The sequence below is a fragment of the Tiliqua scincoides genome, chromosome 2, assembly GCF_035046505.1.
Source record: "Tiliqua scincoides isolate rTilSci1 chromosome 2, rTilSci1.hap2, whole genome shotgun sequence".
In the NCBI taxonomy this organism is placed as follows: domain Eukaryota; kingdom Metazoa; phylum Chordata; class Lepidosauria; order Squamata; family Scincidae; genus Tiliqua; species Tiliqua scincoides.
The window spans coordinates 255,862,447-255,933,946 of record NC_089822.1 but is presented as its reverse complement, the minus strand read 5'-3'; the positions used below and the strand labels follow the sequence as shown (position 1 = coordinate 255,933,946).

The following is a 71,500-nucleotide window of genomic DNA, read 5'->3' as shown; positions in this document are numbered from 1 at the left end:
ACAAGGCACACGACGCTGTTGGTGGAGGGGTTCACATCCTCCAATGACTCTACTAATAAATGACCCTCCCCCAAACTCCTGCGGCCCACCTACAGACCATTCACGACACACCAGTGTGCCATGGCACAGTGGTTGAAAATGGTTGGTTTAGTCAGTTGGTTTATGAAGTTGGCGCGTCAGTAGAAGCTGTAAGCAAACATAGGATTTCATCATCCTGTGCCCATGAAGGACAATCTGAAATTTTTTCAAGTGGGTGCTCCTTTTTTAGCAGGGGGAGAGTAAATGGCCCACCTCACCCCAGCACTGTCTGTTCTAGTGGCTGTCTGCTGGTATTCATTTGCATTTTTTTAGATTGTGAGCCCTTTTGGGACAGGGAGCCATTTAGTTGTTTGATTTTTCTCTGTAAACCGCTTTGTGAACTTTTAGTTGAAAAGCGGTATATAAATACCATTAATAATAATAAATTTGGGAACATTCTTCTCATATCCATATAATAAGGGTGGTGCAGTACTATATGAGCCAAGGATTCCATAGCCCCCAAATTACACATGCATTTGGTTGAAATCTGAGAACGCTGACAAAATCTATCTTCTAACACAAGAGATGGAAACACATTACATTGAGCAAGTGTAGAAGCTCAATAGATCTGTGGATCATTTAGCAGATACAAATATCTGGGATGACGACCGAGTACCAATGGCAACTGCAGCTGAAGGGGGAAAGAGGTCTTCTTAGCAGCTGCATTAATTTCCTGGCTTTCAGTGTCCCATAATCTGCACAGGATGCTCATGCTGTTTCTATTCATAGTATCATTGCCCAAAGTGTCCAGAAAGCGGCCAATAGAGCGGATTTTAAGGATGAAGCAATGAAAACCAGTAGATTGCCAGGAATCAGAAAGCAGGGCTTGAAAAGAGGAGCTTGCCCTGCACTGAAGCAACCATTGAGCCAGAACTTGATAAATCTGGCCCAAGCTAAATGCTCAAGTCTATATTGCCCAGCCTCCAGGCATAAGGCCACATACAGAATGCAGTGGGCTAAGCCAAAGATCTTATATAAAAAGGCTGAGAGAACTCCCTTGACTTCCTGATTGTAGGCCGGCAACCAAATTTGAATCCCATAAAGGAGTTGGGCTAAAGTCTTGGCATTAAAAATACGCAGCTCTGCTGGAACAAATGAGTTACCTTATGAGGAAAAGAAGTGTAATATGGCCTGAGATGAAAGCTTAGCAGAATTAATAGTTGAAATGCATTGAGGGACCCATGACAATTTGTAGTGGAAATTCAAACCCAAATACCTAAATGTCTTAACTTGTTGGATCGCCTTGCCATGGAAAACTCAGGATTGATACTTCCAAGATTTTAGATTTGGTGTAATTAAATTGAAGATTTTTGGCAGAAAGATATTGAAAACAGCTGGCTATCAGGCATTATTCTTTGTTTAAAAATCTAGATCAGGGGTGCCAAACATAAGGTCTGGGGGCCGGATGCGGCCCGCAGATGCTTTTTATCTGACCCTCAGGCTCTCAGCTGCTGATCAGTGCTGAGATGTTACTGCTGAAAGGGTAGCCCACATGACAACTGTGCTCTCCTATCTCTTGAAATATGATCAAGATTTGCATAATTCTTCTTCTGTCATTTGAAGGTAATGATTTCCTAAGTGAGAAAAGGTTCTTATTTTTGGTTATGATCTGTTTAACGACATCACTTCCTGCCTGATGACATCACTTCTGGCCCTCAGCAGGCGTCATGAATGCTGTTCATGAAATGAGTTTGACACCCCTGGTCTAGATCATTTCATCCCTCTTGAAGTGAGTCGTAGTCCTTTAAAACAAGCCCATCAAAAAGGCAGTGTTAAGGTTAAAAAATAGCCCAGATAAATAAAAAAGGCACTGCACCAAGTCACTGAAATTGATTCCATCAGCCGAAAGGGGGCAGGTGTGGGGTGAATGTCATCAAAACAGAGTGGGGGGAGAGGAATGGGGCAGAGATCAGGGCAGGCGCAAGGGTGGGTGAAGGCTGGAAATGGGCCAGCAGCAGCAACAGTGCTGCTGCTGAAATTCTCTCCCCTTCCCTGCCTTGATCCACCTTTCCAGGTCCACTCGGACAGCTCTATAGGTAGCGCAGGTGCTAGTAGACCCAGTGAGGCTGTGACAGCTGACCCCGGGGCAAAGGTACAAATGCCTCCTTACCTTGAGGAGGCCTTTGTGGCTTGAAACTCTCCTGCAGGATGTGCCTTGTTGGTGTGGCTGCATTGCTGTGCAGGGAGTTAAGTAGGTTTGGGTTTAAGAGTGCAAGACTTTGCGTGTTTACACAGCATTTCTGTGCCACGTGTAGTTTGGCCCTTCACTGGTTGGACTGGAGTGCTTTTCCTTAGTGGGCAAAAGGGATTGCTTTAAAGGCAGCAGCATTGACTTGACTGTGTGGCTGGATCACATTCTGCCTGTTTCCCCCAGCGGTGTAGCTAGAGGGGGTGCAAAGCGCTACGTTATGCAGGGAGCCAAACTGCTGTGTGGAAAATGTGGGACGCCTCTGTTTCGCTCTCACTGCCTGGAATGGCGCCTAAGGGGAGGGGAATGGGCCCCTTGCATGCTGTGGTGAGGCTCCCTGCAAAACGTAGACCTTTGCTGCATTTGTAGCGTTTTTTACCCCCTCTAGCTAAGCCGCTGGTTTTCCCTCATCTTTTCAACTCCATATCGCTTGTGCTATTTAGATTCTCGTCTTATTAGCTAGGAATCCTATCCCCTATGGATCACAGATCAGTCAAATTTATTAGACAGGAGAGCTACACTTAATGGATTATATGAATCAGCTACCACATTTTCCAGACTCACAAAGAGAGTCTGGTCCAACAAGAAGCTGACGGAACATACCAAGATCCACGTCTACAGAGCTTGCATCCTGAGTACACTTCTGTACTGCAGCAAGTCATGGACTCTTTGCTTACAACAGGAGAGGAAACTGAGCGCTTTCCACATGCGCTGCCTCCGATGCATCCTCGGCATCACCTGGCAGGACAAAGTTCCAAACAACACAGTCCTGGAATGAGCTGGAATCCCTAGCATGTATGCAATGCTGAAACAGAGACGCCTGCGTTGGCTCGGTCATGTTGTGAGAATGGATGATCCCAAAGGATCTCCACTATGGAGAACTCGTGCAAGGAAATTGCCCTACAGGTAGACCACAGCTGCAGTACAAGAACATCTGCAAGAGGGATCTGAAGGCCTTAGGAGTGGACCTCAACAGGTGGGAAAACCTGGCCTCTGAGCGGCCTGCTTGGAGGCAGACTGTGCAGCATGGCCTTTCCCAGTTTGAAGAGACACTTGGCCAACAGACTGAGGCTAAGAGGCAAAGAAGGAAGGCCCATAGCCAGGGAGACAGACCAGGGACAGACTGCACTTGCTCCCGGTGTGGAAGGGATTGTCACTCCCGAATCGGCCTTTTCAGCCACAGTAGACGCTGTTCCAGAACCACCATTCAGAGCGCGATACCATAGTCTTTCGAGACTGAAGGTTGCCAACACAAAAATGGATCACGTATAGCAGTGTTTCTCAAATTGTGGGTCGGGACCCACTAGGTGGGTCGCAATCCAATTTCAGGTGGGTCCCCAATCATTTCATTATTTTATTTTTAATATATTAGACTTGATGATGCCATGGTATTTGATTGCATTTGGGGAAATGTTACAGAACTATACTTTTAACAAGCTACTATGTACAGTGGTGCCTCGCAAGACGAATGCCTCGCGCAACGAAAAACTCGCAAGACGAAAGTGTTTTGTGATTTTTTGGTGACTCGCAAGACGAATTTTTCTGTGGCCATGCTTCGCAAGACAAATTTTTTTGCTTTTTTTGTTTGTTTGTTTGCAGTTTGCAGTGATGCATGCCTCGCAAGACGAAAATTTCACAATACGAAATGACTTGCGGAACGAATTAATTTTGTCTTGCGAGGCACCACTGTATATTCTTTTAACAATAATAGTAAATGGTACTGACTCCTGGGTAAGTGTGGATAGGATTGCAGCCTAGGATCGCTAAAAGTTTCCTGTTTGATGATGTCACTTCTGGTCATGACATCACTTCCGGTGGGTCCTAACAGATTCCCATTCTAAAAAAGTGGGTCCCGGTGCAAAATGTTTGAGAACCACTGATGTACAGTACAAAACAGATTTTTGAGCTCGGCTAATGTTATTAAGGGGGATAAAGGGAAATCATTCGGTTTCATTACCTGGTTAAATCCCTTGGACCACCGAATGGCTTTTTGGTCAATGGTGAACTTGATCTTTGGGGAGTTCTGTCTCTCGATACTCCCAACTTTGACTCTAGCAGTGGACTGATTGGGGAATGCCACAAAGTTCACAATGTCAAAGTCAGCCACCACATTGCCCTCCTCATCCAGATAAACTCCCTCCATGGAAGTATTGTAGAAGTGGGAGGTTCTCAGGAAAGGGTGGAGCTACATTTAGGAAACAGAAAAAGTATTTCACTCCAGCCCAGTGGAAGAGCTGTACCTGCACATATGTGATGCAGACTCAAAGCAACAGTGGATCCCTGCATCAGCAGCCTGGCAGCATGGGGTATTCTGCTGATCCCCCTCCCATTGTCACATAAGCAGAGGGTACTGGTCTCAGAAGCTGCATGCCAACCAGGAGGCATGCCCAGTCAGATGCAGCCAGTTTGAGCTCTCTTACCAGGATGAACGAACTTACTTACTTACTTACTTACTTACTTACTTACTTACTTACTTACTTACTTACTTACTTTCTTTCTTTCTTTCTTTCTTTCTTTCTTTCTTTCTTTCTTTCTTTCTTTCTTTCTTTCGGGGTAGATTATAGCAAATTTAGAGCTCAATTCTACCCTGTGCTGGAACAGGCAAGCAAAGAGGCTTGCGCTGTATCCAGCAGGTTAGATGCCCAAGGCGGCTCAGCCAGAGGCAAGGGGAAACTTTTCCCCTTACCTCTGCGTAAGGCGCCCTTGCCCCTGTGCTGCTCCAAACTCCCTGAGAATCCAGCATAAGTATTGGATCCCAGCCCCGCCTCCTGCTCCCCACCCTGGAACGCTTCCCTCCTGCCTCCTCCCCGCCCACCCCAGAGGCTTGAAGCCTCACTGAGGAAGCCGGCACAGAGGCCTGTGTCAGCTTGTGTCAGCTCCGTGTGCCAACCCGGCTTCCTCCTGAGGAGGCGCAAACATGCCTTACGGCACGTTTGTGACCCTCCTAAGCCAGTGCAAGGGACCTGCACCAGCCCAAGGGTGCCTCTGGATTGCACCCTTATTTATTTACAAATTTATATTCTGCTTTATCTCCCTAGTGGGCATTCACCTGGAGAGCAGAGTCTGCTACAGTCACAGAGGAGCCAAGGAGGAATCCTCTGTTGATGGAAAGAGACCCACTTCAGCTAAACAAGGTGTGTTACAGGAGAAGCGAAGGGCCAAACTGCACATGGCACAAATGTTGCAATCTTTCCTGGGAGTATGCCCCATTGAACACAATGGGGTTACTTCTAAAATGGACCTCCACAGGGTTGGACTTTGGGCATTTCAAATTCGTCCAAATAAATATGTTGCTCTGCTTCAAGATCAAAAGAGAACCCCTGCTGGGATCTCGCTAACTGGATTTCCCTAAGAACTGTCCCAAAGTTCACCACCACAAGATGCGGGAAATGAGATTGTGAACAGAAATACCTGCCACGACTGCATCATTTCGTGCTCCAGCCTTCGGGCTGCTGCTATTGGCCTCTGATTCTGTGTCCTGGATGCGAACGCAGCATGGAGGGCCTGTGCCACAGCCTGGATCGTCTTGTAAATACTGTGGCTGTCCTGAGACAGGATTTTTTCAGTCAAATCCTGGGGCATGATCTCCCTTTTCTCTTTCTCTGTGCATCTTGTCCAGCTTTTCACAGACAATGCAGGCCTTGGATAAAAACAATGAAATGCTTTTTCCCCAAACTGTTGGATGGCAGACAGCAGTGAGTCAAAATTGTCATATTCTGTGCCTTTGTGTTCCTTAACTGAGAAAGACAACGAACCGTGGAAGTGCCGGATGCCAGCCACTCTGTAAAACAATCTCAAGCTGAGGTCCTGCAAAGTCACTGCAATCCAAACTTTCCCTGCAGTTGGCTTCATTATTTCAAATGTTGTAATCTGCATTGCTAGAGTGAACATAGCCTGAGGGTTTGCATGATAAACAACTACATTGACCTGGTCCTGCATCAGAAACCATTCCATGTTGAAATGTTTACTACTGATCGCATGCAGCGCTGGGATTCTTTTTGAGAAGGCAATACAAAGACCCTTCTTTCTGATCACATCTGTGAAGGTGCTGATGAAACTTTCACCATGGTCATTGTCTGGAGCCAGGAGACCAATCCAGGTCCACTTGAAATGCCAGAGTAGTTGGGCAATGCCCAGGTAAGGGGGTTCTTGTTTGGGCACCATTCGGAACAAAAAAGGAAACGGAGTTTTGTTTTGTAGATCACGACTCACAAAACCATAACTGACCTAATGAGGAAAGGAAAAAGTTGGAGTTTCATTTGCAGGACAAAAGAGGCCTCAGGAAGCCCCAGGATTCCTAAGATTGTACCTTGAGAAATGTTGCCTTTGAGGATTTTATATGTTTCCCTTGGTTGCCTAACAGCCCAACCTTATGCTTGTTTACTCAAAGTTAAATCCAATTGTGTTCAGTGGGGTTAACTCTCAGGAAAGGGTCACAGGGTTGCAGCCAGGCAACCCAATCCTGAGATGGTCAGAGCACGAGGCTGCTGCAGCGCCAAAAACAGCCACTGCTGTTTTTTATCCCCTATGCCCGAGTAACGGAAATAGCCCTGCAAGGTGGTTACTTGATTCTGTGGCAGCTCTTGATCTGGTGGAGCTGAGCTCTGCTTGTCCCGCCCCCTCCCGCCCCACTCCCTCCCCACGCCACACCCCCTCCCTATCCTCTCCCCTCCTTCCCCTCTCCCTGGGACACCTCCCCCTGCCTCCCCCACACTCCCTCTCACCTCTCTGCTGCTCAGTGGTCTGAGAGACCACTGGGCAGCGAAACGTGGGCCCGGTTCTCGCAAACGTGCCCGCAGGGCTCAGGATTGGGCCTTAAATGACCTGGTTTTCCCTTAGTGACGGGAAGCCCTGAGGTTTGTGCATTTGCCTAGGGAGTCAGATAAGGTTTTCAGGCAGGTGCAGTCATTCACCTAGCTGCAGTAACCACCCTGGCCGCCGCATTCTGTACTATTTGCAGCTTCCGAACTGTCATCAAGGGCAGCCCCACGTAGAGCACATTACATGAATCCAATCTTGAAGTCGCAAAGGCATGGACTACTGTGATCAGGTCCGATCGACTCAAGTACAGCCGCAACTGGCACACCAGTTGCACCTGAGCAAACACATCCCTGGACACAGGAACACATCACCTGGCTCTCCAGGAAAGCTGTGAATTCAGGAGCACGCCCAAACTGCACGCCTGCTCCTGCAGGGGGAATGCGACCCCATTCAGAGCAGGCTGATGACTCAGTACCTGCATCAAGGAAGGACCTCTGTCTTTTCTGGATTCAGCATCAACCTATCGGACCTCATCCAGACCCCAACCGCCTGCAGACATCTACTAATGAACATCTACTAAGGAACAAACTGAGTTCTGGGAACATCCATCCGTCCACAAGAGTTACATCAGATCTGAATAAGAGATTTCTGCTTGGTGTGTACTATTCTCCCACTTTCCGTTGCCTTTGTTTTCTTTCCAAACCTTGACTAACCTCTTTTTGCAAACATCACTCAACTCCACCTATGAAGTGCATTTAGATGTAGTCTGAGCCACACATACCCACCCACCTGTATTTCCTACCTGTGGGATTTTGTAGATGTCCAACATGCCTGCAATCTGACTAGAGATCACAGAGTCAGCCCCTTCCAGAACTGCCACCAGTTTATTCCTCCGTCCACAGGTGTAGTTTGGAAGACTCTTTTGTCCAGTTGACAGCAGGTCTGTCACGGCCTCGTAAGTCAGTCTTGCATTGAAATAGTTCTCGTAGGCATTGTAGCCCAGAGAGATGTTGGGCAGGAGCCGAGGATTCTGGTTGATCTCATGAATGGCAAAGAAGAAGGGCAGGAGGTCCCAGAAACGCATGCATGCTATGCTGCAAGAAAAATATGCCTCACGTTCCAATCTTCCGTTTGATGTCCGAGCCAAAGGGCTCCCACTAAAACACTGGCCAAAGTAACGCCATTTTAACATCAGTTTACTGACTCTGCCTCTGGTCTTAAAATGATTGCTAGCAAAAAGCTGTGTGCCACCCCTCACCCTGTGCCTTGTTAAAGCAATAACATAACCTCAGGAGCCAACTTACAGACCTTTTGTCTTCATGCCTTCTCTCGGTGCTTTTACTTCCAGTTCTTCAGTACCTTGGTCTTTGAAGACCAGACAGAGTCATAAGAACAGCCCCTCTGGATCAGGCCATAGGTCCCTCATAGGTCCCAGCTTCCTGTATCTCACAATAGCCCACCAAGTGTCTCAGGCAGCACACAAGACAACAAGAGACACGCATCCTGGTGCCCTCCCCTGCATCTGGCATTCTGACACAGCCCATTTCTAAAATCAGGAGGTTGCACAGATACATCATGGCTTGTAACCCATAATGGCGTTGGTCTGCGTTATCTTGAAAGAGCAACAGCCAAAAGGAGGTGTAAAGGTGGAACTTGAGTGAGGCAGAGATGGAAATTTTCTGAACTTTTGCCTATTGAATTGTATTGCTTTGAGCTGAGTATAAAAGACTGGCTGCGTCCAGCTGAACTTTGGGCATGATCTGAGGCTATGCCTCCTTGCTGCCTTGCTTTGGTACCAGCAATAAACAAGTTGTTTTTTGCTACACCTTCCCTCAGCGGGGTCAGTTGGGACTGGGCATGCCTGGCAAGGAAACTCACCCTGCCTTTGGGCTTCAAGGGCAACACGTTCAATGAACATGAGTCAAATTACTTCTTCTTTTGCAGAAAGGGTGCAGCGTCGTTAACAGAAATTTCTGGATTCTACTTTACCTCAGTGCAGTGGCGTAGCTAATGATCGTGTACCCGGTGCCAAGTTCAAAATGTTGCCCTAGAAGTGATGTCACAACCGGAAGTGACATCATGCCCAGACTTTTCAAAAAGTGAGAACTGGGAGGAACCCACCTCCTCTCCCCAGCAGCTCACCACCCACTTGCTCTGCTGCCTCCCCCCAGTCAGTGGCATAGCTAAGGCATATATCTGCTACCTGAGGTCAAAGATTTTGTAGCCCTCCCTGCATGACAAAATCAAATTTAATTAATTAAATAAAAAGTTATTGGTTCCGTGCTGTATCATAACAACATCTCATTGGCATGTAGAACAATCAGTCTCACAGGTCAGTTTGGAGTTAAGCAAATTCACTTTTTGTTCCATAAGGCAGTTGTGTTTTCATTTTCTAGTTAATTGGCCATAACTTTTGATAGAATACAGATTTTCCATTGCAGTTTGTTGCACTGCATTCAGCATTAAATTACCTTTCCAATGATATATAACATGATGGTATTGTTCATACATACCAAGATTTTCACAATTTGGGTCACTAGTGTCAAGTTCAGCTTGTTGCCCCCCTAAAGCTTGATGTCTGGTGCAACTGCTACCCCCTGCACCCCTTTAGCTATGCCACTGCCTCAGTGTCTGATGCATAACAACAAATCACAACATTCTGCTGTGTACGTGTGTAGGCCCAGAAGAGATACCTGTCTGCAAGTTAAATAGGATAGATGTTTATTTGAGAGCAGAGTGACTTGAAGAACACAACCCTCAATGACCAAAACCAAATAAAATACAAACATAGAAGAGGTCCTGCCCATGGGGGGGGGCACTGGCCCCAAGGAGAACAGTGTAGTTTTTGGTGCTTGCTACTAAGGAGGCAGGGATCATGGAAAAATGCCGCTGTGCCGAAATGAAGCAACCAGCTTGTAAACTAGACACAAATCAATACATTCCCATCATTCAAAATACAGTTGCCTCCTTTTAACTTGATGACTTAGGGCCCAATCCTATCCAACTTTCTAGTACCGGTGCAACCACAAAATGGCGCAAGGTAAAGGAACAAATGTTCCCGTATCTTCAGGAGGCTTCTGTGACTGCTGCCCCACCACAAGATGCAGTGCTTGCCCAGTTGGCACAGCTGCACAGGCACTGGAAAATTGGACAGGATTGGGCCCTTACACAGTAACTTCAGACAGTTCTTTGAAGCGTTGGGACTTCAAATTCCAGAACAACCAGTGCCAAGTAAAAATAAAAGAAGGGCTCCTGTGTAAGCGGCCCCCCTCCCTGCAGCGCATGCAAATCCAAATGCCCCAAATTCTCATTTCTTCCACAACTTCATAGGCAGTGGTGATGCAATGGCTATAGATTGCACTTCTCCTGCACTTCAAACACCTTGAGCGCCCTTTGCTGTCCCCACACTCCAAGTGTCAAGAGATGCATTCATGGGCATTTCAGAGAAGAAAGAACCATCCTCCCCAATCCGCGTGACTGCTCCTGCAGTAGAGCAGCACAGAGTTTGGAGCAGGAAGCTATACAATATGCTAGAGCAGTGTTGCTCAAACTGTGGGTCGGAACCCACTAGGTGGGTTGCAATCCAATTTCAGGTGGGTCCCCATTCATTGCAATATTTTATTTTTGATAGATTAGACCTGATGCTACCATGGTCTGTGACTGCATTTGGGGAAATGTTACAGAGCTGGACTTTTAACAAGCTACTATGTATATTCTTTTAACAATGATAGTCAATAGGATAGACTATCAATCCTTACCTGACTATGTATATTCTTTTAACAATGACAGTCAATAGGACTTACTCCTGTGGTAGGATTGAAGTGTGGGTAGGATTGCAGCCTAGGACTGTAAAAAATTTTCCTGCTTGATGATGTCACTTCTGGTCATGACATCACTTCTGGTGGGTCCTGACAGATTCTCATTCTAAAAAGTGGGTCCCGGTGTTAACGTGTGACAACCACTGTGCTAGAGAAACCTTACAGTCCAATAATATGTTGTTATCCTTTGGCACGAACCTCTCAAGGCACAGCTTGAGGAGGTGCTGACAACTGTTCCTGCCTCCCCACAAAATTTTTCCCTTCAAACAAAACATGAGATGATTTGCCAAGCACAAACGCAGGCAATGAAAACTGGCCTTGATCTATAGGTAAAATCCGATGGAGCAGCTGCAACTCCGTCCCCACCTAATTACTTACGCTGTAAATCTGTTCCAAGGAGGTTCAGAGAAAACATATGGTCGAAATAGAGTATTTGTTGTCGAGATGAGCCCACTGATCTGGTAGTCTCCTGGCTTGTAATAATTAAATGGGCTACTTCGATCATGGTTCCTGCTAAGAGGGCATTTTGTCTTCAGCATCCCACAGGGAGTAAGGGGCAGCCACAAAAGCAAAAGCAGCAGCAGCATTGCTGAGAACCCCTGCCACACCAACTACCAGGTTAATTGGAGCCCAGTCAGAGCTTCGGATCTGAAAGGGAAGACGTCGAAGTCCACATTGGCAGAAGCCCACATGCCCTGAATCTGACTCTGGCTCTTATCAGTGTAGGAGGTTGGTCTGCACCAGTCTTTTTAAGATCTGTACAGAAAGTTCCCTCTGCAGTTGTTCTCAGATGTTACCTTTGGGAGAATCCCTTGAGTTTTGCTCAGGAGAAGAATAAAGCACAGTGTTGTTGATAATTGCTAGGGACAGAGTCGCTCTTGCACCTTCCTGAACTCTCTGTGCGGCTCCATGCGCAGGTGTACAACTGGAGAAAACATGTTTGTGAAATGTCCCTCTGCTCACCTGTCATCTTCCGTGAATAAGGCAAGGAGTAGTTTAGCAGGGCTACAGTATCCCAGGAAATCCCATATGCACTCTATAGGTCACCTCCGTTGTGCCAATTACGTCGGGCATGATCAACAGAGAGTGCAAGTGCAGAGGTGTCAGACATAAGGCTTGTGTGCTGGATGCGGCCCGTGGAAGCCCTTTATGAGCCTGTATGATATTTGGGCTCTCCCAGCACTACCATCAGGTACTGAGCTGCAAACGGACACGGTGGCAGAAGCTACACTGCTAAAAGAGCGCCCCGTATGAATATTTGGCTATCTTGCATCTTGAAAATATGACCAAACTTTGTGTATTCTCTCTTCTGTCGCTTTCAGCTAATGAATGAGAAAAAAGTGTTTTTTTATGGTCATCACCAGCTTAATGATAGGGCCTGGGCAGGCATGTCCATTCAGGGATAGCAGGTCACAGACACCTGACAGACACCCTGCATCCACACCCAAAGCCTGTAAAGGCAGCCTTGGCCCCCAGAGTGGACTAGGAGATGGCACTGTCATGGGCCCTGAAGCATGAACAGGAGCTCTCCATGGGCTTTTCTACTCTGACCTCATCCAGGACCAGGGCGTGTACAGGGCCTGCGGGTGGCTGCTTGCTGGGGGTCTACTCTGGATCCCCATTCAGCTCTCTCTGCACTGTACCCTGAAGCAGAGCAGCAGACCTCACCAGCAGTGGGGAATCTTCCAGGACATACTTTACCTCCTGCGGCCCACCATTGTGGGCTGCCACCCCCCCCCCCCAGCTGGGGCTCAGCCAAGTGCCAGCCCCAGCCTTGCTGCCACTTGCACATTCGCCCCGTTGGCTGGCACTACTGTACACAATGGCAAGTGTCTCTAGGCATGAGCCTGGCAGTGTTCTAACTTTGAGGTGGTCCCATCCCCAGGTTCCACAGGGACTGAGGAATTTAGGAAGGGGGTGCAATCAGGCATCTTGCCCCAGGTCCAATGCCAGCTCTTAGTGTCTCTGCCTCAATTGGAAGCTGGTGGCTCCACAGCTGGCACCAGGGGGCTCTGCAGGTGGCACCAAGGAGTGAAGGTTGGATCCTCATCCAGTTTAGCAAGGAAGAGTGACACATTCAGCCAGCACAGGAAGGGCTCTGGGGCGGGGGGGGGGCAGGCGGGCTACACTCCAAATGTAGGCTCCATTTTGAATCTGCTTCTCTATGCTATGGAAAATCATACCACTGCACCCCAGTTGAATTTCTAACGTGCACCACTTCAAGTGACACTTTTTATGAAGATTGACACACGGATGTCCTGGAGTTCTAACATACAGTCGTCCCCTTCAATTTCAGCAGATATGAGCATCCCAATTTACTGGCTGAAGGTGTGCCTGCAAAGCACAGCACAGTGTTATACAGGAGGGTCCTCTTTATCCGCGGATTTAGGACCAGCAGGTTTGACCCACTGCAGGTCCCAAACCTGCAGCTGAGGACCCACTGAGTCCTTCTTTTGGTCTCATCTGGGAGCCCTTCTGAGACCCACAGAGCCTCATTTGTTGCTTCTACTAATAATAATGCTCAGACATCCATGGACTGGCTTTCTCTCTCTCTGATTCTGAAACAAAGCCCAGGTGAAATAAACTTGTCCAACCTTTTTTTGATTTTCCTTTTTTTCTTTCTCTTTTTTCCTTTCGCTTCTGTGCTTCAGATTTAAATTTGTACTTTAATTTCACCTCCAAAGAGCACCAAAATACATCTAGACTTGATCTCATGCCATATGGTCCAAACACACACTAAACTACAAGGAGTGGCACTAATTATTGGGGTCTGGGAATTCTGTGAACTGAACTGGGTGGCCTACTACTGGGGCCTAGTAGTTCTGGTCTGAGGGTGCAAGGCTCACTTTCCCATGTTTGAACTGTACTAATACATGTTGGTGCTTATGGAGAAGACCTGGGCTGTATTTCCACTACAGCTTTAATCCGCTTTCCATGCTCTTCTTTTCTCCCACTGCATGTTTATAGCAGTGTTTCTGAACCAGTAGTACTTGTACTACCAGTGGTACTTGAAGTGATAACCAGTGGTACTGGGGGGATCCCCCAGATCCCCACTGCCTAGTGGCAAAACCAGCAATACAATGCAACAAGCAGTAGTAGGAGCCTTGGTTTGGTGGGCAGAGCTCCAGCATGCCCTCCTGTCTGCCCTGAGCCTCATACCAGTTATGCCAGATCCCAACCCCCATTCCTGCGGAGTTCGGAGTGGCTACAAGCTGCTCTGCTCTCCTTGGACTTGTGCCACCTCAGGGACCAGGTGCCTTACCCAAAGGTAAGGGGATAAGTTTCCCCTTACCTCTGTCTGAGCCATTTTGGACTCCTATCCCATGCTGGATACAGCACAAGCCTCTTGGCTTGCCTGTTCCAGCGCATGATAGGATTGTGCCCTTATTCTCCATTCCTTTTCTAATGATGCCAAGCATGGAATTAGCCTTCTTCATTGCTGCTGCACATTGGGTTGACACTTTCATCGACCTGTCCACCACCACCCCAAGATCTCTCTCCTGATCTGTCACAGACAGCTCAGAACCCATTAGCTTATATGTGAAGCTTTCATTTTTTGCCCCAATGTGCATTACTTTACATTTACTTACACTGAAATGCATGTGCCATTTTGCTGCCCATTCTCCTAGTTTGGAGAGATCCTTCTGGAGCTCCTCACAATCTCTTCTGGTCTTCACCACTCGGAAAAGTTTGGTGTCGTCTGCAAACTTTGCAACCTCACTGCTCACCCCTGTCTCCAGGTCATTTATGAACATGTTCAAAAACACCGGTCCCAGGACAGATCCTTGGGGCACACCACTTTTCACCTCTGTCCATTGGGAAACTTGTCCATTGACACCCACTCTTTGTTTCCTAGTCCTCAACCAGTTCCTAATCCAGGTGAGGACCTGCCCTCTAATTCCTTGACCGTGGAGTTTTCTCAGTAGCCTTTGGTGAGGGACTGTGTCGAACGCCTTCTGAAAGTCCAGACATATAATGTCTACGCGTTCTCCAGCATCCAGCATCCAGCATCCAGCATCCATGCCTATTGACCTTTTCAAAGAATTCTATAAGGTTTGTGAGGCAAGACTTACCGTTACAGAAGCCATGCTGATTCTTCCTCAGCAAGGCTTGTTGTATAAGGGCACAATCCTAATTTTCATTAGAAAAGCACAAGTTTCTTAATAAAAGTTTCTTTAAATATGTTAGCTTCAAATAAGTCCCTTGCGCCGTCCCAGGAGGCTCGCAAACATGCCATAAAACAGCCTTCCAAGTCGCTCCAAGCTTCCTGGGAACGAGGGTTGGGATCCAGCACAACTGCCAGGTTCCAGTCCCACTCCCCACCACCGGCCCCCAGGGCCACCCACCACCCACCTTCCCCCCACCCTAGAACTCCTCCCTCCCACCTCCTCCTCCTCCTCCCACCCCAGAGTCTTGCGTTGACCAACCTCGGCCAATGCAAGACTTGGTGCCTCTGTCGGTGTGGAGGATTGTGCCAGCCTTCACAGGTGGGAATGCATCCATACGCCAGCTTTGCTGACTCACAAGGAGGAACAAACATGCCTTACAACACATTTGCAACACTCCTGGGCAAGGGACTTCCTCCGGCCCAAGTACTTCTCTGAATTGTGCCCTTAATGTATATAATTAAAACAAAATGTCATACGGGCATTATACTTTATTTCTACTAGATTCTTGCACAGAGTAGGTGTAGGAAAGAGGATTGTTCTGCAGTAGTCTCTGGGAGTGGGTTCACTCACACAGCAAGGATTTCGATTTACTAACAGAAATGCTCAGCCAGAATTGGAAGGAAGGTTTTCAAAATTAGATGGCATCTTGGGTGGCACCTTTAGCTTTAATAATTAGATACTCCTTTGTATTGAGTTCAGGTCTCAACACAATGATGTAGCATTTAGGAATAAAGATGCAGCCCAGTAACCCAGAACTGGAGGCCAAGATGGAGAAGACCTGCATGGCAACCATGTACTTCTCCTTTGTGCTCAGGTAGGTGGGCACAAAGGACACCCAGACACTGCAGAAGACCAGCATGTTGAAGGTGATCAGCTTGGCTTCATTGAAGGCTCCAGGCAGTTTCTTGGCTAGGAAAGCCACAGTGAAGGAGACGGCAGCCAGAAAGCCCATGTAGCCAAGGGCAATGTAAAACATGGCGACACTCCCTTTGTTACACTGCAGTATGATGTGACCAAACTTAGAATGCATGTCTGGGAATGGGGGAGAGATTCCCAGCCAGACAGCACAGATGCCCACTTGAACAATGGAAGAACAAAAGACATTGGAGTTTGCCAAAGTCTTCCCCAGCCATTTCGTCATCCTGCTTCCTGGTTTGGTGGCCATGAATGCCACCACCATGGTGACTGTTTTGGCCAACACAGAAGAGACTGCAACAGAAAAGATGACACTGAAGACAGTTTGACGGAGAAGGCAGGTCACCTTCTGGGGCTGTCCAATGAACAGAAATGAGGACAAGAAGGAAAGCAAGAGGGAGACCAGGAGCATGTAGGTGACATCACAGCTGTTGGCTTTGACTATTGGAGTTTCACGGTATTTAATGAAGATTCCAAAAACACAAGCAGTGGTAAGGGAGAAGAACAGAGCAAAGGAAACAAGGATGATCCCTAAAGGTTTTGTGTAGGATAGAAAGGTTATAGCTTTGGGGATGCATTGTCCTTGATCCTTGTTTGGATGCTGGTCTTCTGGATAGCTGGTGCAATGGTCTGCATCTGCAAAGCACAAGAATGACTTCAGCATTACTGACGACTACCCTAAATCCATAACAATCTGTGATCTACGATGAGATTTTCTAAGGCACGTTTGTGTCTCCTCCAGCGTCAGGTGGGCAGCACGGAGACGGGCCACGGCCAATGCAAGCAAGGAGATGAGCTCAGCCAATGCAGGGCTCTGGGGAGGGTGGGAGGAGGTGGGGCGGAGGCGTTCAAGGGTGGGGGAGAGCAAGCGGAGGGTGGTCCCTATGGCGGGTGGGTGGGGAGTAGGAGGTGGGGCTGGTATCTCATGAGGTGGCGCAAGTACGAGAACACCCATAGTGGCTGTAGTAGCTTACCTGGGGGTAGGGGAAAGAGATTCCCCTTACCTTTGGCTCAGCCAATTTTTCAGCCCTATCTTGTGCTGGGTACAGCACAAGCCTCCTGGCTTGCCTATTCTAGCACATGCTAGGATTGTGCTGCAAGTTGCATACTTTGAGAGGAACATGTTGCAACCAGTTGAAAAGCAGCAGTGACCCTCCTTGCTGCTACAGTACCTTCCCCTGAACGCTCTCACCCCCATGGGCACTCAGGAAGTTTGCACACTGCCGCGAAAGCATGCCACATAAGGTGGAACAGCTAAAAAAAAAATCAACTTTCAATTTCTTCAGTTGACAGATCTCTTTTTCTACCATTTGTTCCTCCTTTGAGACTTTTCATTCTTTCTTTAAAGATCTGGCTCATTTCATCCCTCTTGGAGTGAGTTGCAGTGGTTTAAAACAATATCAAAATGGCAATGTTATGTTTCAAAAATATCCCTGATAAATAGAAAAGGCACTGAACCAAGTGGCTGAAATTGATTCCATCAGCCAGAAGGGGGCAGGTGGGAGGTGAATGTGATCAAAACAGGGTGGGGGGAGAGGAAAGGGTCAAAGATCAGGGCAGGGACAAGGGTGGATGAAGGCTGGGAATGGGCCGGTGAAATTCTCTCCCCCTTCCCTGCCTTGATCCACCTTCCCACATCCACTTGGACATAGCTATATAGGTAGCACATGTTCTAGTAGACCCAGTGAGGCTGTGAGAGCTTACCCTGAGGCAAAGGTACAAATGCTTCCTTATCTCAAGGAGGCCTTTGTGACTTGAAACTCCCCTGCAGGATGTGCCCTGGTGTGGCTGGATTGCCGTGTGGGGAGTTAAGTACGTTTGGGTTTAAGAGTGCAAGACTTTGCACGTTTACACAGCATTTCCGTCCTTATAAATTTGCATAGAAATTTGCTGCTTGGATCTGCGCCACCTCTTTAGGTGGCGCAGATCCAAGTAGTCCCACTAGCACTGCTGTGGCTATCCCCAGGGTAAGGGGAATTATTTCTCCTTGCCTTGGGCCGAGCCACAGTCAGCCCCAAACGACTATGGATACAGCGCAGGCCTACTGGCCTGCGTGTTCCAGGGCAAGTTAGGATTGTACCGCCCCACTGTTTTTGGGTCCCTCAACCAGGGACCTCTGAGAGGAATTTTATCACGGGGTACAAAGCTTCTTTAGGGCCCCTTTGCAAAGAGGGAGGGGTGAAACAGAGTGGCGGAGGGTGGTGACAGGCAAGCAAAATAGGGGCAGGGAGGGGCAAAAGAGAGTAGGGGGAGGGTAGAGGCAGCTAGAAAAGTCTTTGGAGCCCAAGTCTACTAACCCATGTGGCATCAGTAGTATCCCTAGCATCCTGTGCAGGCAACAAGTCTGAGTAGATAGGAAAACTTAAGATCCCAGGAAATTTCTGGGGCCCCTCCTTTGGCTCCAGGGTCCCCCTTTAGACCCTGGGCCCAGGTACGAATTACCCCCTTTACCCCCCTCTCCTAGGCCCTGCCCTCAACAACTATTCTCTGTCTCTAGTTTCCATTTTAGATGCTCCGTGTCCCATTCCTGATTACCCAACTCAATCTATGAAGTGCATTTAGCAGTAGTCTGAGCCACGCACCTCAGCATCATCAGATCCTTCCAAAGGACATGAAGGGCACTTCAATGGCTCCACACCAGACCCCTTTGACATCCAAAGCGGCGTGAAGCAGGGCTGTGTTCTTGCACCAACCTTGTTTGGGATTTTCTTCGCTGTCCTGCTGAAGCTGGCCTTTGGAACTGCAACAGAAGGCATCTATCTCTGGACCAGATCAGACAGAAAGCTCTTCAACCTCTCCAGACTGAGAACAAAGTCCAAAGTCCAGCTGAAATGTCTTCGTGACTTCCTCTTTGCCGACGAAGCAGCTGTCACTACCCACTCTTCCAAAGATCTCCAGCAGCTCATGGATCGTTTTAGCAAGGTCTGCCAAGATTTTGGACTGACAATCAGCCTAAAGAAAACACAGGTCATGGTTCAGGATGTGGACTCCCTGCATTACAATCTCTGCGCATGAACTGGAGGTTGTCCATGACTTTGTGTACCTTGGCTCAACGATCTCCAACACTCTTTCTCTCGATACTGAGCTAAACAAACGCTTCGGTAAAGCAGCTACCACGTTTTCCAGACTCACAAAGAGAGTCTGGTCCAACAAGAAGCTGACGGAACATACCAAGATCCAGGTCTACAGAGCTTGCGTCCTTCTGTACTTCTGTACTGCAGCGAGTCATGGACTCTCCGCTCACAACAGGAGAGGAAACTGAACACTTTCCACATGCGCTGCCTCCGACGCATTCTCGGCATCACCTGGCAGGACAAAGTTCCTAACAACACCGTCCTGGAATGTGCTGGAATCCCTAGCATGTATGCACTGCTGAAACAGAGACGCCTGCGTTGGCTCGGTCATGTCATGAGAATGGATGATGGGCGTATCCCAAAGGATCTCCTCTATGGAGATCTCGTGCAAGGAAAGTGCCCTACAGGTAGACCACAGCTGTGATACAAGGACATCTGCAAGAGGGATCTGAAGGCCTTAGGAATGGACCTCAACAAGTGGAAAACCCTGGCCTCTGAGCGGCCTGCTTGGAGGCAGGCTGTGCAGCATGGCCTTTCCCAGTTTGAAGAGACACTTTGCCAACAGTCTGAGGCTAAGAGGCAAAGAAGGAAGGCCCATAGCCAGGGAGACAGACAGGGACAGACTGCACTTGCTCCCAGTGTGGAAGGGATTGTCACTCCCGGATTGGCCTTTTCAGCCACACTAGACGCTGTGCCAGAACCACATTTCAGAGTGTGATACCATAGTCTTTCGAGACTGAAGGTTGCCAATACTGAGCCACGCACCATATTTCATACCTGTGGGATTTTGTAGATGCTCAGCATGCTTGAAATGTGGCTGGAGGTCACAGAGTCAGCCCCTTTAAGAACAGCCAGCAGCTTATTCTTTCTTCCACATGTGTAGTTTGGAAGATTCTTTTGCCCAACAGAGAGCAGATCTATCATGTCTTCATAAGTCAGTCTTGCATTGAAATAGGTCTCATAGACATTGTAGCCAAGGGAGATGTTCGGCAGGAGACTTGGGCTCTAGTTGATCTCAGGAATGGCAAAGAAGAAGGCCAGGAGGTCCCAGAAATCCAAGCCTCTCATACTGCAATAAAAATAGGTCTCACATTCCCATCTTCCATGCAGTAAACATGAATCAAATTCCTGCTTCTTTTGTGAAAAGGGTGCATTGTCATTGACAGAAATTTCTGGATTTTACTCTACCTCAGTGTCTGATGCATAACAGTCAATCCCAACATTGTGCTGTGTATGTGTGTAGGTACAGAAGAGATACTTGGCTGTAGGTTGAATAGGATACATGCTTATTGGAGTGCAGAATGACGTGAAATACATGGCCCTCAGTGACCAAAACCAATTAAAAAGAAACATCGATGAGGCCCTGCACATGGGGAGGGGCACAGCCCCCAGAGAGAGGGTGCACTTCACTGGGGCTTGCTACTGAGTAGGGAGGGAGGGATCCCGCTAAAAGATTGATGTGCCAAAAGGAAGCAGCAAGTTTGTGAACTGGAGCACAAATCAATACATTCCAGAAGATTAAAACTACAGGGGCCTCCTTTTAACTTGATGAGCTAAACTACAGCAACTTCAGGACATTCTTTGAAGTGTTGGGGCTTCAAATTCCAGAACAACCAGTGCAAAGTAAAAAGAAAGGAAGGGCTGCTTTGTAAGGGATTCCCCACAACACATGCAACTCCAGCTGCTTCTCCCTTCAAAAACTGCAAGGGCCATACACAGCGGTGATGCAATGGCTGTAGATAAACTGCATCTCAGTGGCAGTGAAGAAGGCCAATTCTATGCTTGGGATCATTAGGAAGGGTATTGAGAACAAAACGGTTAGTATTATAATGCCGTTGTACAAATCCATGGTAAGGCCACACCTGGAGTATTGTGTCCAGTTCTGGTCGCCAAATCTCAAAAAAGACATAGTGGAAATGGAAAAGGTGCAAAAGAGAGCGACTAAGATGATTACGGGGCTGGGGCACCTTCCTTATGAGGAAAGGCTATGGCGTTTGGGCCTCTTCAGCCTAGAAAAGAGACACTTGAGGGGGGACATGATTGAGACATACAAAATTATGCAGGGGATGGACAGAGTGGATAGGGAGATGCTCTTTACACTCTCACATAATACCAGAACCAGGGGACATCCACTAAAATTGAGTGTTGGGCGGGTTAGGACAGACAAAAGAAAATATTTCTTTACTCAGCGCGTGGTCGGTCTGTGGAACTCCTTGCCACAGGATGTGGCAATGGCGTCTAGCCTAGACGCCTTTAAAAGGGGATTGGACGAGTTTCTGGAGGAAAAATCCATTATGGGGTACAAGCCATGATGTGTTTGCGCAACCTCCTGATTTTAGGAATGGGTTAAGTCAGAATGCCAGATGTAGGGGAGAGCACCAGGATGAGGTCTCTTGTTATCTGGTGTGCTCCCTGGGGCATTTGGTGGGCCGCTGTGAGATACAGGAAGCTGGACTAGATGGGCCTATGGCCTGATCCAGTGGGGCTGTTCTTATGTTCTTATGTTCTTATCTCAAACACCTTTAGCACACTGTCTTGTCCCAATGTGCAAGGTGCAGAGAAGTGCAGTTCATGGGCGTCTAAGGGCAAAGAGAACCATCTTCCCTAACCCACATGTCTGCTCCTGCAGTTGAACAGCACAGAGTCTGGAGCAGGAAGCCATATGATATGCTAGATAATTCTTATGCCCCAATAATATGTTGCTGTTCTTCAGCATGAACCTCCCAAAAGCACAGCTTGTGAAATGGCAGGCTGTGTATAGGTGCTGACATAACCCGTTCCTGCCTCTCCACCAAATTTTTCCCTTGAAGCAAAACAGGGGAAAAGAAGGACATGATCTGCCGGGCACCGACACAGGCAATAAAGACAGTTCCTAAACTATAGGAAAACCTGGGAAGTGTGAATCAGAATCTGGTGAAGCAGCTGCAAATCCAGCATCACTTACACAGTAAATTTATTCACAGGAGGTTCAGAGAAAACATATGGTTGAAATGCCGTAATTGTTGTCGATATGAGCCCACTGATCTGGTAGTCTCCTGGCTTGTAATAATTAAATTGGCTTTTTCGATCACTTATCCAACCAAGTGGGCATTTGGTCTTTGGCATCCCGCAGGGAGTTTGGGGCAGCAGCAAGAGCAAAAGCAGCAGCATCAGTCTAGGAACGCCTGCCACATTCACGCTGACTCCCTTTCCTAAGGTAACAGAGTCCAGGCAGAGCTGCAGATCAGGGAAGATGTTGAATTTCACACTGGCAGAATCCCACCTCCCCTGAATGGGATTCAGGCTCTCAGCAGTGCAGGAGCTGCTTATGCTTTTCCAGGGCTTTTTTTGTAATAGAACACACTGGAACGGTGTTCCTGCACCTTTTTTTTATGCAGTCCCCTGCAGGAAAAAATGAATGGAGCCCTATGGAAAGTGAAAGTGAGCCATAGCGTGCATTTGCTTATGAGTAGGCATACTTGCCATAGTCTTTCGGAAAGGGCAGGCTGAGAGGAATCCAACGACACCAGAATGGCCCCAATCCAATGAATGCAGCCTCCCAAAAACACTCGAGAAGGTCCCATCCCTCCCAGCTGTGAGCCTGAGCCAGGAAGGAAGCCATGTGGCTGTGTTTACTTGAAAGGGCAGCTGAGAGGACTCCAAGGACGTCAGAATGGTCCTGATCCAATGAATGCAGCCCCCAAAAACACAAAAGGGAGAAGGAGGTCCCTGCTTTCCTCCCAGCTGCAGTCTATTGAGCCATATGGAAAGCAAGCAGCCTCACGTCATGTTTACTCATGAGTAGGTAGACATGCCTTGGCTGTTGGTCAGGCCAGGCAAAGGGAAATGTGGACACCAGAATGGTCCCAATCCCATGGAGCTGGAGATACTCCAGAAGGCAGCCTCCCCCCCCCACACACTAAAAAGGACAAAAAAGAGGCTTCAGGTGATAAGGGGAAAGTTCTCTATTTTGCACTTGCAAAGCCAGGAGGGTCTTTTTCTTGATATGCCTGAAATAGAAGAACTTTAAACTGGGCACTGGGGAGGACTGGAAATCTCACTGATTCTTTTTTTTTTTTTTTTTTTTTTGGAGTGGGGGGGTTATTGCAGGCAGGCTACAGAGTAAGCTCCATTGTCCAGAGTAAGCTCCATGGGACTTCAGAGTAGACATGCATAGGATTGGGCTCACAGGCTGCAATCCTACCCACACTTTCCTGAAAGTAAGCCCCATTGACCACAATAGAACTTACTTCAGAGTAGATTCACTTGGTGGAACAGGACTGGCTCCCCCTTATTTAATTATTTCTTTTAATTTAATTATTTATAATTATTTATTTTAATTTGCTTGATGATGTCACTTCTGGCCATGACATCACTTCCAGTGGGTCCTGGACAGATTGTCATTCTAAAAAGTGGGTCCCGGTGACTATTGGAATCTCGGCAGATCTGGAAAGGAGGTAGGCTGTGGTGTCAGCAGTTGCCCCTTTCAGGGTAAGGCCTGGGCTTCCAGGGAGTGTGCTGCACAGCTGCAGCCACTTGAAGGCCATAGGGCCCTCAGGGATCTGAGGAGCACCTGAGGCAGGAACGGTTTGTGGGCAGCAGAAGGAGGAAAGCTTGAGGCAGGGGAGACTGGAGTAATGGACTAAGGAATTGATGGCTAATGGACTGACTGGTGAATGGACTTTGGAGACTGCTGGAACAGACTGCAGGAGACACTGGAGTTTGGTGTGTGGCTGCTGTCCCTAAGACCTGCTGAGGACCAAGGGTCTGCTGTAGTGGCAGGAGGCTGCTGGCAGGAGAGAGGACCTCTGCAGGTTGAACAGGCGAGCTACCCTGGAGGTGGGGTCCAGCAGGACTGCAGGGCAGAACCAGAGTCATTTGTTGGGGGAAAGGAGAGCTAATTTGCTTAAAGTGGGCATAATTCTCCAGGCAGAGCTCGGCCTTGGAATCTGGCAAAACACGGTGCTAAAAGTTTGAGAACTGCTGCCATAAGTTGTTAGTAAGTTGACACAGGGGTGTGTGTGACTCTTCAAGTTTTCAAAATCACTAAAATCAGAATTTGGAGGAACAATACTATCATGTTTTATATCAATCTATGCGTAATTTCATGCAGAATGCAATGAAACAAACCACATTGAAATATCCATGTTCTACCAAAAGGTACAGCCAATCAACCAGTGGGGGCAGGGTGATGGTACATCACCATGTCTACCACCTGGGGGGTTGCCCTGCCCACTGCATGGGGTGATGCACAGGCCTCCCGCACCGGGTGACGCGAATCCTAGTGATGCCACTGGGGTGCTGATTCCAAAAATGGCATCAGTTTTCCCCTATCATTTCTAGTTTTGGAAAGATGGCATAGTCTTGTTAGTGAATGGTTTAAGGAGCTTCCTCATGAGGAAGCCATTTTTGGAATCAGCAACCCAAATTCATAAAAAAAACCACCATAAATTTTGATAAAATGGTTTTCTGACCCTCAGTTTTGCAAGTCTTTGATATAGATTAAAGATCATCCTGAACTATTTTTTTGCCAATGGTAAAGAGTGGTTAACTTGATAACTGTCGGCACAGTGTATTTTAGTGCATTTTACATTAGAACAGTGTTTCTTAAACTGTGGGTCAGGACCCACTAGACGCTGTGCCGGAACTACCATTCAGAGCGCGATACCATAGTCTTTCGAGACTGAAGGTTGCCAACTAAGGGTCGGGACCCACTAGGTGGGTCATGAGCCAATTTCAGGTAGGTCCCCATTCATGTCAATATTTTATTTTTAATATATCTGTATTCAATAGTGTTGAATGCCTTTTTGTTATCCCCTCTGTACGTGTTAATCATGTGTTGTCTAGTTGTATCTTATAACCTATTTCTCCAATAAAAAATGGTTTAAAAATAAATAGATAAATAAATAAATAAAAGATTAACAAGTTGTGAGTTTCTGCACTTTTTTTTTTTACACAAAAAAAGCACTGTGCTTTTCTGATCAGTGCAGGAAGTTCCCTCTCCAGTTGCTCTCAACTTGATGTTTCTCTTATTACTTTAAAGATGATCTTTGGCAAAATCCCTTGAGTTTTGCTGAGAAGAATAAAGTACAGTGCTGTTGATAATTGCTAGGGACAGAGTCACTCTTGCATCATCCTTGACTCTCTGTGCGGCTTCATGCACAGGAGCATAACCGGAGAAAGTACGTTTATGAAATGTCCCTCTGTTCACTTCTCATCTTCTGTCAGTCAGACAAGGAGCAGATCAACAAGGCCAGAGCAACCTGGAAAATCCCATATGCACCCTATAGATCACCTCAGTTGTGCCAGTTACCTCTTGCATGATCAGCAGATAGTAAAAGTGTCAAACATAAGGCCTGTGGGCTGGAAATGGCCCGCAGAGCCCTTTATCTGCCTGCATGATATTTGGGCTCTCCCAGCACTACCATCAGCTGCGGAGCTGCTAAGTGATGCATTGGCAGAAGTGGCTTAGCTTAAAGGGCGTCCCATATTATAATTTGATTCTCCCACATTTTGAAAAAAAGATCAGAATATGTCGATTTTCTCTTTTGCCACTTTCAGTTAATTCAGCGGTTCTCAAACTTGTGTGTCGAGTTTGCACCGCTATAACTCTTTGCAGGGGTGGGGGAATGATGGTGATGCGATACCCAGGATCGTGCCACCACCATAGATAGGGGGCTTTCTATCACACATGCTCTGTTTGTGCCAGCCTCCTGGGGTTGTGTGGAGTCCCAAAGAGCTCTTTGCAGGGCTCTTCACAGCTTGCAAAAAGTAAAAAAAAATTGTGACCCACTTTTGGGTTGCAATCACGAAACTGGAAATGGGTTGAGATCAATTTTTAAAAAAACTTTTTATAGACCACAGGGAACCCTGCAGAGTGCTCCCCAGGGCTCCCCGCATCCCCAAGAGGCCAGTGCAAACAGAGGGTGAGTGAAGAAAAACTCCTCTGTCCCCAGTGGTGGCACAATCCTGGGGATTGTGTTGTTAGCATCCCCCCTTCCCCTTAAGGGGACAGATGCTGAGGTCCTCAGGTTGGGGTGTCGCAACACCGCAGTTTGAGAACCTCAGAGCTAATGAATTCCTAGGTGAGAAAAAGTGCTTATTTCTGATCATCACCTGCTTAATGATGTCACTTCCTGCTTAATAACACAACTTCTGGCCCTCGGCAGGTGCAATGAATGCTCTTTGGCCCACTATATGAAATGGGTTTGTCTAGCCTGACCTAAAGGTTGCACTGAAGTCTTTGAGTGTGTGTGGTGTCCTCTGAGAGACACCCATGAGCATTCCTGGACCCTTCGAGGCATCTTCTGACATGATCCAAACTGGGCATGTGCTTGCTGGGCATCTTTGCACCTGCCTGGCTTGGAGTCCATTCTGGTTTCTGAGGAATGGAACTATTAGATTCCACTCATCCCTAGAGGGACATTTGCTGGACGAGGTGATTTTTGGTTTTCAGCACTCACTGCAGCCACTGCAGGAGAGTAGGCATCTATCAACAAAGACAGGGTAGTGCAGTGGTTCCTATACTGTGAGCCATGGCTCAATGGGAAGCCACAGGAACCAGCCAGGAGAGCTGCAGAATCCTCGCAAAAAAACCTGCCTCCCTATACAATATATAGGATTGTAGTTCTAATGGGGAGCTGTGGCCAATGGCCCAGTAGGCCAAGGGAGCCGCCAGTCAAAAACATTTGGGAACCCCTGGTGTATTGGGCTTGGGGTGGCGAGTATGAATGCATTCCCACCCCACCCACCCATACACTTTTCCTTTTGATACAGAGCACCACTTTTGCTTTCCACCTCTGCAGTTCCATTGGACTTTTTCTCCAGAAATTTGTTCAATTCACTCTTGAATTCCTCCTCATTTGCTTTTTCTTATAATAATAATGCTCAGTCATCCATGGATTGACTTTTAGTATCACCCTCATTTCTATATGATGATTTTAAAACAAAGGCCAGGTGAAATAAACTTTTCTTTCTTTCTTTCTTTCTTTCTTTCTTTCTTTCTTTCTTTCTTTCTTTCTTTCTTTCTTTCCCTTCTGTGCTCCAGACTTAGATTTGTATTCCATTTGTTAATTGCACCATTCAAAGAGCACCAAAACACATCTAGACTTGATCTCATGCCATGTGGTCCAGGCACAGAGGTCCAGCTCCGAGGTAAGGAAACAAACATTCCCTTAACCTGAGGAGGCCTGCATGACTGCCCCCCAACCGCTGGATGCAGCACATGCCCCTTTGGCACAGTGTGGGAAAGTTGGTTAGGATCTGAACCCAAGTTTTCTTTAGTATATCATATTGCTTTGTGCTCCAGACTCTGTGCTTTTCAACTGCAGGAACAGATACAGGAGTTAAGAACATAAGAACAACCCCGCTGGATCAGACCATAGGCCCATCTAGTCCAGCTTCCTGTACCTCACAGCGGCCCACTAAATGCCCCAGGGAGCACACCAGGTAACAAGAGACTTGCATCCTGGTGCCCTCCCTTGCATCTGGCATAGCCCATTTCTAAAATCAGGAGGTTGCACATACACATCATGGCTTGTAACCAGTAGTAGGATTCAAATAAATTAACAACAGGTTCTATGTCCTAATGAGCATTTTAAGTATACCAAAAGATATACCGAAAGGTAGTTTAATAATTCATGCATTAAATACTCAAATAAGAACAATCAAAGAGGTACACAAAACTAGATTATGTTTTAAGAAAGAGTTTTAAAATATTAATGAAAAAATATTAAATACCTGACAAACTGTTATTGAAGATATTTCCATATTGCTGTTTGATTGGCGTCCTCACTTGCACTTGCATGTCCAGTAGCCCCCCCCCCCAGTATTCCCATCAATTATCCAGACACCCATGGGTGCATGTGGGATGGGGTCAGGGCTGCTTGGGTCAGGGCTGCTTAGGGGAGGGGGTCAGGGCTGCAGGGCGGTCAGGGCTGCATGGGGGTCAGGGCTGCTTGTGGGAAGGAGGGTTGCATGGGAGAGGGGGTCAGGACTGCTTGTGGGAAGGGGGTCAGGGCTGCTTGGGTCAGGGCTGCTTAGGGGAGGGGATCAGGGTTGCATGGGAGAGGGGGTCAGGGCTGCAGGGCGGTCAGGGCTGCTTGTGGGAAGGGGGGTCAGGGCTGCTTGTGGGTCAGGGCTCCACAGGGGTCAGGGTTGCATGGGGGAGAGGGTCCAGGCTCCATGGGGTTAGGGCTGCTTGTGGGAAGGGGGGTCAGTAAAATACGACACCACTAATTGCACTGCCTTTGTGTACATCACCTGGTATGTATTTCTGCTAGCAGTTGCAGAAACAAGGCAGCCTTGGCACGGGCACTTCTCACAACAGAAGGAAAATATCATGATCAGCCACACACACACACGCACACACACACACACACACACACGTTACAGTGGCAGGATGGCATTAAGATCACACTTGAGAAAACATTTTATATTAAGGAAGAGGTTAGCCTTCTGAATGAAAAGGATCCACAGTTTAACATGGAAGAATACACATTCTAATTCAGTGATTTTTCTACCTTTTTCGTCTCACTGCACACGGACAAGGCACTAAAATAAGGCACACCATCAGTTTTTTGACAACTGACAAGGCACACCAGTGCTGTCAATGGGGGCTCACATCCCCCAATGGTCCTCCTGATAAATAACCATCTCCCAAATTTCCCATGGCACACCTGGGGACCATTCGCGGCACAACCAGTGTGGCACAGTGGTTGAAAATGGCTGTTCTAACCAATGCATAGATTCAAGGGGAAAGATCTGACTTGCAGCATGAAACCTCTTGATACTTAAATGCAGTGGTGGGATTCAAATAAATTAACAACAGGTTCTATGTCCTAATGAGCAATGAGCAACTCAGCTTCAACTGTCTGCCGCAAAGGAAGTTGAAAGACTATGGCTGCACTCCTATACTGTACAGTACACACTTTCCTGGGAGTAAGTCCAATTGAACATAATGGGACTTACTTCTGAGTAGACAGTCATAGGATTGCATTGTAACTTTAACCCAATGCCTAAATCCAAATTGCAAGGCTGCCATTCTGTCCTCTATAGTCATACTTACAGGCCTCTGGCCACTAGTTTCCAAGGAGGATAAACATGCGGCTGAAATGCACACTTCAAATGGACATTTTTTCTTCAATTCTCAAGGCAGTTGTATAATGAAATCAGGAAGGCACCAAGAAGAGGAGGTGGGAACTGCCAGGGCTCCAGGTTACCAACCTCTGGAGACACCACAGCAGCATAGCACCTTCACATCTGCACAAACCAACTTGCTGCACTGGGCTTTGAGCTGGGCCACCTTCCTTCTCAGTGGGAACTTGGTGATTTTTACCAGAGCAGTCAATCCTCTCAAGGATCTGGTTCACTTTTAGTGGTGAACATCTGGTCAGCAAAAGTGCACTGAGCACATAGTCTGATACATCTCCCCTTCTTTTTTGTTCTATTACAGCATTCCTCAGCATCTGCCTCTCACCATTTTGCATGGCCCACCTCTGGGAAGCAGAACTGGAAGTAACTGGAATGACTTTATCACCAGTTATTTCCATACTAAGAGGCCAGACATGATGCAACAAACCACAGTAAGAGGCTCAGGCTACAATCCTATCCACTTTTTCCTGGTAGTAAGTCCCATTGACTATAATGGAACTTACTTCTGAGTAGACATGCATAGGATTGGGCTCCCAGGGTAGATGGGAGGGCTTTTTTGGGTGCAAGAAAAGCAGAACTGAGCCTCCTACCACTGTTTGTTGCATCGTATTGCTGGTCTCACTGCCAGGCAGTGGAGGTCTGGGGGGGGGGTCCTGCCATGAGTACCACTGGGCACCACCTCAAGTACCACTGGTGGTATGAGTACTACTGGTTGAGAAATGCTGCTCTATTGCTTTTACCACCCAGCCCCAAAAAGAATTCCAGTGAACTCTAAAGCTTCCCCCTCCAACTTCCAACTCTGCAATCCAATGCATGTCTACTCAGAAGCCCAACAAGTTCAAGGGGAGTTGTTGACTTCCAGGGTTTGAGAGAGAATGGCAGCCTTGAAGGACAGTTTCACTAATGAGCAAAAAAGTACTACGAGGGAACTGTTCTTCTAGGTTGCTTTCCGACAGGCAACAGCAGAAACCAATCACTTTGGTCTACTCTAGTGGCAAGTCTCCCACAAGTTTGAGGGCTGCTACTGACCAGGTAGTGCAAAGCAGGGGCCTGCAGTGGGTGAGGAGGCAGAACCTCCCCACCACAGTCCTTCGAAAATGTTGCAGCTGTGTAGGTGCCCAAGCACCCACAACCCAGCCTAAAAATGAAAATTAACAGCACATGTAACAAGCCTTGCAGGTTTTGAGGTTCACCTTGATCACAAGTTCTTCCCAGTGCTTCTCCAGTTCTTCTTCATTAGGTGATAAGACCTAAACCCAATTTGCAAACTTGTTCAAAAAATCTTCAATTTCTAGTCAGCCTGCCATTGGGGGGGGGGGGTAACCTAAAGGAACTTTTCTGCTAGAGAAGGAGCAATGCTAACTGTACCATCCTCAGCACACTTACCTGGGAATAGCAGCCCAATCCTATGCAAGCCTACACAGGAGTAAATCACATTATATAGTCAATTGGGCTTGCTTCCCAGGTGTGAGTAGGATTGCAGCCTAAGGGCTATCCAACTTTCCAGGGCCAATGCAGCCACATTGCAGTCCCGAGGTAAGGGAACAAACATTCCCTTGTCACAAGGAGACCTCCAGGAGTTGGTGCTGGAAAGTTACAGTTAAGAGGACTTAGGACCCAATCCTATCCAATTTTCCAGTGCCAGTGCAGCTGTACCAATAGCGCATGCACTGCATCCTGTTGTGGGGGGCAGGGAACATTTGTTCCCTTACCTCAGGGCTGTATTGTGACTGCACAGGTGCTAGAAGAAAGCCTCACTGAGCACAATAGGACTTACTTCTGAGTAGACATGCATGGGATTGTGCCCTAAGGCTGCAATCCTACTTCCACTTTCCTGGGAATAAGCCCCATTGGCTATAATGAGATTTACGTCAGAGTATATATGCATAGGATTCTGCTCAAAGGCTGCAATCCTATCCACACTTTCCTGGGAGTAAGACCCATTGAACACAATAGGACTTACTTCTGAGAAGACCTGCATAGGATTGTACCCTTAATGAAGTAATGTTTTGTGCCACATTCCTGCCTTTTTTTAACCTGAGGAATTTCAGCTGTGGGAGCATCGCCTCTATGTGTCTGATAGTGTATTATACAATCGTTGTGTAACAGCACATTGTATTGCAATGAAAAGATCCCAGGCACAAAACTGCATTCCCAAACCCCAAGGATGAAAACCAACCTTATGGTGCAGTCCTGTGCTTGTGGGCACAATCCCTATGCCCGTCTACTCAGAAGTAAGTCCCATTATAGTCAACAGAGCTTACTGCAGCATGAGAGCCCAAGCCTATGCATGTCTACTCATTATAGAGTCTCATTATAGCCAAAGGGGCTTACTCCCAGGAAAGTGTGGCTAGGACTGCAGCCTTTGAGCACAATCCTATGCATGTCTATGAAGGAGTAAGTCATTATAGCCAAAGGGACTTACTCCCAGGAAAGTGTGGATAGGTTCGCAGCCTCAGTGATGAGGATGAGATGCTTCCTTCCTTTGCCTTCTGATTGACAGTGGCTGCAATCCTAACCACACTTTCCTGAGAGTAAGCCCCATTGAACAAAATAGGAGTTACTTCTGAGTAGACCTGGTTAGGATTGTGCTCAGTACCTACCCAGTGGTAAGTTCCATTGTGTGTCCATAGACGTGTGGCGGGGGGGCGGGGGCTGCTCCGGCGCCCTCCTCTTCGTCCCGCCCCAACCCACTGGGAGAGCTGAGCCCAAGGAGCCTCCAGGCGCAGGAGCAGTCTACTTGCCAGTCGGCCAGCTGGGCCAGGGAGGGGAGGCACGGGGCGGGCAGCTGGGCTGCTTCTCTCGCCCTGGTCAGCAGGCTGCATCTGCGGGCGTGCCAGCTGTTCGTGCCCTTTCGCAGGAGCTGCGAAAGCGAGCTCACAAGGGCTGGTGAGTGGCAGCCGCATCGCGGGAGACTCCAGTTGGCCACATCCGGCTCGCCCCTTCAGCCCCAGCAGCCTCGGCACCCGCTGAGAGCGACCCCCTTTCCCCCAGGACGGGTTGGCCCCACACAGCTGCTGCCCCCAGGAGGGTTAGCCCTGACATGTCAAGGCGCGAGCTCCCTGGCCAGCAAATGGTTCTTAGAACCAACAGCTGGATTAGGTACGGGTTCTATAGAATAGGTGAGAACCTGCTGAATCCCACCACTGCTTGTAACCCGTAATGGATTTTTCCTCCAGAAACTTGTCCAATCCCCTTTTAAAGGTGTCCAGGCCAGACGCCATCACCACATCCTGTGGCAAGGAGTTCCACAGACCAACCACACACTGAGTAAAGAAATATTTTCTTTTGTCTGTCCTAGCCTGGAGCTGCCTGAAGCCTTCAATGAAGCCAAGTTGATCACCTTCAGCATGCTGGTCTTCTGCAGTGTCTGGGTATCCTTTTTGCCCACCTACCTGAGCACGAAGGGGAAGTACATGGTTGTTGTGCAGGTCTTCTCCATCTTGGCCTCCATTCTGGGATTATTGGGTTGCATCTTTATGCCCAAATGCTACATTATTGTACTGAAGCCTGACCTCAATACAAAGGAGCATTTAATTTTAAAATCGAAAGATGCCATCTAAGATGATATTTGAGTTTGAAGACCTTGCTTTTAATTCTGTTTGTGCTTTGTTGTTAGAAAAATCAAATACTTGCTGCGCGGGTGAATCAATTCCTGGACAGTGTTGCAGCACATCTCTCTTTACTTCACATACCTTATACATGAAAGTAATAAAAATAATTAAAGTAAATGTACGCATGAATATATGACACTAGAGTGGCCATATGAAATTTTGTTTTCATTATCTACATATATTTTACCGCATTTTAACATGGTGGCTTACAACAGAAATTAACGTGAACATTTATAAAACATCACAAATGAACAATAAATAGTAATCTACAATTAAAACAAAATGAAAACAATGGGGGTTAGAAGAACTAGTTAAGGATTAAAAGTCAGTAGCTGACTGGGAACTGGGAGTAATAAATCATGGGGTATGAATTCATTCGGAACACCTGAATGAACAACAACAAAAAAAGATTTTCCTAGTTGGTGCAAAAATGACAACAAGACCAGATGGATCCCACAGCGCAGAGGATCCCACAAAGCTGGGGTGGTGGCAAAATGGACCATGTCACATGTTCCACAAAATGAACTTGGGAGGAGGAATATGGGAGCAGGATCTCTGATGTTGAACAAAAAGACTGAGTGGACTCAAGTTTTGAAAAGTTAGCTCCTTGAACATCCTGGTTCCAGACCAGTAAAGGCTGCAAAAACAACCAGCACCTTCAGTACATAAGAACAGCCCCACTGGATCAGGCCATAGGCCCATCTAGTCCAGCTTCCTGTATCTCACAGCGGCCCACCAAATGCCCCAGGGAGCACACCAGATAACAAGAGACCTCATCCTGGTGCCCTCCCTTGCATCTGGCCTTCTGACATAGCCCATTTCTAAAATCAGGAGGTTGCGTATACACATCATGGCTTGTACCCCGTAATGGATTTTTCCTCCAGAAACTTGTCCAATCCCCTTTTAAAGGCGTCCAGGCCAGATGCCGTCACTACATCCTGGGGCAAGGAGTTCCACAGACCGACCACATGCTGGGTAAAGAAATATTTTCTTTTGTCTGTCCTAACCCGCCCAACACTCAATTTTAGTGGATGTCCCCTGGTTCTGGTGTTATCTGAGAGTGTAAAGAGCATCTCCCTATCCACTCTGTCCATCCCCTGCATAATTTTGTATGTCTCAATCATGTCCCCCCTCAGGCATCTCTTTTCTAGGCTGAAGAGGCCCAAACGCCGTAGCCTTTCCTCATAAGGAAGGTGCCCCAGCCCCGTAATCATCTTAGTCGCTCTCTTTTGCACCTTTTCCATTTCCACTATGTCTTTTCTGAGATGCGGCGACCAGAACTGGACACAATACTCCAGGTGTGGCCTTACCATAGATTTGTACAACGGCATTCTAATATTAGCTGTTTTGTTCTCAATACCTTTCCTAATGATCCCAAGCATAGAATTGGCCTTCTTCACTGCCGCCGCACATTGGGTCGACACTTTCATCGACCTGTCCACCACCACCCCAAGATCTCTCTCCTGATCTGTCACAGACAGCTCAGAACCCACCAGCCTATATCTAAAGTTTTGATTTTTTGCCCCAATGTGCATGACCTTGCACTTACTGACATTGATGTGCATCTGCCATTTTGATGCCCATTCTGCCAGTCTGGAGAGATCCTTCTGGAGCTCCTCACAATCACTTCTGGTCTTCACCACTCGGAAAAGTTTGGTGTCGTCTGCAAACTTTGCAACCTCACTGCTCACCCCTGTCTCCAGGTCATTTATGAAGAGGTTGAAAAGCAGGACAGATCCTTGGGGCACACCGCTTTTCACCTCTCTCCATTGTGAATATTGCCCATTGACACCCACTCTCTGCTTCCTGGCCTCCAACCAGTTCTCAATCCATGAGAGGACCTGTCCTCTAATTCCCTGACTGTGGAGTTTTTTCAGTAGCCTTTGGTGAGGGACCGTGTCAAACGCCTTCTGAAAGTCCAGATATATAATGTCTACAGGTTCTCCCTCACCCACATGCTTGTTGACCTTTTCAAAGAATTCTATAAGGTTCGTGAGGCAAGACTTACCCTTAGAGAAGCCATGCTGATTCTCCCTCAGCAAGGCCTGTTCGTCTATGTGTTTTGAGATCCTATCTTTGATGAGGCATTCCACCATCTTACCCGGTATAGATGTTAGGCTGACCGGCCTATAGTTTCCCGGGTCCCCCCTCTTTCCCTTTTTAAAGATAGGCGTGACATTTGCTATCCTCCAATCTTCTGGCACCGTGGCCGTTTTGAGGGACAAGTTGCATATCTTAGTCAAGAGATCAGAAATGTGCTTCTGTGGAAGAGATGTGCTTCCATGCTCTACTTCCTCTGCTTTCCGCATCTTCCCCCACTTTCCCCCAGTTCAACTTCATCTAGTTCCTTCCTGTCTCTTCTACCTTCTCACCTCTCCTTCCCCTTCCTTGAAATTCTCCCTTCCGTCTTCACTGTCCCCACCTTTCCACACTTCTACCCTGGCCTCAGACTCCCAGTTCCTCCCTGTCTCTGTCCCCATTGCTCTCTCTGCTTCCACTTTCACTGCCTTCTCCCTGACTCCCCCTTTATCTAGAACTGTGATATCTCCTGCCATCCATTCTCTTTCCCCGTCCCTGTCTGAGCCAACCGTGTTGTGACTCAGCTCCTGCAGTTGGGCGAGATGTTCAGAAGCCTGGCACTGATGCCTCTGCCAGCCAGGCCTCATGCACTGCTAAGGCACTTCTGGTTTCTGCTAAATCCATTGGGCACAATATATTTTTCCAGCAGTTCATGTCAACTTGATGCATACCTGAAGCTTAACATGCGTTTCAGATAAACCGTTTTTTATTTATTTTTCACATTTTTATACTGCCCTTCCTCCAAGGAACTGCTCCCCTTCTTTTGTCCTTCCAACAGCCCTGTGAGGTAGGTGAGACTGACTGGCCCAACATCACTTAGGAAGCCTCATGGCTGAGCAGCAATTAGAACCTAGATCTTCCAAGTCTAAGTCCAACTCCCAAACCACTACCCCCTCCTGACCCTCAGCTGATCATAAGAAGAGCCCTGCTTGATCGGGCCAAAGGCCCATCTAGTCCAGCTTCCTGTATCTCACAGTGGCCCACCAAATGCCCCGGGGAGCACACAAGACAACAAGAGACCTGCATCCTGGTGCCCTCCCTTACATCTGGCATTCTGAGGTAGCCTTAGTCAGGAAGTTGCACATATAAGAGCATTCTTATAAGATCCTATAAAATCATGGCCTTCAAGATCATAGCATAAAAACAGCAGTTTGCACACATTTAGCACCAGGACCCACTTTTAAAAATGAGAGTCTGTCAGGACCCACCAGAAGTGATGTCATGACTGGAAGTGACATCATCAAGCAGGAACATTTTTAACCATCCTAGGCTGCAATCCTACTCACGCGTACCCAGGAGTAAGTCCCATTGACTATCATTGTTAAAGGCATATACATACTAGCCTGTTAAAAGTACAGATGTGTAACGTTTTCCCAAATGCAGTCACATACCATGGTGGCATGAAGTCTAATACAGTATATTAAAAATAAAATATTGAAATGAATGGGGACCCATCTGAAATAGGCTCATGACCCACTTAGTGGGTCCTGACACACAGTTTGAGAACCACTGGCATATAAGATCATGTCAGATGTTATTGGTACAACTGAGGCAACAAGCAGAGTGCCTGTGGGATTTCCTGGGATGCTCTATTTGATAATTTGCTCCTTTGCTAAGTCACGAAAGACAAGGGAGATGGAGGCTGAGCCTCACAAACATATTTCCTCCAGCTGCACACCTGCGCATGGAGCCGCACAGCGTCCAGAATGGTGCAAGGTTGTCTCAGTCCCTAGCAATTATCAAAAACACTGTGCTTGATTCTTGTTCTCAGCAAAGCTCAAGGGATTCTCCCAAAGATCACCTTGGAAGCCAATAAGAGAAACATCAGAAAGGAGTGTGGGCACAGCGGAGATTCTCAGAATGCTGCTGCTGCTGCTGTCAGTAATGCTACTGCCCTGTACTGCCTGGGGGATGCCGAAGACAAAATGCTCTCTTGGTTGGATAAGTGATCGAAATGGCCCGTTTAATTATTACAAGCCAGGAGACTACCAGATCAGCGGGCTGGTATCGACCACCATTGCTAAGTTTCAGCCATATGTTTTCTCTGAACCTCCTGTGAACAGATTTACTGCGTAAGTAATCTCTACTCTGAAGTAGAATAAAATCAAGACGTTTATGTTACCAACAATGCACATGTTTTGCAGAATTTGACTTGTGTTCATTGAATGGAAGATCATAATATGAGACATATTTTTCTTGCAGTATGGGAAGCCTGTGTTTCTGGGACCTCCTGCCCTTCTTCTTTGCCATTCATGAGATCAACCAGAATCCCAGCCTCCTGCCCAACGTCTCTCTGGGCTACAACATCTATGAGAACCATTTCAATGCTAAACTGACTTATGATGCCGTGACAGACCTGCTGTCTACAGGGCAAAAGAGTCTTCCAAATTACACCTGTGGAAGGAAGAATAAGCTGGTGACTGTTCTGGATGGAACTGACTCTTCAATCTCCGGCCAGATTTCAAGCGTGCTGAGCATCTACAAAATCCCACAGGTATGAAATCTGGGTGGTTGGCGCTAGCTCAGGCTGCATCTAAGTCCACTTCATTGGCTCACTTGAGTGGTCAAGAATGGGACACTGATACTCTAAAATGGAAACTGGAGACTGTGAACAGGTTTTAAGAGAGCAGAAAAAGAGTTTTCATGATATTGGGCTTTGCTTGCTCTTCACACGCATTACTTTTTTCCCTTTACCATTTTTACATAAAGATGTTTGTCAGGTTTTGGAGACAAAAGAAATGGTCAAAACCTATTGATCCCCTGCGCCAGCAGAACTTGCGTTTCACTGGCTCACTCTGTTGCAAAAGCTCCGGAAAACACTTTTCCTCTCCTCTAGCAGTCTGTGCACTGACTGGAAGGCCAGAGTGGGCTGAATGGAGTGGGGTGGGCAGCTATGGGGGGTTAGCATCAATCTATGCAGGCGGATCAGGTCCAGGAGGGGGGGGTGAAATTGGTGGTGCCAGCACATGACATATCCAAGCCCCCTTCCTGGGCCTAAACTGATGAATATCGACCTGTGGATGAAAGGCTATTTCCATGCTTGGGGTCATTAGAAAAGGTATTGAGAATAAGATGGCTAATTTTATAATGCCGATGTTCAAACTGAAGGTAAGGTCACACCTGGAGTATTATGTCCAGTTCTGGTCGCCACATCTCAAAGAGTGAATAAAGAGACGTTCTTTTTCCCTCTCACATAACACCAGAACCAGGGGACATCCACTAAAACTGAGTGTTGGGAGGGGTAGGACAGACGAAAGAAAATATTTCTTTACCCAGCATGTAATTAGTTTGTGGAACTCCTTGCCACAGGAAGTAGTGATGGCATCTTGCCTAAATGCCTTTAAGAGGGGATTGGACAAATTTCTGGAGGAAAAGTTCATCATGGGTTACAAGTCATGGTAAGCAGGTGTAAACCTACACTGTGAGATACAGGAAAACTTTGGCCTGATCCAGCAGGGGCTTTTCTTATGTTCTGAAGTGCCAGCTGTCAAGCTGGTGTAGATTCGAGTTGACCCATAGTGGCTTATCCCATGGCAAAAGGATAAATATTCCCTTACCCCAAGGAGACCTGCACCAATGTGTGAGAATTTAGCTAGGATTGGTCTGAAAGCCAAATGAAGGATGGGCGAGTGGACACATCACAACCAGCAATCTCTCTTTCAGACTTCATGTAACCCTCTGGGGTGAAAAATAAGTCAATTGCATGTCAACTGTCTCATTAGCCTGTGCCTTTGTTGAATTTAACTTTCTTTGGGTTGTTTTTTTTAAACCTTTCCTATAAGGTTTCCTTTTTAAACCTATATAAACAGCTCATATATATATGAAAAGCATGTCTGGAAAAGCAAGAAGCCATGCAACAATCCCTCCCCTACACCTGCTAGCACATGCGAAAGGGTTTTTATAGGTGGGCACACTGCACATAGCCAACAGACCTGTGCTGGCTGCCGATTGTACCTGGACATGTATCAAGTTGTGAGGGACATGAGGTTGCTTGTGCATAGATCCTTCTGGAGCACTTCACAATCCCCTCTGGTCTTCAACACTCAGAAAAGTTTAGTGTCCTCCACAAACCTGTCCACCGCCCTGCTTATCCCTGTTTCCAGGTCATTTATGAAGATGTTGAAAAGCACCAGACGCAGGACAGATCCTTGAGGAACTCCACTTTCCACCTCTCTCCATTTTTTTGTCAATTGCCCACTGACACCCACTCTCTGTTTCCTGGTCCTCAACCAGTTCCCAATCCATGAGAGGACCTGTCCTCTTATTCCCTGACTGTGGAGTTTTCTCAACAGCTTTTAGTGAGGGAGTGTATCAAATACCTTCTGGCATTTAGTGAATCTGAGGAGACCCAGTGGAGGCCAGGCAGCCTAAGTAAAAAAGTGTTTTTTGTTTTTTTTAAGCTGTTGGGGTTATGTAACATGCTACGTGCTACATTTGTTGTCCTGGGAGCTAAACATGATAATATTTAAATGCCTTTTTTTCCATATGTTGACCACCTCCCTATGTTGACCAATTCCTCCAGTCCCTTGGGTGGGCAACTTAAAGAGGTTCCACTGTATAATTGCCATGTCACAAAATGTCCATCATTTTGATGGGTGAAATGAACGTGGCGGGAAAAATGTGCTCTCATTGCAACATCATCTTAAGTTCATCTCTTTTCTTGATAGGAATAAATGAACCATTTATTTATAAGGGAGAAAGTCAAGGGGTTCCTTCAGAAACACTACTGGGAATGCCTTTAGGCAGACCCTGGCTTTTATTCTCTCTCTCTCTCTCTCTCTCTCTCTCTCTCTCTCTCTTTCTCGCCTCTCCAGCAGTGGCCCAGACTGCACCCAGCTTCATTCTCAGTGTGCAATTCATTTCTGTGTTTAGAATCTCTGCACTGGAGGACAATCAATCATGATGCCAATATATCAGCTAATTTAAGATTTCTAATTTGTATTTTCATGTGTGGTATAAAGATTGCAACTGCCACTGATTCTTTGATCTGGCAAGGAAAGCGTGATTGGTCTGCAGAAGCGCACATGGCCTCTGAGAAACCAAGTGCCCCGGGAACAAAGTGCCAGGTAAGGCACCGCGAGTTTAGCATCTGTGCGAGTTCAGCAGCAGGGCGAGGAAGCCAGGGCCCCAGATACCGCCCTTTCTCTTCCCTTGAGAAGAGGGCAGCTAACCAGTGTAGGGTTTTTAACTACCCCATAAACAAAAACAAACAAAATTTAAAAAAAAGCTATGCAGTCAGACAGCCAGCAACAGGATGAGGGCTATCCAGTGTTTTGCATCGAGTGCATCATGTATGACTATATGCCTCTGGGGCATGTCATGGGTGTGCCCTCGGTGCAAAGAGCTCCAGGGACTCACGGAATGCGTCTGCTTCCTTGAAGCCTTGGTGGCCATCCTGGAGAAGCAGAGGAAGGCAGAGAAGGACCATGGGGAGACTTCCAGGGACAATCAGGCTTCGTCCCACCCTCAGGCACGCAGCTCCTCAGCTGCCCGGGTGGGAAGTCTCAGGGCTGGAGGACGACATCCTGGAGAGGAGGGAAACAATCCCCTGGGGGGACCCCTTCTCCAAGGGACGGGTCCGTATCCAAACACACTCAGGATACTCCTCGGCAGGAGGGGTGTCGGGGATTTCTTGTAGTGGGGGATTCAATTATTAGAAACATAGAGGGGGGGGTTGCAATGGATGTAAGGACCGTATGTCGACTTTCCTGCCTGGTGCGAAGGTTGTGGACATCACTTCTTATGTGAAGGCGGAGATCAGGGGTCTCAATGTGTGGATGAGACGGTGGTGTAGGGAGGAGGGTTTTAGATTTGTTAGGCACTGGGGAATGTTTTGGGATAAGCAGGGCCTGTACAGGAGGGATGGGATTCACTTGAACCAGAATGGAACCAGACTGCTGGCGCATAACATTAAAAAGGTGGCAGAGCAACTTTTAAACTGATCCCTGGGGGAAGGCTGACAGGAGCCGAGAGGCATCCGGTTCGGGACTCCTCATCCCTATGGGACGAGGATGGGGAGGTTAGAGAACAACAAGACAAAGGCAGAGTAGGAGTAGAAATTGGGAATGGTAGCGTGATGGGATGTGATAGACAGTTTGGCACAGTGAGAGGATGCGGGGACAAAGGAGCAAATAAGCGGCCCACCCTGGGGCAATCCATGTTCAAATGCTTTTATGCAAATGCCCGAAGTCTCCAAGCAAAGATGGGAGAACTGGAATGTCTGGTGACAAGGGAAAACATTGACATAGTGGGCATAACGGAAACCTGGTGGAATGCGGAGAATCAGTGGGATACAGCAATCTCGGGCTATAAACTCTACAGGAGGGACAGGGAGGGGCGTGTTCGAGGTGGGGTGGCCGTTTATGTTAAAGAAGGGATAGAATCCAGCAAAGTAGAGATTGAAGGCGGGTCCAACTCCACCTTAGAATCTCTGTGGGTTAAATTACCAGGCCTCAGGAGTGATGTAATACTGGGGGCGTACTATCATCCTCCAGACCAGAAATCGGAAGGGGACCTTGAAATGAGGAAACAGATCAGGGAGGTGACAAGGAGGGGCAGGGTTGTAATCATGGGGGACTTCAATTATCCTCATATTGACTGAGTCAATTTGTGTTCTGGTCACGAAAAGGAGACCGGATTCCTTGATGTGCTAAATGACTGTGCCTTAGAGCAGTTAGTCATGGAGCCCACCAGAGGACAGGTGACTCTGGATTTAATATTGTGTGGTACACAGGACCTGGTTAGAGATGTAAATGTTACAGAGCCATTGGGGAACAGTGATCATGCTGCGATCCGTTTTGACATGCACGTCGGCGGAAGAACACCAGGCAAATCTCTCACAAAAACTTGTGACTTCCGACGGGCGGACTTCCCCCAAATGAGGAGGCTGGTTAGAAGGAGGTTGAAAGGGAGGGTAAAAAGAGTCCAATCTCTCCAGAGTGCATGGAGACTGCTTAAAACAACAGTAATAGAGGCCCAGCAGAGGTGTAAACCACAAAGAAAGAAGGGTTCCACTAAATCCAGGAGGGTGCCCGCATGGCTAACCAGCCAAGTTAGAGAGGCTGTGAAGGGCAAGGAAGCTTCCTTCCGTAAATGGAAGTCTTGCCCTAATAAGGAGAATAAAAAGGAACATGAACTGTGACAAAAGAAATGTAAGAAGGTGATACGGGAGGCCAAGTGAGACTATGAGGAACGCATGGCCAGCAGCATTAAGGGGAATAATAAAAGCTTCTTCAAATATGTTAGAAGCAGGAAACCCGCCAGAGAAGCGGTTGGCCCTCTGGATGGTGAGGGAGGGAAAGGGGGGATAAAAGGAGACTTAGAGATGGCAGAGAAATTAAATGAATTCTTTGCATCTGCCTTCACGGCAGAAGACCTTGGGCAGATACCGCTGCCCGAACGGCCCCTCCTGACCGAGGAGTTAAGTCAGATAGAGGTTAAAAGAGAAGATGTTTCAGACTTCATTGATAAATTAAAGATCAATAAGTCACCGGGCCCAGATGGCATCCACCCAAGAGTTATTAAGGAATTGAAGAATGAAGTTGCAGATCTCTTGACTAAAATATGCAACTTGTCCCTCAAAACGGCCACGGAGGATAGCAAATGTCACACCAATTTTTAAAAAGGGAAAGAGAGGGGACCCGGGAAACTATAGGCCGGTCAGCCTAACATCTATACCAGGTAAGATGGTGGAATGCCTCATCAAAGATAGAATCTCAAAACACATAGACGAACATGCCTTGCTGAGGGAGAATCAGCATGGCTTCTGTAAAGGTAAGTCTTGCCTCACAAACCTTTTAGAATTCTTTGAAAAGGTCAGCAGGCCTTTGGATGCGGGAGAACCCGTGGACATTATATATCTGGACTTTCAGAAGGCGTTCGACACGGTCCCTCACCAAAGGCTACTGAAAAAACTCCACAGTCAGGGAATTAGAGGGCAGGTCCTCTCCTGGATTGAGACCTGATTGAAGACCAGGAAACAGTGAATTGATGTCAATGGGCAATTTTCACAATGGAGAGAGGTGAAAAGTGGTGTGCCCCAAGGGACAGGGTTGAGCAGTGAGGTGGCCAAGTTTGCAGACGACACCAAACTTTTCTGAGTGGTGAAGACCAGAAGTGATTGTGAGGAGCTCTACGGCATTTGGGCCTCTTCAGCCTAGAAAAGAGACGCCTGAGGGGGGACATGATTGAGACATACAAAATTATGCATGGGAAGGATAAAGTGGATAGAGAGATGCTCTTTACTCTCTCACATAACACCAGAACCAGGGGACATTCACTAAAACTGAGTGTTGGGAGGGTTAGGACAGACAAAAGAAAATATTTCTTTACTCAGCGTGCGGTTGGTCTGTGGAACTCCTTGCTGCAGGATGTGGTGATGGCATCTGGCCTCGATGCCTTTAAAAGGGGATTGGACAAGTTTCTGGAGAAAAAATCCATTACGGGTTACAAGCCATGATGTGTATGTGTGACCTCCTGTTTTTAGAAATGGGCTATGTCAGATGCAAGGGAGGGCACCAGAATGCAGATCTCTTGTTATCTGGTGTGCTCCCTGGGGCATTTGGTGGGCTGCTGTGAGATACAGGAAGCTGGACTAGATGGGCCTATGGCCTGATCCAGTGGGGCTGTTCTTATGTTCTTAATGGTCTACATAGGGAGGTGGTCAACATATGAAAAAGGGCATTTAAATATTATCATGTTTAGCTCCCAGGACAACAAATGCAAGGCCAAGTTATTATTTAGATTGGATTTTTAAAAAGTTTTATTGCAAATATCAATGAGAATTGAACCTCTTGTGATGCTTACTATTTATACCATCTATATCTATATCAAGAGACAGAGAATAAATAGCCCACAATCAGCATTTTAAAAAAACCCTGAAAATTCATAAGCTTAAACAAATTGTAAGTTAAAAAAAATACTTGGTTTTATAGCAGACAGGCAGACCAATGCTATCCCTAGCACGTAGCATGTTACATAACCCCAACAGCTTAAAAAAAACAAAAAAACACTTTTTTACTTAGGCTGTCTGGCCTCCATTGGGTCTTCTCAGATTCACTAAATGCCAGATGGTATTTGATACGGTCCCTCACTAAAAGCTGTTGAGAAAACTCCACAGTCAGGGAATAAGAGGACAGGTCCTCTCATGGATTGGGAACTGGTTGAGGACCAGGAAACAGAGAGTGGGTGTCAGTGGGCAATTGACAAAAAAATGGAGAGAGGTGGAAAGTGGAGTTCCTCAAGGATCTGTCCTGCGTCTGGTGCTTTTCAACATCTTCATAAATGACCTGGAAACAGGGATAAGCAGGGAGGTGGACAAGTTTGTGGAGGACACTAAATTTTTCTGAGTGGTGAAGACCAGAAGTGATTGTGAAGTGCTCCAGAAGGATCTCTCCAAACCGGGAGACTAGGCAGCAAAATAGCAGTTGTGTTTCAATATAAGTGTAAAGTAATGCACTGCTGATGGGAACCAAAGTGAAAGGACAGTGGCTTCACTATGCACAAGCAACCTCATGTCCCTCACAACTTGGTACATGTCCAGGTGCAATTGGCAGCCGGCACAGGTCTGTCGGCTATGTGCAGTGTGCCCACATATAAAAACCCTTTCGCACGCGCTAGCAGGCATAGGGGAGGGTTTTGTCACATGGCTTCTTGCTTTTCCAAGATGGGACAAACCAGACAAAACACAGGCCCACAGTATTGCGTTCAGTGGGAAACTTACGGAGGGTAATTTAATACTCTGTGCAATGGTTGAAGTGGTCAAGATACAACTTACGGAGGTGGTCAATACAGAGAGGTTGGTCTCCCATAGTGTATATGCAGTGTCTGTCCATACTGTGAAAATTAGGTCAACTTAAGGAGGTGGTCATTAGAGAGGTGGTCGACTTTGGAGGTTCTACTGTATTTTGCTCAACAAATATCTAAACTTTGTCCTAAAGATAAAACGGAACACCAACTTTTTCCGTTCATTGTTAGGTCAATTATGGTTTTGTGAGTCGTGCTCTACAAGATAAAATTCAGTTTCCTTTTTCCTTCCGGATGGTCCCCAAACAAGAACCCCCTTTCCTGGGGATTGCCAAGCTACTCCTGCATTTCAAATGGACGTGGATCGGCCTCCTGGCTCCAGACAATGACCTTGGAGAAAGGTTCATCAGGACCTTCACAGATGTGATCACAAAGAGGGGAATTTGTGTTGCCTTCTCAAAAAGAATCTTAGCGCTGAATGTTATCTATTATCAGTTCAACATGACTTCATTTCTGATGCAAGACCAAGTCAACGTGGTTGTTTATTATGCGGACCTTCGTGCTATGCTGTTTCTAGCAATCCTGGTTAGAAACTTTGCAATGAGAGCTAATCCAAAGGTGGGGAAAGTGTGGGTTGCAGTGACTTTGCGGGATCTCAGCTTGGGGTTATTTCACTTAGTGGCTGCTGCTACGCGGCACTTCCATGGCTCCTTGTCCTTCTCAGTCCGGGACCGCAAACACACAGAACACGACAATGTTGGCTCTTTGCTCCTTACCATCAACGAGTTTGGACAAAAGGCATTTCACTGTTTTTATTCAAAGCCTCCGATGTCTGTGAAAGGCTGGACCAGATGTGCAGAGAAAGAGAAAAGAGAGAACTTGGCCCACGATGTGATGGAAAGAGTTCTGTCTCAAGACAGTCACAGTATTTACAACTCTATTCAGGCTGTGGCACAGGCCCTACATGACGCATTCACATCCAGGCCACTGAAATGGAGAGTGGTGACAGGAGCCAGCAGGCTGGAACATGGAACGGCCCAGCACTGGCAGGTATTGCTGTTCCCTCACAGAGACTTGCATTGAGCATCCTTGTGTAATTCCAGATCAAGAATCTGAAACATCTTCAAATGTCACGTTGCTGTGAAATTTGGGGTAGTTTCTGAAGGAAATTCTGTGAGACCAGCAGAGGTCAGAACATCACAAAGCATGTTTTTTTTAAAATGTCAAGTCCCTTCTTTTCTTCCGTTTAGTGCCACGCTACACGTGATGACAAATGCATAGTGTGCTGTACTTGCTTCTGTTTACTCTCATGTAGCAGTCATGCGAGGTAGCGATGCGGATCGGGATTGCACCACAAAGGTAGGAGGCGTTCATCCCTTTAGCTCTGTACTGTCACTGCACTGAAAACAGCTGCTGTAGCAAATGGCACATTTACAGGCCAATCCTATGTGCTGCCGGCACTGCGAGGTACAGAGGTGTCAAAATGGCCACCGCTGTATCCTGTGGAGCCAGAGCAGCCGCTGGAGGCTCCTTGGGACAAGGCAACATCAGTTCCCTCAACCCAGGCAGACTGCTGCTGGTCCCAGTGGGAATGCACCCGCTATTTGGTGTGCGCAGAACCAAGGAAGTCTGTCTCAGGCTGCACCGCTCTGGAGGGGATTCAGTAGCAGAGGTTGCCGCTATCCCCACATCCCTCCCAGACCCAATCTGCCCTCGACTTGCCCTCCTTCCACCCAGTTCCTCCCCCCCAAAAAGGCTTCCCCACCTCCCAACAGGGATACCTCCCCGTGCTTCTGTTCTGTGTGTTCTCAGCACTGAGACCCAGTGCCAACTGGTGCTGGCCACTCCACTGGCACTGGGTGTCTTCTGCCAGCTTCCAGATGCCTTACAGCACCTTGGCAACACCCAATGCACCCAATAGGATCGGACTCTAAGTCTACAATCCTATACAGTTTTCTGAAAACAGGCCCTGTTGAACTCAGTGGGATCTACTTCTTACTTACTCAGGTTTGTGCTGCTAGATGTAAATAAATGCTTTGGAGAGAAATTTGGTTTTTTTTCTGGAGAACTACACAGACTTAAGGATTCAGTGCCTCCTACCTCCATGCTACAGTCCCAGATCAAATTGTGGTCCAGTGTGAATTCTACACGAGAGGAAAGTTGAGCCTGTAATTCTACATGATGCTTTTACAGCCCTTCAACTGAACCATCCCATCGACTGATGCAGCCATGCCAATGGAGCATGTTCTGCATCCTCTGGGGGGCAGTCAGAGAGGTCTCCTTGGGGTAATGAAAGTTCCCTTACCCTGGGACAAGGCTCTCCTATGCAAACCGGTCTCCATTCCAGCCCTTTTGCTGGCATAGAACCAAGGCCATTAAGGAGCGGGAAAGGAGTCATCGGAGCTGGTACTGCTGGGATCTGCCCCCTCTCTACATCTCCATGCAGCCAAACTATCCTGCAGCTACTGAGACCAGATGTCTCTGCCTAGAGAACAATATGGAGTGGGTGTCCACTGAATAAATAATGGTATTCGTATGATTGTGCAAAAAATGGACTGTGATGGCCCAGTCCTTCTGGGTGCTTACCACTCTCCCAGTCCATCACCATAAATGCTGCTGTGGTGTATCAAAAGCTGTGGCAGCATCATGTGTTTTGGGGCCACTGATGCAAACTACTGGAGGCCCCACACATGTCACAGCTTGTCCCACTTGCCACAGAGGAGCAGATCAGATGGCAGAGGGGTCAGTTTGGAAGCCATTCTTGAGAGGAGTGGGGCAATGAGGGCCACACTGGGGGCAGGTGTGGGAGCTGCGCACACTGGGATCCCTCCCCCTTTTCCGGCCTGAACCTGCTCCCCTGAGGCTCTTCAGACTGATGCCAGCAAGTTGTCATAGGCCCAAGAAGATCCACTGTTGGCCAGGAGGCTTACAAGGAAGTAAGTAAAAATAATATTCTTACCTCTCCTGGGCTGCCTGTTCACTCCCCCCCCCCCCCGCCAGCATGCACTCTATTGGTATTGCTGTACCATGTAACCTGGTGGGCTGTGGCATAGCTAGAGGGGGTGCAAAGCAGTAAGTTTTGCAGGGAACCTCACTGTGGCATTCAAGCAGCTCCTCCCCCTCCCCTTTGGAGCCATTTCAGGTGGGGGAGCAACAGAGGCAACAGTGGAGGGGGAGGGACTGCTTGCACACCGCAGTGAGGCTCCCTGCAAAAGTTACTGCTTTGCACCCCCTCTAGCTATGCCACTGCTGTGGGGCATAGGATTTGGGCCTGAGTCTACATCACACATGCTCAGGTATAGCCTCTTTCAAAAGGCAGGGCTGAAATATGTAATGGCTTTTTCTTTTTTCCTAAATGTAGCTCCACTCTTTTCTGAGAAACTCCCGCATCTACAATACTTCCATGGAAGGCGTTTATGTGGATGAGGACGGAGACCTGACAGCTGACTTTGATATTGTGAACTTTGTGGCATTTTCCAATCGGTCCCTTGCTAGAGTGAAAGTTGGGAGTCTAGAGAGGCAGAACTCCTCAGAGATCACGATCACCATTGACCAGGATGCCATTGTGTGGCCCAAGGGATTTAACCAGGTGGGGAAACCCAATGATTTCACTTTATCTTCTTTGGTAAACTCAGCTGAGCTCTAAAAATTGGATTTCTACAATTCATTATTATTATTATTATTATTATTATTATTATTATTATTATTATTATTATTATTATTAATTAACAGTATTTATACTGTATATTCATGGTATATAAAGGGTTGGATTCCTCCGCCAAATAAGTAACTGATACATGATTCAAGGCAAGCTGGGAGGAGAAGCAAATTGGAAGTAGATCATACACATAGGGCACAATCCTAACCAGGTCTACTCAGAAGTATGTCCTATCTTTTTCAGTGGGGCTTACTATCAGGAAAGTGTGGTTAGAAAGAGTGTGTTTTTTGAAAATACGTGTTTGAGACTTCTTCCGTATAGTCCGGTCCGTTCTCTGAGGTCATCAGAAGGGGCCCTGTTGGTTGTGCCATCAATGAGAGAGGTGAGGGGGGTGGCGGCCAGAAGCAGGGCCTTCTTGGTGGTGGCACCTGCACTATGGAATTCCCTCCACTTTGAATGGAGGACAGCTTCCTTGTTATTAACTTTCTGGCAGGGCCTGAAGACTTTTTATTTAGGAAAGCCTTCGAGGCCTTATAAGGGCTGCTTTTATAAATTATGTCTTTTACTGTGTGTTTTTATTTATTTGCTGACTGATGTGTATTTTATCTTGTTTTAATTGGTTGTTTGTTTTTTTAATGTGTATTTGTATTTTACTTTGTATTGTTTTTAAATCTTGATTATTAGCCACCTTGGGTGCCCTTTGGGGAGAAAGGCAGAATATAAATCTAATATATTATTATTATTATTATTATTATTATTATTATTATTATTATTATTATTATTATTATTATTAACAACAGTATTTATATACCACTTTTAAACTAAAAGTTCACAAAGCGGTTTACAGAGAAAAATCAAATAACTAAATGGCTCCCTGTCCCAAAAGGGCTCACAATCTAAAAATATTAGGTCAATAAAAGGTCAGTTAAAAATATTAATTAATTAATTAATACAGCATTTCTACTTTTATGGCAAAGTCTTCAACTATTGTAGTTGAAAACTCCAAGAGTTTGAGATGAAATGATCTAGCTCTTTAAATGAAGATTAATAAGTATCAAAATAGGAGCCCTTTTTGGGTTCTCTGTCTCTTTGAGGCTCCTATGGCCAGTATCCTGAAGGCGTTTTGCAGTGCTGCAAGGACACTTTTGTGTCAAAGGGGTTCAGGGACCATGCTGACCTGCTATATTTGTGTATATGGGCTCTTTTAATTGATGGCTTTTATGTATTTCTCCTTTTAAAAAAAATGAATTTCTGTCTGATTTTGTCATCAGATTCTTTTGTTGTGAGCCTCATTGGGGGCTTCACACATTTGGTTGATTGTCTTTCTGCTTAGACCCTGCCTCAGTCTAAGTGTACGGAAAGGTGTCGGCCTGGCTATGTCAAGGTGGTGAAAGAAGGGGAGCCGGTTTGCTGTTACGACTGTGCTCCCTGCAAGGGAGGGACCATCTCCACTCAGGAAGGTCAGTGATTGAAGGGGAAGGGGCTGCCCACGAGGAAGAGGTCGGTGGGAGGATTCAGCATGATCCACCTGTGCTTCTTTTGTTCGGGTTGGGAAAACCCAGCATAGCTTGACTCGAGTCGAGTCACTGAGTCACCGCCCCCCACGACTCGACTTGAAAAAGAGTCCTAATGGGGTCATTTTCTGAGTCTCTGAGTCACCCTTTGACTCTAATGGACTCAAGTTGAGTCGCCCCCTCCCCTTTCAAAAGTCAGCTGCAAAAAAATCAGTGCTGCTGCCAGGGTGTGTGTGTGTCGGAGCTCTCTTTGAACACTCCCCTGCTGTTCCATCTGTAAAGAGGGCAGGACGGGTGGGAGGGGCAGCGAGACAGCCGGGACAGAAGCGTCACGAGGGAGGAGGGTCACGAGCAGCAGCTGGGAGGCTTACCAGGACGACTCAACCCTTGGCAGTCCTACTCAGAAGTAGTCAATGAGGGTTGCCCCTCTTCTGCTCCTCCTTCTGCCCTCCCTCAGCCAATGGACATATGAGAATGCTGTTCCTTTATCCAATGGTTATCCCTTCCTTCCTATCAGAGATGGGGAAGAGAGAGCTCACTCCTGCCTCCCCCATCTATTAACCCTTTCCTGCCTTCTTGCAGGAACTCTCTGCTGCTCACTGGTCAGAATGCTTGCCCCACAAGGTTTTTCACACAGTGAAAACAGTAAGCAAGCACCCCCAGACACAGGCAGACTCGAGTCAGAACGTGTGGGGACGAGCGCTGAGTCAGGGCGCCCTGACCCAAGTCTTCCACGTGTGCAGCTCACGAGTTGCCGAGTCTCCCAAAATCATGCAATTTCACCACTCAAGTCCCAGTCACCTGACTCGAATTCCCACTGCTTTTGCTACACTGTAAATAGTATGCCCACCATCTGCCTCATATGCGAAAGGGACAAAACTATATGTGAAGAAAGATATGAGACTGCTTTAAAGAGGTAAAGGCAGTGCTTTTTTGTAAAAAAAAAATTAAAAAAAGGTGCAGGAACTCAAAACTTGTTTATTTATTTATTTATTTATTTAGAAACTGAACTTTGAAGAGTTTTGCAAACTCAACTGGCCCCCCTTTTGGCAACTGGCAACCAACCTTTATATTTTGCAGCCATGGAGCACCTCCCCTCCTAAAAAAAAAAATTATTCCTCATAAGGATTTGAACCCCTAGCCTCTGGCTCCACAGACCAGCACTTCAACAATTGAGCCAGAGGAACTCTTAGACTCAAAATGTTTGGAACTAATACTTGAGGCGCTGATGGCCACCAGCTGGGCTCAAGACATTATATATTAGTTCTGAGCACTTTGACTACAGGCTTTCCTATAGCCCAATGGAGAGAGTGCTGGGCTGTGGAACATGAGGTCAGAGGTTCAAATCCCTCTCTCAGTGAAAGGGAAAAAAAAAAAAAAAGGAACGCTGTTCCGGTGCATTCTATTACAAAAAAAGCCCTGGGTAAAGGTGGGACACAGGAGAGTAGCACTGTGGGGGGGAGGGGCTTGGTGGTAGCAGGAAGAGAGAGGAGATGAACTGGGGGAAAAGAAGGGAGAGAAATGGGAAAATACTACAGCCATAACCAAAGTGCACAGTGGAGTTGCAGTTCTTTACAGCCTGAGCCAAGCCTGCAGGTGAGGAGCAAGATCCTGGGTAGGTCATAAAACACTTGAGACTAGGGAAATTGTCTTTTCTGCCACCACATAACTCTTAGCCAAGCTTCCAGGCCTCCAAGGTGGACATCATGGGGAAGTGGTGATGTTCCTTGGGTCCTGGATGGATTGGTCAAAGGGAGTAGTGTGTTGTCCTGTCTCTAGGTCTTCCCCTTAAATAGCAAACTATATGCTCAGAGGGATTGGCAGAGGGAAGGGAAGTTGCAGGAGGAATGAAGGTTCACAGTGCAATGACAGCTACCTTCCTGAAGACAGTTTGCCAAGCCTTGCTGTGGAGTTTTGTGTAGTGCTTTGGGTACCCAAGAATGAAGCAAAGACATAGGGGGTCTCTGCTTCAGTCCTGGGGTCACAAACACAAACTGGGCCCCAACACTGACTGGCTTCTGAGGGAATGCTTATGTATCAATCAGTGCATGGCAAACTGGAGGATCCCAACCAGATGTGTTTCTAAGATCAGAAATGGTTACTGGGGGATGTGGTAAAGGATGTTTTTTTGTGTGTTCACTTTCCAAAACCCTTACAGCAGTGTACCAGTGGTCGTTGAGGTGGTGTCTGTTGGTACTCCCAGGGCACTTTGATACCTGCTGCCCTGCAGCGAGACTGGGAAGATGACCGAACAAACAGTGGGAGGACATTCAGCTCCGTAGGCAGATCTCCAAAGCATGCTTTTCCATGCTCAAACAAGCCCACCCTGAGCCTCTTACTGGTGTTTGCCATGTTGCATCTGACCTCCCAAGCCAGAAGTAACTGGTGATAATGTAATTGCCAATTACTTGCGGAGGTAATTCAAATAGATGGACCATGTGAAGTGGTCCAGTGGAAGACAAATCATGAGAGACACTGCCTTGGAGTAATCAACATCTCTGACAAGGTTGGCCTGGCAGCCTCAATGGCACCATCTTGCACCCACAAGTTGTTGTTATATAGTCTTTACTTCTTCCTCTGGACGTAGAACTGAAAGACAGCAGCAGAGATCAGGAACCACTGTTTGCCCTGCCTGACTTGGGTCTCAGAGCAAACAGTGCCCATTGTCGCCTAGTCCAGAATGCATTGCAACATTGGCATAAGCAGGCAGGTCTGACTTGAATGGTACTGCTTAGCACCAGGGCATATACAGGCCATGATTACTGAATTAAATAAAAAAAATTCAAGAAATCACAGGAAGTAATAGCTGTTGCAGCTCTCAAAGATATCTTGCATAGAACATTATAGATCACAGATTACTATGGATTTAGGGTAGACAGTAATACTGCAGTCACTCTTGTGCTTTTCAGATGCAGACCAGTGCACCAGCTGTCCTGAAGATCAGCATCCAAACAAGAACCAAGATAATTGTGTCCCCAAAGTTATAACTTTCCTATCTTATGAAGAGCCTTTGGGGATGATACTTGTTTTCTTAGCCCTCTTTTTCTCCCTAATCACAGCTTTTGTTCTGGGAATTTTCATTAAGTATCGTGAAACTCCAATAATCAAAGCCAACAACCGTGACCTCACCTACATGCTCCTGGTCTCCCTCTTGTTTTCCTTCTTGTCCTCCTTTCTATTCATTGGTCAGCCCCAGAAGTTGACCTGCCTTCTTCGACAAACCATCTTCAGTGTCATCTTTTCGGTTGCTGTCTCTTCTGTGTTGGCCAAAACAGTCACCGTGGTGGTGGCATTCATGGCCACCAAGCCAGGGAGCAGGATGAGGAAATGGCTTGGGAAGAGTTTGGCAAACTCCATTGTCTTTTCTTGTTCCATTGCTGAAGTGGGCATCTGCGCTGCCTGGCTGGGATCCTCTCCCCCTTTCCCAGACTCTGACATGCACTCCCAGTCTGGATACATCATACTGCAGTGTAACGAAGGGAGTGTCACCATGTTTTACGTTGCCCTTGGCTACATGGGCTTTCTGGCTGCCATCTCCTTCACTGTGGCCTTCCTAGCCAGGAAGCTGCCTGGAGCCTTCAATGAAACCAAGTTGATCACCTTCAGCATGCTGGTCTTCTGCAGTGTTTGGGTGTCTTTTGTGCCCGCCTACCTGAGCACGAAGGGCAAATACGTGGTTGCCGTGCAGGTCTTCTCCATCTTGGCCTCCAGTTTGGGATTACTGAGTTGCATCTGTTTTCCCAAATGCTACATTACTGTATTGAGGCCTAATCTAAATTCAAAGGAGCATCTGACGGGGAAGCTAAAAATCTGACTTGATTCTTAAAACATGATTCTTGAATGCTGGAAGTGGTTTGTCCTTATGTAGTTGTTACTGAACCAGCGTACTGGCTTTGTGCATGAACCTCTGCGGCTGTATTATGCAGCTCTCGCACACCTTCAAATAGATTATGAAAGAATATTTCAATGGGTTATAAAAGCGAACATAAAATTATATTTTAGTGACTAAAAACATTTCCTTTGTATTACTTTGATTAATCACAACTTTATCTCTACAAGATTCATTTGCTTCATTAAAATTATTTATAGAATTAAAGGATGAGAATATTACAAGAGCCCTTCTGGATCAGGCCAAAGGTTCCTTTTGCCCTGTTCTGTGTTTTCCCAAGTGACCAACCAGATGGTTCTGACAAGCCATAGATGAAAGCACATAAAGTTCATGCAATGTTGGGGACATTACATTTGTTGTGTATTGCAGTCATGACTAGGGCCATTGATGATCTTGCCTTCCCTGAATTTGTCCATTCTCCTTTTAAGTTTAAGGTAGCATCCTTCATTATAATGTACGATAGCAAATTCCATAACTTGATTGTATGCTAGTATGTTTTACCTGTTCCTGTATTGTTTTCAACTGTGTTTATCTAATTGTATTTCTGTGCTTTCTGTGCTGGGTACTGCTTTGAGCTTCAAGAAAAGCAATATATAAAATCTTTGAAATAAGTAAATATGCTGTTCAAAGAAGCCTTTCTTTTTTTCCAACCCAAATCTCTCAGCAATCAGTTTCAGTGGATGAGCCCTCTCTCCTTGCCTTTTTGCTAAATTTAAAAGCCATGCCTATAAGCAAAGGTGTCACTAGGATTTGATGGGAGAGCTCACTGCGCCACCCCCATGATGGACCTCCTCCCATATGAGACCATACAGAATAAAATTACAATATCATACACACAACCTAAATGCATCACAAGGGTTGGTGTAACCCTCATTAACATTATTTATTTGTTTTACTATAGAACAGTACAGGTCACCCAACAAATCAGGAAGAAACCAGTGGCCAATTTGATGATATTTGCACAACTGAAAGACAGCCCAATCCTATCAACACTTTCCTGGGAGCAAAACCCATTGACTCTAATGGGACTTACTTCTGAGTAGGCATGCATAGGATTGGGCTGTAAGAGTTCTAGTGCTAGCTCTGATACATGGAAATGAGAGCTAACTCATCCTAACACCTTCTTGTTTCCCTGCTACATCATAATAACACCTCATTAGCTCTTGGAACAATCCTTTTTATACTCATAATCGATCTCAAGATGGTATTATTCATAAATACCAAGATTTCACAATTTTGGCCAGTAGTGATATTATACACCCTCATGTGCATCGACCTTCAGACTGTCCTTAAAGTGAGTGGGATAACTGAGCTCAGAACAGTGAGCAAGAAGGAAATCTAGTCATTAAACTATAAGGTAGATCAGCCCACAACACATGGATGATCCCTGTCTCCTCACCTTCTTGCTAAGTTGAAAAACCACAACTATAAGATTGTAGTCTTGCTCAAGCACCCTGTCATGAATATGTACAGTTTAGGCCTAGTAACATGTAAAGCCTGAACCAAGCTAAAACAGTAACACAGAAGTGGCTTGCAGTTCCTAGCTGCTAGGAATTTACAACTCAATGGAAGGTGATAATGTAGCACCTAGGCAGCCAGAAAGACGCCCATCAAGGATGGAATGCAGCTGTAGATCTCCAGGGGGGAGGGAAGAGCTGAGAGGGCGAGCATCCAGCCCCACTTCCAGTGGACAGGGTATTTTGGTCTTTGTCTCTTGGTGAGATTGGTGGTGGGTGCATATCCTGCCCCGCCAGGACCATGTGGCCTTATAGGTAACTGGCCTGAGGGTCTACAAAAGAAGCTAACCCAGGTGAGCATTAGAGAATAATAGAGTTAGCCAGTTAGCTTTGTTGTTTTATGCTGATATGTTTCCTAGAAGTTTTTATGCCTCTAGCATTTGCTGCCTTTTGTAACTTTTGTAACCCTATGTACTTAATAAAGTAAAAATCCTTTTACCATGTTGTTTCATTGTCTGTTGGGGACAAAGGTTCAGAATCCTGCCTAGCCATTCAGCAAGCTACCAAAAATCCTCATTGTGGACTAGTAACTTGAGGACTGAGACTTTAAGTAAAGAAAGTGCTCAGTGCCTATAAAGGATATAGTTAAGCCTAGAGGGTCTCAGTGTCCCTGGACTGAGGCACTAGCTCTTACAGGGTGGTGGCAGTACTACCGAACAGGGATCTTTGAGGGTTCTAGGGTTCAGAACCAACAACTCTGAGCACCCCAAAACCCTGGGAGAGTAAGACAAGTATATGACACACCCACCACAAGCTAACACAAGATTGCTGTTTGGTAGAAACTGGGCCACTTTACTGACTACACAATTCATGTAACTTAAATCCTGCCACGGATCCTGACTATGGATCTCCTTTCACCTTTAGTGTAGGCATCCACCCGGAGGGAAACAGATGAGACTTGCCCCACTGGGCATTCGCACCCTAGATTCTAGCAGTGATTGATTCAGACCAAGCCCTGACTCTCTCCACCAACCCTTGGAAAGGGGGTCAAGGCAGCCAAATCATCCAGCTCATCCTAAGCCAGAAAGCCTTTATGATGGTCTTTACAATTCAGTTCTTCAGGGTCCCCAGACAGCATCTTTGAGTCAAACATCCCCTTTTGATCAGTACTGGCTTTCCCTCTGGCCCCTCTGATGCACAGGAGATCCCTACTCAGATTCTCAGTCCTGTAGTATTCTTGTCAGAATATTGTGGAGTGACCATATGCCTCGTAGGGATGACGTTCTACCCTCTGATTATTCTGCTTGCCTTCTTCTGCCGTTCTTCTCCTTCTACAATACCTTTCTTCTGAGCCGGTGAGTAGAACTGTGCACAATTTTCCAAACATGATTGCACCATAGGTTTGTATATAATGGCACTATAATATTAACTGTTTTGTTTTCAATAATTTTGGCTATGGTCCCAATATGTGTTGCCTGATACACTTGTGCACTTGTGTATATGGGGCTGCAGCACACCAGATGAGTGAAACCCAGTCCCATTTCATCTTCCTTTGATTCATTCTAAGGCCAGGAGATGCATCAGACCCCCTTCCCCCCATGCCTTTGGGGAAAATACAATTAATTTTTTTGAGTAAAAAGGTATTTCTTTGTATATAATACTTCATGTCCACAACCAGGACACAGGTTGTGTCTTGCTGTCTTTTGTGCTCCCTGAAGCATTTGGTGGGTTACTGTGAGATACAGGAAGCTGGACTAGGTGGGCCTTTGGCCTGATCCAGCGGGGCTCTTCTTATGTTCTTATGTTGCAGCTGCTCCCTGAGATGCTGAATCAAACTTCTCAATTATTCTTGTTGCTCAGGGACTGCCATGAATACCTGGTGCTCCTTTCTGATAAATCACATCCACCTTTTCTTCTCTTTTTGGAGAAATGGGAAAGATTTTACAGAGAGACAGGAGCATTCAGTCTCGTTTGGTAACAAAACCTGCCATGTCACAATCAGTGGCTTGAGAGTTTCATACTGAAGAATGCAATGACGTGACTCTAAGGGCCCAATCCTAACCAACTTTCCAGCACCGAGGTAAGGGCAATGCAGCTCCGAGGTAAGGAAACAAACATTCCCTTAACTTGAGGAGGCCTACGTGACTGCCCCCCCCCCCACTGCTGGATGCAGCATATGCCCCTTTGGCACAGTGTGGGAAAGTTGGTTAGGATTTGGGCCGAAATGTTCTTTAGCATTTCATATTGCTTCGTTCCCCAGACTCTGCGCTTTTCAGCTGCAGGAGCAGACACAGGAGTTGGGGGAGATGGTTCTTTCTGCAATGCCCATGAGCTTCTCCTACTCTGCGACTAGCAAATTGGGACAGGAAAGGGTGCTAAAGGTGCTTGAAGAGCAGTTTTTTTTATGTAGCCATTGAATCACTATGGTGCGTGGCCCTTGAAGTTTTTGAAGGACGACCATTTGAAGTTGGGGAGGGGGTCACTTATCAATGAGCCCTTTTGTTTCGCTTTGCACTGGTTTGCTCTGGAATGTGAAGCCCCAACACTGCCACTCTCTGAAGGTGCTTTCAAAACCAAACACCATATCTTGAATCTGAGCTCCTTCTAACATGTTCTGGTTCTCTGGCTCAGTGCCTTAAGCAGAGGAAAGAGCTGCTTTGCTTCCAGATTTGCAATTCAGATGAACATAGTAACTCCGGTCTTCTGGATACCGGTTTCCAGACACTGCCAAGTATCTAAAGAAGATGATTAATATAGCAGTGGGATTATCCTGTGGAACTGGTGTGTTGTATTTGTGTAGCATCTCCCTGCAACACATCTGTCAAGCAAGAGAAATAGTTGGTACTTCTTCGTTGTCCCTGAGCATGCTCTTGGGTTGTAGATTTGCTCTTGGGTTGCTCTTGGATCTTGGTAGAAAGAAGAACAGGTTATTTCTGCAGCTACTCTTATCATGATTTATCAAGTCGTATTGTATTGGCAACCTTCAGTCTCGAAAGACTATGGTATCGCGCTCTGAAAGGTGGTTCTGGAACAGCATCTAGTGTGGCTGAAAAGGCAAATCCGGGAGTGATAATCCCTTCCACACCGGGAGCAAGTGCAGTCTGTCCCTGGTCTGTCTCCCTGGCTATCATAAGCTATCAAATGAAAATGAGGCAATGTTCTGGAATGTGTCTTCTTGCATTCTAGTGTATAAGCTGCCTGCTTCATTTCGGCGCATGAATATTCATCCATGCTTCCCCCCCCTCCCTTTTCGGAAGCAAGCCCCAGAAAAGTTCATCCCTTCCCTGGCAGCAGTTCCCCAACACTTCTGGAACTTCTTCCATGCTTCTTTGTGAATGTGTTTTGTTCAGGAAGGCTGTGCGCCTCACTCTGCATTCGGATAAACGTCTTGCTTGTTCAACTTGCGGCCATGTAGCTCTCCTCCATGGCTGCATTGATTCTTTATCATGCTTCAGACTCTGAAGTACAGTAGAATCCAGAAACGTCTGTTGCCTACAATGTACCTTTTCTGTAAAAGATGCAGGAACTTGACTGGTGTACATTGAATGGAAGATCAGAATGTGAGACATATTTTTATTGCAGTATAAAAGCCCTGCGTTTCTGGGACCTCCTGCCCTTCTTCTTTGCCATTCATGAGATCAACCAGAATCCTAGCCTCCTGCCCAACGTCTCTCTGGGCTACAACATCTATGAGAACTATTTCAATGCAAGATTGACTTACGAGGCCGTGATGGACCTGCTATCTACTGGGCAAAAGAGTCTTCCAAATTACACCTGTGGGAGGAGGAATAAGCTGGTGACTGTTCTGGAAGGAGCTGACTCTGCGATCTCCGGTCAGATCTCAAGCATGCTGGGCATCTACAAAATCCCACAGGTATGAAATCTGGGGGGTTGGTGGTGGCTCAGGCTGCATCTAAGCATTGGCTCACTTGAGCAGCCAAGAATAGGACGTTAATCATCTAAAATGGAAACTGGAGAGAGTGAACAGGTTTTAAGACATCAGAAAAGGAGTTTGTGTGAAGTTGGGCTTTACCTCTGTCAACTTTCCATGAAGAAGCTACTCAAGTTTTTTGAAAAAAGACCCATACAACTAATGGTTGAATTAATGTACAAATCACAGCCAGCTATTCCTCTTTCAGACTTCATGTATCTCTCTTGGGTGGGAGGGGGGAACCCCACATTCCAATTTATCATTAGTAGATGATTTTTGTGAATTTATCTTTCCTATTCTACTATTTTAGCCTTTCACAGCTCATTTATGCAACATTTAAGCTTTCCCTCCCTTCACAGAGCAAAAAACCATATCACTCATGAACTTGCAGGTTAGACGTCCTATATTAACTGGGCTATTGAATGCCATATGGTTGGTGAACATGGTGTTGGTATCATATCAGTGGTGGGATTCAGCCGGTTCACGCCTATTCTGTAGAACCGTTTCCTATTGTACGTCTTGGTTGTTAAAGAGCGCCGGCTGTGCCGCTCACAGGGGCTGGAGCAGCAAGCGGCAGCTGCGCACCATGTGGCCTCGTGCCAGCGCCCGATTGCCCGCAGCTGAGCACCTGGCGCCGGGGAGCGCGTGCCTTGAAAGGTCCCTGTGAGAGCCTTGCTGCACCTGCCCAAGCCCAGCCCAGCCCCATGCGCCTCCTGCCAGCCTGTAGGGCTGTTGGCGGACGCCAACTCTGCAGCGCGCGTGAACTGTTGCTATGCGGGGTTGCCCCTGGCTTGAGCTGGATGGGACACACACACACACACACACACAACATACAGCGTGGCTGGTCCTGCGCCCCCTCCCCCTGCCAAAGCACCACCCTCTCCATTCGCTCTCCAGCCTGCTGCTCTGGCAGCCGCTCACCCTGGGCAGAGGTGGGTCTCTTGGCTCCCCCTGGGCTGGGGCAGCCCTGCGGGATGCTGCGCCCCTGGCCCGCTCTGCCCCGCGCCACCCAAGGTTGCTGCCGCGCCCCTGCACGTCCCGGGCATCTTCTCTTCCCAAACAGTCCGGCAGCCTGGTGCACGCTGCACTCCTCGCAGAGGCGCCCACAGCCTGCACGGGGTCCGGCTGGAGGCAGCCATGGCTCCCCCCACCCCAGAGGGACCCCTGCGAGCAGCGCTGGGACCCACTTGGGGGTCCCAGTGCTGGGAGGGAGGCAGGCAGGCAGAGCATGCTGGCTGGCCGGCGGGCCGAGGTGGGCGAAGGAAGCAGCTCTGGGGACTGGGGGCACCTGGGGGGGCTGCTGAGGGGGGGAGGGGAGGGCTGGGAGGGGGAGAGGCAAACTTCCCACCAGTGCGTCTTCTCAGGCTTCTTCCCAGGGAGAAGTGAGAGCCCCAGCTTAGGCATGCCTACTCAGAAGTAAGCCCCCTTATAGTCAGTGGGGCTTACTCCCAGGTAAGTGTAGACAGGATTGCAGCCTGAGATGCTCACCATCCAGGGTCAGTACGCACACAGCTGCCCAGGGGAGGATGCTATGGGGTGGAAAGCCCCATTGGCTAGAATGGGACTGACTTCTGAGGAGACTGGCATAGGCTGGGGCTGTGAGGCTACCAATCCTGTCCACACTTCCCAGGGAGTAAGTCCCATTGAGTAGAATGGGACTGTCTTCTGAAACCCTCTGGCGAAGGGGAGCCCTGCCTGCTCCCTCAGGGGACTGCGGCTTCCCCCACTCTACTCTGCTTTGCATTGCCCGCCTGGCGGGCTCCTAGGAGAAGGAGAAGGGGAAGCCACAGCAGTTGGGAAGGGTGGGCGCCTCACACAGGCAGCCGCCTTCCTCTTCCTCCTTCTCCTCCTCCTCACTAGGGCAACGCGCTGAGGAGAGGAGCAGAGCCCCTACTTGTTGCTACTTCGTCTGCAGTAGGCAGGCCTGCAGGCTCCTCTTGGGCTTCCTCCCCCACCCCTGCTCCTGTCAGCTCTTGGGGTGGGCTCCATTAGCCCCATTTAACCCCCCCTATTGATTTGCAGAAGGGCTGAGCAGTAGGAGGGAGGCTGCTTCTTGTGCCTCACTCTAGGTGACTGACCCACACACACCCAGTCCTGTTTCTGTCATGGTTACTATTGCAGGCATCTTCCTACTCCAGAAATAGCTGTGGGGGAGAGTTTTGTTAATGAAATGCAGAAAGGGATTGGCTCCTTTGAGCATCCTTGAATTATACTCAGAGTTGCCTCAGGGTGTTAATTATATTTTTATGCATCTGGTGGTAGGTACAGTATTTTTCCTCATTTTTTTTTAAATCTGGGGTGTCCCGTAATCTATGGTTAAAGGGGCATTTGTATTCTGATTTTAACTATATAGACAACATGTGAAGCAAGCTCAGATTAACCATGTGAGTAGCGTCATGCCTCTTTACAGCATAATAACTTATACAGATGAAGTTGGTTTCATCTCACGGAGTCCTCAGGAGTTCGGTTCATGCTCATTGGAGGAGAATGTTTTGAGTAGTTACACCATTTCTGCCCAATGTTGCATATTTGCAGCAGGGAACAAATGTGTACAACTGTAGGCTGGGCAAAAATGAGTTAATTAATATTGTATCTGCAGTGAAATGTATGAGGGTGAAACTATCATATTTACACTTGTACATTGTTTGTCAACCAGTGGTACGGGTACCACCAGTGGTATTTGAGTGGTACTTTCTGGTGGTACTTGTGGGACCTCCTGACATCGACAGCCTGGCAGTGAGACCAGTTACTAGGACACTGTTTCTCAACCAATTGTACAGGTACCTGGAGTGGTACTTTCTGGTGGTACTTGTGACTCCCCTTCCTACAAGCAGCCCTGACCCCATGAAGCCCTGACCCTCTCTCCCATGCAACCCTGACCCCTGTGGAGCCCTGACCCCCCAGCAGCCCTGACCCCCCCTTCCCACAAGTAGCCCTGACCCCCTCTCCCATGCAACACTGACCCCCTTCCCACAAGCAGCCCTGACCCCCATGCAGCCCTGACCCCCTCTGCCATGCAACCCTGACCCCCTCTCCCCTAAACAGCCCTGACCCAAGCAGGCCTGACCCCATCCCACGTGCACCCATGGGTGTCTGGATAATTGATGAGAATACTGGGGGGGGGCTATTGGACACATGATGGGGGATACTGGGGGGACTGGACATTGTCATTAGGACATAGAACCTGTTGTTAATTTATTTGAATCCCACCACTGTGTCATATGGTTGGTGAATGTCATGTGGTTTCCTCCACTTCAGCACCATCTCCTAGTGCAGAATTTCTAGCCCCAGAAATAATCACAGTTGCACGTTTGTTTCTAGGAATGAAAATGGGTGCAGTCTGGGACACAGTTGAGGAGGGAGAATCAAATGTGTTCCTTGCTCTTGATGACAAAAATCCCTTCGTATAAATTGCAGGCTAGGGCTCCTGCCTTAACTTCCTTGACAGATAGGTAGCAAAGGGATTGGGCAGCAGTGATATGTTCAGTGTCCTTTTATGCCAGCCCTCTGCTGCTGTACAGTGACTTGGGATCAGAGATGAAGAAACGTTTCAGAAGACACAGGCTTGCACATCGCAGACATCAAGGAACTGCTCTGAACCTGGCATCTTTCAACTGGTTTCAAAAACCAGTTAAAAGACAGTGTTTTACTGCCCTGTAATTGAACCTGAATTTGAAATTCTGCACACCCCATGAATGTAGTATATATATAAAAAATACTGTCTCCAAAAAGATACAGTAACCAAGGCCCATTGAGGCAACTGAAAACCTCAGACGTCTCCTTTATCTTATTTTTCCCCAATTATTTTTTGTTGCCACAAAGAGGCTGAACTGACCCAGTCTTGAGGAAATGGGTGTGAGCAACAAGATGTATGGAGCAGGCATGACCTCCTGAGACTTGAGGCGATATACCACATACTGCCCCATTACCCGATGACGTCCCAGCCTATGCACCTCCCACACTCCAATAGTCTTGCTTGGCGGCCTCCTTCTCGCCACATTTCCTTTTCCTCTCTGTATCCCTCTTCAATTTCCAAACCCCAGAAATGGAAGGAGAAAAGGAGCAGTGGAGGTAATTCGGTGGACAGAGATGGGTCCCCTCCCTGCATCGTCTGTCTGGTGATCACTTCAGTTGGGTTCATGGATGGACCAGGCCTACTCAGAAGAAAACAAATACATTGATGACTCCCTATTGGCTCAGAGAACCATTCTTCTCCTGTGCTCCAAAATCATTTTAAGGATCTGACCAGAGATCTCCACAAGTTGTCCGCTCTCCAAATTCAGCTGTATTTGACAGACATCTACTGTGCTGAACGATGGCACTCCCACCATACCAGCCTCACAAGAATCTGCCTGCCAACACTGACCTCAAGGAAGGTGACTTGCTTCTTTGGTCATCTCACTGCTCTGCCTTTTCTTCTGGCCTCCTTCTCCCCTCTCCCATTCTTTAAGCCTCAACCAGGCAAGGCAGTAGCCAGAAACACATAGCTGGTCTTTCAGCAAGTACTACTCATTCATGCACAAGAAGTACTGTGTGAACTCAATTTTCCCCTTTCTTCAACCATCCAATCAGTCATTCCACTCAGAAGAACCAGATTTTATTTTATTCTTACCCTTTCTAACGCACACGCATCTCTCTGCAATTTTTTTTCAAGCATGAACATGACTTTTCAAAAAACCTTTTGACTTGTGTGCATGCCAATGGGAGCTGGCAGGCACAGCGCAATGCATGCTGGGGTACGCAGACTTTTAAAGAACTTTTTGACTGTTTTGCGCACCCACCGACATAGCACGTGGCAGGAGGGGTGGGCTCAGTCTGCACAAAAGGCATCGCTGAGCCAAGCAGGTGATACGGGGGACTTGCATCGGTGACGGGAAGGGGCGAACTGGGGGCCTCACCCACACTGGGCAGCACATGCCATGCCAACAGTAAGTTCAATCTTGGCATTCACTATAGTCTTCCAAAATACATAATGCTTTCCCAAGTGTTCCAGATATGGGATAAACTCTCTGTGTGTGTATTTATCTATCTATATCAGCAGTGCTGCTGCCAGCAATACAGCCACCTCCCCAGCTTCAACACTACCCCTGTTCCATCCTGGTCCGTGCCCTGTTGCTCACCTCCTTGTTTCCTACTGTTTCCTCCTTGTTTCCTACTGTTCCCCGTGCTGACTTAGTGGCATCAGGGCACAAGGATGGATTGCTTGGGCACTGCCGCGGCCACTGGCTGCTTACAGCAATCAGTGGTATGCAAACCTGATTGGTTTCCAGTGGTGCATGAAGCTTATCTTCCATGCAAACCTCCATCTCCACCACCCAACATGGCTGGAGGATCAGCACCTGTCTCCCGCTCACCCGCTAATAGTCAGCAGCATGGCCGACAATCAGTTGGTGAGCTGCTGACTGGGAAGAGTGCAGAAGTTTCCTGCCTTCTCCTTCCCCGGTAGCATCCATGCAGTGGGACCGGAAGGGGTGGGGTCATGGGTTAATGTCACTGCCATTGGTGGCCCTTGATAGACCATTAGAAAAGGTACCTTGGGGGACAAAGTTTGAGAAACACTGGTATCTATCTATCTCTATCTATCTATCTATCTATGTTTGTATGTACAGAGTATGAAAGAAAGGTCCTACCCCAAAGAGTAACCAGCAGAGTCCTAGAAGGAACCTCTTGACTTCCATAAAAAATTAAAAACTCATTCACTCCTATGATGAAAATAGCTGTACTTGGGATTCTGTTACAATGAGAGCAACATCTGGGTCTTTCAAATATATTTCACCCATCAGAATGGGCATTTTGTAACACGGTAATTAACTCAATAAATATCTGCATTATGCCGTTATCAATAATACACCAACCATTTCCCTTCCTTGTTAGGTCAGTTATGGTTTGGGTAGCCATGCTCAAGAAGATAAAGCTCGGTTTCCTTTCTCCTTCCGGATGGTGCCTAAACAAGAACCCCCTTTCCTGGGGATTGCCAAACTACTCCTGCATTTTAAGTGGACGTGGATTGGTCTCCTGGCCCCAAGCAATGACTATGGAGAAAAGTTCATCACCACCATCACAGATGTGATCGTAAAGAGGGGTCTTTGCGTTGCCTTCTCAAAAAGAATCCCAGTGTTGGGTTCGTTTCATCAGCGATTCCTCATGAAGCCATTTCTGATGCAAGACCAAGTCAATGTCGTTGTTTACTTTGTGGACTCTTCTGCCGTGCTGGTTCTAGCAGTGCTCATGCGAGGAAGCGTACAGAATCCTAAACTTGAGGGGAAAGTTTGGATTGCAGCGTCTTTGCAGGACCTCGGCTTGAGGTTGTTTTACAAGCTGGCTGGGGTCTTGTGCATCCACGGTTCTTTGTCTTTCTCAATCCATAAACACCAACACACAGAATACAACAATTTTGACTCACTGTACTCTGCCGTTAGCCTGTTTGGGGAAAAGGCATTCCATTGTTTTTATTCAAGGTCTGTGTTGTCTGTGAAAGGCTGGATAAGATGCACAGAGAAAGAGCAAAGGGAGAACCTGGCCCAGGATGTGGCTGAAAGAGTCCTGTCCCAAGACAGTCACAGGATTTACAACTCTATCCAGGCTGTGGCCCGTGTCCTACATGTTGCATTTGCATTCAGACCACTGAATCGGAGACTGTTAGCAGGCGCCAGCAGGCTGGAACACAGAGTGGCTCAGCCATGGCAGGTATTTCATTCCCTCACAGAGTTGCACTGAACATGAATTGTGCAATGCCAGATCCAGGCTCTGAAACATCCTCATGCTACAGTGTTCCTCACCTGAAGCTGAGTCACAGTGTTATTTGGATGGATCGGAAAGTCCCAGAGTGTTTTATGCTTTGCGCTCATTTAATGCCATACTACAACTAATGCATCAAGGCATTGGATATGATTCATGGCCTCAATCTGCTGGAATTAAAGTGTAAGGTCCTTTACGGCAGCCTCAAAAGGTAGCATGCTGACCTGTGTAGCCCCACCACTGCTGTAAGCAGTCCATCCTTGTGCCCTGACACCGCTAAGCCAGTATGGGGAGCAGTGGGAAATGGGGAGTAACAGGGTAGGGTCCAGGATGGAACCAGGGGTACTGTTGAAGCAGAGAAGGTGGCTGTATTGGCAACAGTGGCACTGCCGAAACCTGATCCCCTTTCCCAGCCTTGATCCACTTTCACCCCCTAAATTGCTTGCTGTTCCAGGTCCAAATAGACCCATTCAGGTGGTGAAAATTTATCCCAGGCAAGGAAACAAATGTTCCCTTATCTAGAGGAGACCTAAGAGACTGCCCTCCATTGGATGAAGTACTTGCTCCTGTAGCATCTGTGGCTGGGATTTGATCAGATGGGGTTGCCAGTCAGACAGGGTGACAATGTGGGTCAGATCTGTGCCACAAAGGTAGGCAGTATGTATCCCTTTAACTCACTGCCCCACTGAAAATCTCAGTAGCACACAATACATTTAGAGTTAAATCAATGCTTTAAGCAAGTGTTTTTTTTTGGGGGGGGGGGTGGGTTTGCTGGAAAACAGCACAGAGTTAAAGTTTCTATACCCCCTACCTCCATGCTACAGTTTCCATCCCAACTGTGGTCCCATGTGAATTGTATATGAGAGAAAATTTGCGCTTCTCCGTGCACATTTATGCATGTACTGTCCCATGCAGTTTGGCCCTCTGTGGATCCTCCAAAAGTAGAGCAGACCCTGCAGATCTGCCACCAGGATCTGCTCTAGAGAAAGGCAAGCAGGGCCCTAACTAGGGCGGAGCCTCAGGTCCAACCGTGCCAAGACTGGACCCAGGCTGCGCCCTATTTGCGGAGGAGGTGGGGGCTGTAGCCACTTCCCGTGCCACATTCCATCTCCTCTGGAGGCTGCCAGCCTCCAGAAGAGAAGAATGGGGCACACAAAGTGGCCACGGTGCCTGCCCCCTCCTCCAGAAAGAGCCCAGAACAGACTGAAGGCAGTCACTCAGGGATCTTACAGGAGGAGGACACGGTGCTGGTGCCCTTCACACCAGCAGCAATGTGGTGCTTCACATTGCTTCACACAACCAGCAATGTGCAGTCTATTCCAGGCTCTCCTTGGAGGAGGAGCAACCATGGGTAGCTGGGGAAATCCTGGAAGTGACTGCCTTCTGCTGCCAGGATCACGTTGCAAAAAATACATTAACACTTTGAGTCTGCATCGCACATGCGCAGCTCTTCCAATGGACACATCTGAAATATTTAATCCATTTCTGCCCAGCCCACAGGTGTACACATTTGATCCCTGTTGCATGTATGCAACATTGGCCAAAAATGGTTTAATATGCTTTTCTATTCTCCAAATGCAGCTTCACCCTTTCCTGAGAAACTTCCGCTTTTACAATACTTCCATGGAGGGAGTTTACCTGGATGAGGAGGGGGAGCTGGCAGCTGACTTTGATATTGTGAACATTGTGGCATTTCCCAATCAGTCCATTGCTAGAGTGAAAGTTGGGAGTCTCGAGAGGCAGAACTCTCCAGAGATCACGTTCACCATTGACCAGGATGCCATTGTGTGGCCCAAGGGATTTAACCAGGTAGGGAAACTCCACAATTTCATTTTATCTTCTTTAGCAAACTCAACTGAGTTCTAAGAATTTGTTTTATGCTATATAAATAAAGAGAGTAGATTCCTTTCCGATAAACTTGACTGATGTGTGCTGCATCCTGCGGTGGGAGGGCAGTCACAGACACCTCCTCAAGGTAAGGGAACATTTGTTCCCTTGCCTTGGGGCTGTATTGCAGCTACAGCAGTGCTAGAAAGTTGGGTAGGGTTGGGCCCTTACTGACATAAGTGATGTGGGGTAAACAATCAGCCCAATCCTATCTAAATAATACCATCATGTTATATGCCATTCGATGCATAATTTCATGCAGACTGAAATGAAACATCCTGCATTGAATTATCTGCATACTATCCAAAGTTATAGCCAAAAAACCAGCAGAGTGGTACATTACCACACCCACAACTCGGGGTGTTGCCCTGCCCGCTGCCTGGGAGCAGGTCCATCATAGGGGAGACATGCTGGCCTCCCACACTGGGTGATGCAAACCCTAGTGACTCCACTGATCACGATAGTTCATTTAGATTGACAAAAGCTCTTCAAACATTTGATTCCTGGTCTTTGTCCTTCTGCTTAGACCCTGCCTTGTTCCAGATGCACGGAAAGCTGTCGGCCTGGGTCTGTCAAGGTGATGAAAGAAGGACAGCCTGTTTGCTGCTATGACTGTACTCCGTGCAAGGGGGGAACCGTCTCTACTCAGGAAGGTAAGTGGCTCAAGGGGAAGGAGCTGCCCATCTGGAGGACAGTGGGAGGAGTCATCTTGATCCACCTGTGGGACCTGATGCTTCTTCGTATCAGCCCAAGCCAAACAGAATTTGTAAATAGTGTGCTCACCATCTGCCTTACACGTGAATGGAGCAGACCAATGTGCAGGTAGGTACAAGACACAACTAGAAAGGTGAACAAGATACAGAAGAGAGTAGCTCTGCAGGGACAGGACTTGGTAGGAATGGGAAGGACGGGGAAGAGAAGAACCAGAAGAATAGAAGCAGCCCACAAGCAACATCAGCAGCAGCAACACCAACTATCGGTCTATCAGAAATAGTCCAATCCTATCTAATTCCCTCCCCCTTTGACGATGCAGTTGCACCACTGGGGTGGGGTCGGTCCTGGAGGTTTCCTCTGTACAAGGGAACATTTGTTGTGCTGCTGGGTGGGTGGGCGGGAAGCCTATAATGCTGGACTGTCAGCTGGAACGTCAGCAGCCCAAGAGTTTGAGACCCCAGTGCTGTGGAACAGGGTGAGCTCCTGTTACTTGCCTCAGCTCCTGCCGACCCAGCAGTTTGAAAACTCTTAAATGCAAGTAGATAAATAGATACCACTTCAGTGGGAAGGCAACAGTGTTCCATGCCCTTCGGCGTTTAGTCACGCTGGCAACGTGATCCTGGAAGATGTCTTCGAACAATGCTGGTTCCCTTGGCTTGAAAGTGGAGATGAGCACCGCCCCCTAGAGTCGGTTATGACTGTGCAGGGGAAAACTTTATCTTTACCTTTTTACTTGCCATCTGTGGTATTACTTGCTATCTGTAGGAGGTATTCCAATTTCTGCAGGTTTATTTTTTTATTTCCTCATTTCCTCCCACATCTCTCTCTCTCTCTCTCTCTCTCTCTCTCTCTCTCTCTCTCTCTCTCTCTCTCTGCTGTCCAAAGGAGATGCAGCCTTCTGAGCTCTGTATCAGAATGGCAGATATGTCCTGCTGATGTGCATCCCCTGACACATACAGTGCTAGTGTTCTCTGTGCCATAAGTAGTGGAAGCATCTCAGAAGATGTGTATGCTTGAGAAACTGTGAATCGAGCCCATGCTCATGTATGTATTTATTGACAGCAACAATTACTGATAGCAGAAAGCTTGGCTTGGTGGTGGAATGTATCATAGGAAGAGGTTTCTTCTGCTGATTGCTCTGCTTACTAGAACCTTAGAAACCTGTTTTCCAACTGGATAGACATGAGCAATGCTAAAGTCACTCTTGTGCTTTTCAGATGCAGGACGTTGCACTGAGTGTCCAGAAGATCAGCATCCGAACAAGGACCGAGATCAATGCATCCCCAAGCGTATAATTTTCTTATCCTACCAAGAACCTTTGGGCGTCATCCTTGTTTGCTTTGCCCTACTCCTATCTCTAACCATTGCTTGCGTTTTAGGAATCTTTATTAAGTACTGTGAAACTGCAATAGTCAAAGCCAATGCTAAAGTCACTCTTGTGCTTTTCAGATGCAGGACATTGCACTGAGTGTCCAGAAGATCAGCATCCAAACAAGAACCAAGATCATTGTGTCCCCAAAGTTATAACTTTCCTATCTTATGAAGAGCCTTTGGGGATGATACTTGTTTTCTTAGCCCTCTTCTTCTCCCTAATCACAGCTTTTGTTCTGGGAATTTTCATTAAGTATCGTGAAACTCCAATTGTCAAAGCCAACAACCGTGACCTCACCTACATGCTCCTGGTCTCCCTCTTGTTTTCCTTCATGTCCTCCTTTCTATTCATTGGTCAGCCCCAGAAGGTGACCTGCCTTCTTCGACAAAACAACTTCAGTGTCATCTTTTCAGTTGCTCTCTCTTCTGTGTTGGCCAAAACGGTTACCGTGTTGGTGGCATTCATGGCCACCAAGCCAGGAAGCAGGATGAGAAAATGGCTTGGGAAGAGTTTGGCAAACTCCAATGTCTTTTCTTGCTGCATTGTCCAGGTGGGCATCTGTGCTGTCTGGCTGGGAATCTCTCCCCCATTCCCAGATTCAGACATGCACTCCCAGTCTGGCTACATCATACTGCAGTGTAACGAAGGGAGTGTCACCATGTTTTACGTTGCCCTTGGCTACATGGGCTTTCTGGCTGCCGTCTCCTTCACTGTGGCCTTCCTAGCCAGGAAGCTGCCTGGAGCCTTCAATGAAGCCAAGCTGATCACCTTCAGCATGCTGGTCTTCTGCAGTGTGTGGGTGTCCTTTGTGCCCACCTACCTGAGCACAAGGGGGAAATACATGGTTGCCGTGCAGGTCTTCTCCATCTTGGCCTCCACTCTGGGCTTGCTGGGTTGCATCTTTATGCCCAAATGCTACATCATTATCTTGAGACCTGATCTCAATACAACGGAGCATCTAATTATTAAACCTAAAGGTGCCAGCTAAGATGATATTTGAGTTTGAAGACTTTTAACCCATTTCTGCCCATGTATACACCTTTGGTCATTGTTGCGTGTACGCAACGTTGGGCAGAAATGACTTAATTCTGGTTGCGATTTTCTGTTAGTAAACTCTAATACTTCCTTTGTGGGTGAAGCTGTTCCTAGTCAGTGTCACAGCACATCTCTTTTTCCTTCACAGTATGCAAGGAACAAATAAAAATAATAAAATTAAATGTATACAAAAACATATGACATAAGAAAGGCCATATGATATTTTGTTTTAATTACTTACATATCTTAATCTATTTAGCACTTTTTGCCCTACCTTTTTACCTCCAAAGAGTCACTCAAGGTGGCTTACAACTGAAGTTAACAACTTGAGCAATCACAACAATTACACATCTACAATTAAAACAAAATGAAAACAATAATGAAACTTAGAAAAACAAATTAAGAACTAGTCAGTAGCTAAGTGGGAGCAAGAAATCATATGGGATAGAAATTCAGTTGGAGGGCCTGTCTGAACAAAAATAAAGATTTTGAGATATGGTGCAAAAATAATGAGAAGCCCAGATGGATTTCACAATACAAAGCTGGGACCGTGACCCAGTCACATGTCCCACAAAGGGCACAATCCAGCCTTTCACTTGGGCCGGCACAAGTCCCTTGCGCCAGCCCAGGAGAGTCGCAAACATGCCGTAAGGCACGTTTGCACCTCCTTGGGAGGAAGCCGGTCTGGAGCTCAAAGAAACAACAACCTGCGGAGACTGACGGAAGCCTCTGTG

At 47.2% G+C, this 71,500-nt stretch overlaps 2 protein-coding genes across 2 annotated transcripts; both read left to right on the top strand.

Moving 5' to 3' along the window:
- Nucleotides 1-16,099: 16,099 nt before the first annotated feature.
- On the top strand, nt 16,100-53,557 carry LOC136639066 (vomeronasal type-2 receptor 26-like). The gene is made up of 8 exons (XM_066613093.1): nt 16,100-16,252; nt 16,672-16,820; nt 36,599-36,763; nt 37,030-37,321; nt 44,803-45,327; nt 47,933-48,160; nt 49,563-49,689; nt 52,653-53,557. Exons 1-8 carry the CDS (start codon nt 16,100-16,102, stop codon nt 53,555-53,557), a joined length of 2,544 nt encoding a protein of 847 aa, XP_066469190.1.
- Nucleotides 53,558-58,606: 5,049 nt separating this feature from the next.
- On the top strand, nt 58,607-70,719 carry LOC136639065 (vomeronasal type-2 receptor 26-like). Its single transcript, XM_066613092.1, has 5 exons — nt 58,607-58,963; nt 64,895-65,260; nt 67,340-67,567; nt 68,172-68,298; nt 69,809-70,719. Exons 1-5 carry the CDS (start codon nt 58,607-58,609, stop codon nt 70,717-70,719), a joined length of 1,989 nt encoding a protein of 662 aa, XP_066469189.1.
- Nucleotides 70,720-71,500: the final 781 nt, after the last annotated feature.

Coding starts and splice junctions, on each gene's coding strand:
- LOC136639066 (XM_066613093.1), top strand. CDS start 16,100: ATGGAAGAACAAAAGACATTGGAGTTTGCCAAAGTCTTCCCCAGCCAT. Junction 16,821..36,598: donor GAGGGTGGTCCCTATGGCGG/GTGGGTGGGGAG, acceptor TCTTGTTCTCAG/CAAAGCTCAAGGGATTCTCC. Junction 49,690..52,652: donor GACCATCTCCACTCAGGAAG/GTCAGTGATTGA, acceptor TGTGCTTTTCAG/ATGCAGACCAGTGCACCAGC.
- LOC136639065 (XM_066613092.1), top strand. CDS start 58,607: ATGCAGGAACTTGACTGGTGTACATTGAATGGAAGATCAGAATGTGAG. Junction 58,964..64,894: donor GCATCTACAAAATCCCACAG/GTATGAAATCTG, acceptor CTTCCTTGTTAG/GTCAGTTATGGTTTGGGTAG. Junction 67,568..68,171: donor GGCCCAAGGGATTTAACCAG/GTAGGGAAACTC, acceptor CCTTCTGCTTAG/ACCCTGCCTTGTTCCAGATG.